This window comes from Setaria viridis, chromosome 2 (genome assembly GCF_005286985.2).
Source record: "Setaria viridis chromosome 2, Setaria_viridis_v4.0, whole genome shotgun sequence".
Classification (NCBI taxonomy): domain Eukaryota; kingdom Viridiplantae; phylum Streptophyta; class Magnoliopsida; order Poales; family Poaceae; genus Setaria; species Setaria viridis.
This window is the reverse complement of record NC_048264.2, coordinates 5,573,765-5,645,191: the sequence shown is the minus strand read 5'-3', so window position 1 is coordinate 5,645,191 and position 71,427 is coordinate 5,573,765. Positions and strand designations below refer to the sequence as shown.

At 44.6% G+C, this 71,427-nt stretch overlaps 4 protein-coding genes, 2 long non-coding RNA genes and 1 pseudogene across 6 annotated transcripts; 5 read left to right on the top strand and 2 right to left on the bottom strand.

Moving 5' to 3' along the window:
• Positions 1 to 4,920: 4,920 nt before the first annotated feature.
• LOC117845695 (uncharacterized) lies at positions 4,921 to 7,331 on the top strand. The gene is made up of 2 exons (XR_011897534.1): positions 4,921 to 5,316; positions 5,417 to 7,331. It is a non-coding gene; the product is annotated as an uncharacterized lncRNA (long non-coding RNA).
• Positions 7,332 to 21,320: 13,989 nt separating this feature from the next.
• Positions 21,321 to 23,563, top strand: LOC117845564 (uncharacterized). Its single transcript, XR_011897533.1, has 2 exons — positions 21,321 to 21,548; positions 21,649 to 23,563. It is a non-coding gene; the product is annotated as an uncharacterized lncRNA (long non-coding RNA).
• An 8,129-nt stretch (positions 23,564 to 31,692) lies between these two features.
• On the top strand, positions 31,693 to 32,286 carry LOC140221798 (protein FAR1-RELATED SEQUENCE 5-like). Its single transcript, XM_072291768.1, has one exon. The coding sequence runs from the start codon at positions 31,693 to 31,695 to the stop codon at positions 32,284 to 32,286; it is 594 nt and encodes a 197-aa protein (XP_072147869.1).
• Positions 32,287 to 44,109: 11,823 nt separating this feature from the next.
• LOC117843190 (F-box protein At5g07610-like) lies at positions 44,110 to 46,265 on the top strand (annotated as a pseudogene).
• An 84-nt stretch (positions 46,266 to 46,349) lies between these two features.
• Positions 46,350 to 52,158, bottom strand: LOC117843191 (uncharacterized). The gene is made up of 5 exons (XM_072291767.1): positions 52,107 to 52,158; positions 49,425 to 49,848; positions 48,785 to 49,370; positions 47,424 to 47,603; positions 46,350 to 46,791 (listed from the first exon to the last, which is right to left on the bottom strand). Exons 1-5 carry the CDS (start codon positions 52,156 to 52,158, stop codon positions 46,477 to 46,479), a joined length of 1,557 nt encoding a protein of 518 aa, XP_072147868.1. The 3' UTR covers positions 46,350 to 46,476.
• Positions 52,159 to 53,212: 1,054 nt separating this feature from the next.
• LOC140221797 (small ribosomal subunit protein mL103 (rPPR7)-like) lies at positions 53,213 to 54,004 on the top strand. Its single transcript, XM_072291766.1, has 2 exons — positions 53,213 to 53,245; positions 53,321 to 54,004. Exons 1-2 carry the CDS (start codon positions 53,213 to 53,215, stop codon positions 53,966 to 53,968), a joined length of 681 nt encoding a protein of 226 aa, XP_072147867.1. The 3' UTR covers positions 53,969 to 54,004.
• A 9,633-nt stretch (positions 54,005 to 63,637) lies between these two features.
• Positions 63,638 to 70,834, bottom strand: LOC117844724 (methylmalonate-semialdehyde dehydrogenase [acylating], mitochondrial). The gene is made up of 19 exons (XM_034725496.2): positions 70,685 to 70,834; positions 70,496 to 70,593; positions 70,296 to 70,370; positions 70,023 to 70,184; positions 69,846 to 69,924; positions 69,227 to 69,381; positions 68,901 to 68,964; positions 68,104 to 68,183; positions 67,759 to 67,824; positions 67,222 to 67,272; positions 66,966 to 67,117; positions 66,786 to 66,876; positions 65,608 to 65,688; positions 65,452 to 65,529; positions 64,881 to 64,916; positions 64,748 to 64,791; positions 64,590 to 64,668; positions 64,217 to 64,307; positions 63,638 to 64,087 (listed from the first exon to the last, which is right to left on the bottom strand). Exons 1-19 carry the CDS (start codon positions 70,710 to 70,712, stop codon positions 63,981 to 63,983), a joined length of 1,617 nt encoding a protein of 538 aa, XP_034581387.1. The 5' UTR covers positions 70,713 to 70,834; the 3' UTR covers positions 63,638 to 63,980.
• Positions 70,835 to 71,427: the final 593 nt, after the last annotated feature.

The window sequence follows — 71,427 nt, the reverse complement described above, 5'->3', positions numbered from 1 at the left end:
CCGATCAGGCTGAGACCGGCCGGTCTGACCGGTCGAGATCTCTGTAGCCGATCCGGCATGTGCCTGCCGGTCTGACCGATCGCCCTGACCGGTCAGACCGGTCACCCCAAGTCCGAGATGAATTTAGGAGTTCTAGTCGATTGGAGTTGAAGCGGGACTTCCTTGTGGGAAAAGACCTCCCACCCTATAAAAATTAAGGGCCCTAGCCGATTGAGGGCTATCACCCAATCGACAAACAAATCTTTTACACTTTTATCTCCAAACTCTACCTTTTCCAACCCCTTTTCTTTCCTCCTGTGTCCCAGCGGCATTTGAGGATGTTCTGAGTGGCTTGACCGATCTCGGAGCAACCCTAGGCTCGCCATCTCCGACAGGATCCCTCCCGAGGTGGTGAACGTAGGCTTTCGCGGTGCCCCTGCGAGGACTGGTCTGACTGGACCCCCTGACCGATCTGACTAGCCAGGCGCAGAAGCCCCGATGAGGTGATCTTCTGATTTATGAGCGAGCTAGCACATTCGTGTGTTGGCTGGAAAAAGGCGTCAACACATGTGCTTTGCACATTTTTTGAAAAGAAGAAGAAGAAGAAGCTGAGTTTTATATTTTTGCTTCTCTAGCTAGTTGAGTGGAACAGGGAGCTTGTGGGACTGATTAATCCTTGCTTTAGTTGGGATAACTGATCTAGAGTTGTGCTTTTAGTCTAGTATACACAAATACTATCAGACATATGTGAAAATAGGGGCAATTGGAACAGGGGAACTGTAAACCATTGACTACACAAGGATGCCATGAAATTTGTCTATGCCGATTACTGAGATATTTGTTTCACCCTAGAGTCGTTGCTGATTTCCTTGCTCACCGGCCTCCTGATTTGAGGCAACTGGAAGTAAAAAAGCAATCCTTCTATAATCAATGTTCTGTTTTTCCTCCTATGCCTCACTCTTCTATTAGTGACCTTGTCTTCTTCCTTTTCCTCTCTAAACTTGGGCATCACTTCTCCTTCTTAAGTTTTCATCTTTCCTCGCAACATTAAGTTGGCATCTTAAGCACGGCATGAAAATTATTCTTGCAAACTAGGAATGTTCGAATATTTTCTGTTATTGACAAGTGGCAGTTCATTCATCTGGAACCTTTCAAAGAAGAAGACATTGTTGAATTCCTTGTTCAGTGGTGTGCAAATTAGATATGTCGCATTATGTTTTATTCACCGGGTGTTGGAAGTAATCCAGCCACCCTCAAATGATGATAACTTTATGCATACTGGCCAATTATGTGCAGACACGTACTGAAGTGCAGATGGTCACTTTGCTCTGAAGTCAATACACATTTTGGAAACGAAGTCAAGTCAAAATATAATACTCATTTAGTCCAAAAAATTCCCCATGTATATGCCAATTTATCCCCACCCTCAGTATCATTTTCTTATCTTGCTCTTGAAATTACTCTGTTATTGACTAATTGCCTACTACCTTCTTCTCTGCAAACTTCATATCACTTTCTTCTTAGTTTCCATCTTAATTACCTCACAACATTACCCTCCAAAGATAGCTGGTAAACACTTCCATGAGATTCGATCAAGGGTAGTTTCTTACAGCCGGTAAGCACCTATATATGATTTTGATTTACAATTCCTTTTTACTATTCAATTCACTGTCCTGCGATAATTTTTATACACTAGTACTGCAACAAATTCATACATGTATCCGGTATCTCATGTATACTGGTATATATTTCATTTCCTGAGGAGGGAAGGGATGCTACAAGTGCTTGAACCATCCTAATGGCAGAGGCAGTCAGTTCTGCAGTTATCCAGCAGACAGTTTGCTAAGTCTTATCCAGTCTGGTTCAGAGGTAAAATGGGAAAGAGAAATTAAATGCAAACGAAAACTTCGAGAGGCTAGAGATGGCACACATCAAGTTGGAGGCTGTTTAACAAGTTTCATTAGATTCGTTATGAAATATATTTTCATAGTATACCTATTTAGTGTTATAAATATTGATACTCTTTATCGTAAATTTGGTCAAACTTAAAATAATTTGACTTAGGACAAACTACACTCTTTGCAGGACGGAGGGAGTATGTGTGGGGTCACGGAGAAGGAGGACTTGCCCGAGTGGCTGGAGACGACGATGGAGTCATAGGTGAACTCGAAGTATGCTCGACTTGGTCCCACCTCACAGGCCACAATCTGTTCTGTTTTGCATCTCCTCTGCCTGCTGCTCTGCATTGAGAGTATCACCAACTAGAAACAGGGTAGGTGGTTAACCTGTCAGTTGTTGTGATTACGACAGTAGGATGGATTTGTGATCGAGCTAGCCTGTGAGGAGAATTAAAGAAAAAAAATTATCTCTTTATGTGGTGCTACAAGCTGTAGATGTGGGATTCAATCCATCTATAAGTTGGGTGACATTATGATCTTGTCAGTGTAATATAATCCGTCATATACAGATATATATAGTCCCTTTTTTGTTCCAGATTGCAGCTTCATTCATCAAGCATGGTCCATTTCATTGACGGTAGTCCGTTGGACCGAATTACATGATAGCAAAAAGAAAAATGAAACAGAAGATAAATTTTTTTGAATTGTGTTTGAAGCTTTCACTTTGGTTCCCTGACCGCCTGTCGCTGTTAGTTATCAAACTAACCCAACTTTCACGCAATCTGACACACCTCTTCCACTTTCTTCCATGTAATGCATGTTGGCCTAGTTTATTCAAGCCTAGTTTGACTTAAATCAGACTTCCTTATTAAAAGAATTCCAAATCTGTACAACCTTGAAGTACTGAAGTTGTCTAACTTGGACATCACTATCTTCTCCTTAAGTTATCATCTTGGCTCGTAGTATGATTTACCATTATTCAATCAAAGAAAGGTTCCTGCAGCTGCTAAGCTAACTCTTTTCTTCTTATCCAAAATTCATGTATCTATCTCTCATCTATATTGTTATATGTCGTATCTCCTAAACATGGATGGAAGGGATACTACATATGCTTGGATCCTAATGGCAGAGATTGTCAGTTCCACAGTTGTCCAGCTCCGGCTGAGATTGCTCATGGACTGGATGCAGAAAGGAAACGAAGCAGCATCTGAAATTTTGAATCATGTAACATGGATCGAAAAGAGAAACAGGGGTAATAGAAGAATATAATTGGAATGTCCTAGGAAACAGGTCAAATAATATTGGAGCTATTGCTTGTAACTGAGGACAGGATTAAACAGTCAACACATGGGTTGCTTCTTGGACTTGACTCTGCTCTACAACTACATCTACATCAATGATGACCTTTAGTTCGCATACTTTTGTGGTCCTGCTTCACACTGGTCTGACACATGAGTTCTTGTGGTCCCATAAAGTTGCAGCTCTGATTCAAGATGCTGTCGAAAACCATTTCGTTTCTAAAAGCTTAGCTAAGATGGCAGATCCACAGGTTAGATACTGTTCATGACCGAAATTGACAGACCTAGACAGACCTGTTCAGGCCGGTCTACCAAACTGGTCAAACCGGTTTGGTCAAAGTGCTCAAAGTGCCAATTGGACTTTACCATTGCCTAGCTCTGATCAAGTAGACCAAAATGCATATGTAGAACATCCGATTTGGAGTTCGGATGAGAGAGTTAGATCTCGGGAAGATCTGCCTCTTAGGAGACAAGTCAGACAGGTTTGCAAACCGGTTAGGCCGGTTTAGGTCTGTAGAGTCCGAGTAGAAGTTGTATTTTCTCACAAGATTTGTGAGGATTTCGATTCCATTAGAGGCAAGACTTTTTAGGGTATCCAATCGATAAAAACGCATCTTTTATTTTTTGTACCTTTTTCCTTTGCCTAGCTTTTCCAATCTACTATTTGTTCTAAATCCTTCGTCTCTACGTCGACTGGGCATTCTAGGCAGCACGCCGATGCTAGAGCAACCCTTTGTGCGGTTACCCCAGTGATATCCTTCCCAGGCGAGTGTTCGTTGGTTCGTTGTCGAGTTGCCCCGGCGAACTGGTTTGTGCACGTTCGAGTGCGTTCGTGTGTTGGCCGGATTTTAGCACCAACAGATACTAACCAATAATGATAGAGTAACATCTGAAATGATTGGACTACATGCAATTTTGTGCTTGAGCTAAGCAGGTACTCCCAGTGGTTGAAGCACATCGTCGCCGCGGTCGCTGGATGCTGACGGAGGGAGTGTCAGCCGGGTTGGGCCTTAATGTACGAAAGTTAATTCGATTTGGCCTGGCCCGTCCCATCATCACACTGCCTAGCAAGGTAACTCTGAGCCCCACATGGCCCGCCGCCATCCACCACCGGGGGTGGTGCAGAGTACGGCGAGGGGGGTGCTTATGGGAGGAGAGGGAAAGGCGCGGTGGAGGATGACGAGCTGCCGGAGACAGGGTCCAAGGCGCCGCCTATTCCGACAACCTGCAGGTGGAGTCGAGGTACGATCGATTTGCTTCCCCGCCAAACATTGGCACTCCCTAGTCCCCATTGCTTCCGGCTTCCGCGTCTCTGCGTTGAGACAGATGATTCGCAGGAGAATATGCGATCGATTTATGCTAGGACGCTTGAATCTAGCAGAAATGGTTGCCAGTATAACGCTACAATCTTACTCTTGTAGATGTGAGATCAATCATTCCTTTTTTTTAATGGCAATACAACCTAGCAGTGTGTTTGCAATTTATCATATACAGCAGATGTAGTCAGATAGTTAGGATAACAGTAACACAGATGACAGATGCAAAAATAGCTAGAACCTAGAAGGATGACACTTGGCGCAGCAATAAATTAGATAGGGGAACTATAACAGTCCATGTGATCCGTCAAAACAAGCACGGCATACAAAATGTTCATGCAAGTTACAAATTTGGAATATCTATTTGCTTCATCCACAAGCAGTTGCCTTTCATAGGCTAAGGCTTTGCAGAATTCCTTGTTTGTGGGTGTTCAAGTTGTATTTGCTTTGTTGTCCTTAGCTTTCTTGGTCAAATGTAAGTATGTCATCACAACCACCCACCATTTCGTTTTTACCACGGTTGTTCACTACTATATATGCCTGTTGCGCAATTCTTGTGGCCAACGTAACAGACTCATGTTTCGGTCAAGTCAAAGAAACACTTCTTTTAGGCAAAACTCCTTCCTTGTCAACATTTTTCCATTGTAGAGACCAACTGCTCCACCACTCACCATCAGACCCATCTATATTAATGGCCCATCAACCTCTTTTTGCTTTCAACGTCTTTGCCTCTTGGGCCACATTCTCGTTCAATTTTAACATCCATAATAGTATCTCTCTACACACAGGTTAGCTATCCACAATTTTCACCTAATCCGATTGACGGTATGTTCTTACAACCGCTAAGCTAAATCTTTGCTCACGATCCAAAGTTCATCATCTAATCTCTCATGCATACTGTTATATCTTACCTTTTTCTGAGCAGGGGAGCGATACTTGAACTCTAATGGCAGAATTGGTCAGTTCTGCAATTGTCCAGGAGACAGTTGGCCAAATCCTATCTGGTCTGGTTCAAAATTATGAGGAAAAAGAGGAATCAAATAAGAAAAGAAACTTGGAGAGACTAGAGATGGCACACATCAGGCTGGAGGCTGCTCTTGAGACATCTAATAAGTGGCAGATCACTGATGCATCCTTATTGCGTTGGCATAGGAAGCTGAAGCGTGCTGCTCAAGAGTGTAATGACACACTACACAAATGCAAGCAGAGAATCCTAGAGAACGAAGAAATGGAATGGGAGGTAAAGAATTCCTCCCTCCCTAATCGTATTGTGCACGCTACCAAGTCATTTGCTCTCTCCATATTTAAACACAATGACAATGACTTGGGAAGATCCATTGCTCAAAGATTTGAGTGGTATGCAGATGGTGCTAGTGAGTTTCTGAGATTCATAGAGCTCGGTGGCACACCACGCTGTCACATGCCCTTCGAATCTCTTGTCAAAAACCTTTTTGCAGGCAAGGAACTACATCATAAAATTGTTCGAGGAAACGAGTATCCTTTGTTTCAATTATGGTTGACTCCCATCCGTAATCCAATGCATGGAATAGTTGTTAGCCTAACATTTACCCAATATGATGGTACACCAGAGGGTAATATCTGCATTAGTTTGGCCGTACAGCTCTCGGAGAGTATTGACATAGTTGGGATCGCAGTTAAGTGCCTCCAGTTATTTGCCCCTCCTTTCAAGTGTAGATTTGAAAATATTAGAAATGAACTTACTCAACTGCCCAATGAAGACTTCTCATGGGGGCCCTCTTTTTATTCGGACCATAAAGAGCATTGGGACAAAATCAATAGCTTGTCTTCTCAGTGGGTTCGGCCAAACCCATTTTGTTGCAAGGAGCATGGACGGCATGAGGTTCGATGTTTTAGCAACATGGACATGGCAGGATTATCAGATGGTTTCCTAGAACCAGTAATACAATTTGCTTTGTGTTGCCACGTCTCACTACCTATGTACAGAAAACAGAAGACCTCACTATCTGAAGACCTAATTTCTCTGCAAGATTATCCATATCTGAAAGCTGGGATCGCCTTTTCGCCCCATGGCTCTTTAGATGACATGCTGCTAGCGAATAGGAGTTCTGAGATAGCGGCGATAGTCCGTAAGGAGCAACATTTCTTGCATACAGACATTACCCTAGAACAGCTGGAAGAGATTATGTTGCCAAAGGCAATAGATTACTTCCGCCAGAATGCCGAAGCAAAGGTTTACCAAATGATTTGGAAGTCTAAACATGGCTTTGCACTTATTCAGGTTGAGAAGCCATGCATGAGCGCATGGAGATCAAGCATGAGAAGACGGAGCACTTCTGGGGGAGCTAGGAAAGGAAAGCTGTTTCAAGGATATGATGAGGAGCTCATTAGAAATCGGATACGTCTCTGTCACTGGCTTGACTCATGGTTTACATATGTGCCTGTCCGGTTGCAAAGGTCGTTCATGAATTGGATTCGGAAAGAAAAAGAAATTTTGATAGCAGCACCACAGTTACTACACCTGAAATTCTAAATCATTTCATTAAAAGGGTAATGAAAAACAAAACCACAACAGCTCTGGGATCTAGAAGTGCTATGTTCTACATTAGGAACCTATGCAACTGTAGCACATCACTTGTTCTTGGTTTCAATTTGTGTGTCTAGCTTGTATGTCTGATGTTTGGTTCTCACCAGTTGAGTATACGCTGGGAATTACTCAATTACATGGGAGATCAGAATGCAGTGCATTTGTAAGTGTAGACTTATAAGTGTAGGATCATCACTTGTTCTTATTTTCTATGTGACTTTCGAGTGTGTAGCTACTTTCATTAAGAACTTTTTAGTAATTGGGTCGTTTTGCATCCTTGTGAGCCCAAGTTGCAGTCTGAATATGTTTCATTCCTGGAATATGTTATCGGCCTCCTTTTTGTTTATTGGATGGATAGGTTTCCTGTCAGGGGATTTCCCTTTGGTAAAAAAGGAAAAAGAAAAAGAAAAAGAAAACTGCAGTTGCCGTTCAAGAAATGTTTCGGTTGCTCAACCAAAATCAGTCAAAGAATGGATTGCTAGGACAGCGTTGACCACGCGCAGACAACTTGACATGCCTCGATGAATGGACTTGTCCTGTCCCTAGCACACTTCTTCAAGGCCGGGAAACGGGATGCATAGACAAAATACCGGAGACTAGGAGAAAGGCAGGCTGTCACCGCACCGATGAGGGTGTCTGGTGAGGGGTGGGTGTGGTCGAGTTCCTTCCTTGTACAATGATGCATAGATGGGGAGATGTTCAGAGCTTTATATTTGTTTCATTCTCCGGTCCTCGTCAGCTATCCAACCACTCTCCGTATGATTTCCTACGCAGATGTTGACCACGTAAGATAATGTCCGTTGGGCAATTATATATACAACAGATGACAAGTACTCAAATGCAAAGTGTCATGTTGCTGTTAAATTCGACAATATATAAACTGAGGTGACTTGAAGTCCAAGAACAATCCTTTTGCTAGAACCAGTAATTCAATTTACTTTCCATTGTCAAGTCTCATTATCTGTTTACAGCAAACAGGAGACCTCACTGTCCGAAGACCTAATATGCAGTTATCCATATCTGAAAGTTGGAATCTCCTTTTGTGCCCCATGGCTCTTTAGAGGACATGTTTCCGGCGCTCTATTTTCCTGTTTTGTTTGGGAGCAGAAGCGTAGCCTCATTTCTTCAATTAAGGTTGCCCCTAAATTATCCTTGCTCAAGTTTAGTTCATTCATATATCAGTGGATCGGAACATGATAGCCAACCAGCTAGTTCTTTTATTAATAATGGATAAAGTCCCGACTTCAACCTCTTCATAACAGAGGTACCAGTTCACGATTATTACAAAATGTAGCTAAAGTTATTAAACAGTACTTATCATGGACAGCACATAAGAACTTGTTCCAAGTTATTAACACAACATCATTTTTTGTGATCCATATTGCCCAACAAAGTGCCAAAGACCCAGATAACAAATTTAGTAATTAGGATACCTCTTCTGGCACGCCATGGCCTGTATACGGGCTCTCCTGACTTCCTGTAAAGAGCAGAAGGCATCATCAGTATCATCATTGCATTGATTTTGCTTGAAGATCACCCATATTTAGGACAAGTAGCACAATGTATGTACTTCCAAACACGATGAGGTGCACCTCTCATTTTGGAATCAGTAGAACAGGCTAATACTACCAAATTCATCTAATTACTCAGGTGCATTAAAGCATGGTATAGAGGGACTCCATGAAATGAAGCGGGAGCAAACACCTAAAGATAAATCTTCAAACCGCTTGAACAAACTTGCATAAATGTAGTAACTTCACATCACTATCCAGCATTGACATAGGTTTCAACTTTCAACATTGGGATTGGAACTGTAGAGTCATCAGAAGTCTATACCCGCAAGTAAGCAAGTTGGTTTCAATGCACATAGTGTGCCCTCTTTTTCTTATTAAAATGTATTCATGCATTTTAATAAGAAAAAATTTGCAAGAGTAGAGCTGTCTAGAACCCTCTTTTTTAATTAAAATGTATTCATGCATAATTTGTGACTCACAAGTTGTAAACACAAATTTTCATAGGACCAACATGCATAATGATAAGGTTATGCAAAAGGATCCTGAAACTACAAATATGTGCACCTGTTGCGTGTCCACCGGTCCAGCTAGTACGCCTACTGTAGAATTTGGATTTTTTATTATCTTGTCCATGTCTCTCAAGAAATGATACTGCAAAATTAATGAAACCAGATACCCTGTGCAACCTTGGAAACTCTTAATCAAGACCACAAGATGTTAATCCAATGGATAGTGTTAGCGGTGGGGTTATTTTGCAGTTAACCGCCCGCCAGCCAGCAATGCAAAATTGGTTTTTTGCGAATCCCCCCTGCCCTCCGGACTCCCAAAGACGCCGCCGCCACCAAGCGATTCGCTGCGGACTCCCAGAGGCTCGTGGTCCCCCACGGCCCGTGGTCCTCCGCCACCCATGGCCCTCCGCCAGCTTGGTGTAGGTGCCACCGCCCCTTCACCGCCACCCGTGGCCCCTTCGCCCCTTCCCAGACGTCGCCATGGACAGCCAAGAGTAGAAAGAGCAGCAGCAGCCATGGACAGGGAATGACCCTATGCACGAGTAGCGGACGGACACCCTCTCTCCAGTCATGGCCGTTGATCCCACCGTCACCATTGATTCTGTCTCCATCGACACCAACGATGCCGGACTTACAGGAAGAAGTGTTGAGGCCGCCGCCATGGATCATTTGAAGCCTGTGGTTGGAATGATGTTTGATACGCTCAAAGATGTGGAGAAATTTTACAAATCGTATGCACATGAAGCTGGTTTCTCCATTCGTGTTGGTCAGCACAAGAAGCAAAATGAGGAAATATTAATCAAGCGGTATTATTGTTCAAGGGAAGGGTACAGAAAGGAGAACATAAAAAATATTATTGATGAATCTGGAAAAAAGAGAAACAGGGGTAATAGAAGAATATAATTGGAATGTCCTAGGAAACAGGTCAAATAATATTGGAGCTATTGTTTGTAATTGAGGACAGGATTAAACAGTCAACACATGGGTTGCTTCTTGGACTTGACTCTGCTCTACAACTACATCTACATCAATGATGACCTTTAGGTTCGCATACTTTTGTGGTCCTGCTTCACACTGGTCTGACACATGAGTTTGTGGTCCCATAAAGTTGCAGCTCTGATTGAAGATGCTGTCGAAAACCATTTCGTTTCTAAAAGCTTAGCTAAGATGGTAAATCCACAGGTTAGATACTGTTCATGACCGAAATTGACAGACCTAGACAGACCTGTTCAGGCCGGTCTACCAAACTGGTCAAACCGGTTTGGTCAAAGTGCTCAAAGTGCCAATTGGACTTTACCATTGCCTAGCTCTGATCAAGTAGACCAAAATGCATATGTAGAACGTCCGATTTGGAGTTCGGATGAGAGAGTTAGATCTCGGGAAGATCTGCCTCTTAGGAGACAAGTCAGACAGGTTTGCAAACCGGTTAGGCCGGTTTAGGTCTGTAGAGTCCGAGTAGAAGTTGTATTTTCTCACAAGATTTGTGAGGATTTCGATTCCATTAGAGGCAAGACTTTTTAGGGTATCCAATCGATAAAAACGCATCTTTTATTTTTTGTACCTTTTTCCTTTGCCTAGCTTTTCCAATCTACTATTTGTTCTAAATCCTTCGTCTCTACGTCGACTGGGCATTCTAGGCAGCACGCCGATGCTAGAGCAACCCTTTGTGCGCTTACCCCAGTGGTATCCTTCCCAGGCGAGTGTTCGTTGGTTCGTTGTCGAGTTGCCCCGGCGAACTGGTTTGTGCACGTTCGAGTGCGTTCGTGTGTTGGCCGGATTTTAGCACCAACAGATACCAACCCATAATGATAGAGTAACATCTGAAATGATTGGACTACATGCAATTTTGTGCTTGAGCTAAGCAGGTACTCCCAGTGGTTGAAGCACATCATCGCCGCGGTCGCTGGATGCTGACGGAGGGAGTGTCAGCCGGGTTGGGCCTTAATGTACGAAAGTTAATTCGATTTGGCCTGGCCCGTCCCATCATCACACTGCCTAGCAAGGTAACTCTGAGCCCCACATGGCCCGCCGCCATCCACCACCGGGGGTGGTGCAGAGTACGGCGAGGGGGGGTGCTTATGGGAGGAGAGGGAAAGGCGCGGTGGAGGATGACGAGCTGCCGGAGACGGGGTCCAAGGCGCCGCCTATTCCGACAACCTGCAGGTGGAGTCGAGGTACGATCGATTTGCTTCCCCGCCAAACATTGGCACTCCCTAGTCCCCATTGCTTCCGGCTCACTACGGGAAACAGAAGGTTTGCCGAGTGCCCCGGGCACTCGGCAAAGGCCTAAAAACACTCGACAAAGGCTTTGCCGAGTGTAACACTCGGCAAAGAGCACACGGCAAATTTTGTGTCGGCAAAGACTAGTTTGCCGAGTGTCAAAACTCGAGCACTCGGCAAACATTTTGCCGACGGCCAAAAAACACTCGGCGAACAGATGTACTCGGCGAAATGCGGGATGACGGCGTCGGGGTAGCGGCGGGTTTGCCGAGTGCAAGACGGTAGGCACTCGGCAAACACCGGGTCTTTGCCGAGTGCCAACACTCGGCAAAGACCGGACCTTTGCCGAGTGTCATCCACTTGGCACTCGGCAAACCCGGCCCCTTTGCCGTGTGCTGGGCCCCAGGCACTCGGCAAACCCGGCCCCTTTGCCGAGTGCCTTGACCCTAGCACTCGGCAAAGTTACCTTTCCTGTACCTGGGAACGCCCCCTTTGCCGAGTGTTAAGTCCAAAACACTCGGCAAAGGACCCTCTTTGCCGAGTGTTACACTCGGCAAAGTGACCAGAACCCCCCCTTTTTCGACATTTTGCCACGTATAACGGACCCCTCTCAATTCACAATACACATATCACAGGCATTTGTAATAAACAACCACATGGATAATTCACAACCACAGGCATAATTCATAAACACCACAGGCATAATTCAACATAAGCACGAAATAATCCATAAATCCAAGTTCTTCTCACAATTTAGTTTCCACATTGTTCACAACCAAGTATACTTCCGTGGAGGCTAAGGAGACCACTGCGACAAATCTTGATCTTCATTATTCGAAGCCGCCGATTGATTCTGCACATAGGATAGGACATTCTGAGGTAACATCTAAAGTTGTCAAATTTAAACTATTGAATCTTAAGCACAATGTGTCAAGTGACTCACAGGAGTAGTCGTGGGTGGCTGAGGCGGAGGGAACATCATCGGCGGTGGCGGAGGCAAAGACTGTCCCATGCTCGTAGCAAAGCTCTGCATGTACTGGAACATCTGCTCCATCCTAATCCGGTTTTCCTCCTCCATCCTCCGCCGCATTTCCTCCATCTGCGCCTCCATCTGCGCCTTAATCTCCTCTTGTGCCTTCCTTGATTCTTCCACCTGGGCCTACAATATTTCATTGCAATGTTATAATGCAAAGCTAAAGTATAACAACAAACGAACGATGAATGGAAGAGAAAGAACCTGTAGAGCCTCCATCTGGAACTGTGCAGCGGTGGGTTGTGGGCGTACCGCCGGGCTCGAGTCCATGCTCCTAGCTCGGATCTGGGAGAGAGTGGGAGTAGAGGCCGTGTCGATGACGCCGTCACCAATCCAATATCGGCCATGCTTCTTGCCTCCTCCCACCCTCATCACGATTTCTCCATCAATGTCCTCGGAGCTCGGATCGAAGTTTGGCCCGTGAACCTCCCTAGCCATCTTTGTATACTCGCTGACGCGGCTGTGTATGCTAGGGTGGCTGTACGCCTCGGACGGGTCGTCTGGGTTGAAATCTATATCGGCCGTCGCCTTGCCCTTTTTGGAGAGGACCCATGCCTTGAGCTGGGAGCAAGGTCGGCCATCATGTGACGCCGACTGCGGCAAAATACAAAATCATTAAAAATTACGTAGATCACAAGGTTACAATAAAGAATTGAAGTTGCGTACCCATTTTTCTCTATATTCATCAAGGCTTAGGCTGCCTTGATGGTGTGGTGCAGTCGGCATCTGCAAACGCCGCTGCCGGCAAGCAAGGTGGTTCTCCAACCACCCAGGCTCCAACCACACGTCGACCATCCTCTCCCAGCACGGTATATGCGCACGACACCACCACGGAGGCACCTACATCATCAAGCGTGTGACATATGGAACAAGAAAATAAACCTAATTAATCAGAAATAGTAAGCATCAACGTTCTTTACTTACCCTCATGAATTGGTCCTTAGTCATGTTCATTGTTCTTGCCTCCTCTTTTCTAACCTTCGTACGATTGTATTGAGCGTTGAATTCTATGATGGCCTGGATGCGCGCCTCGTAATGCATGTCCTTCACGAGCTTCTTGGCGGCTACATCACAGACGGCCTTCGCCTTGGCCTCGAACCCCTCCTGGCATCTATAGAAGTCCTGCATATACACGCGTATACAGTTATTATTTCAAGAATGTCGAAAGTAGCTGATGTATTGAGCAATTTAGTACAAGAGTACTTACCCACAGCTCGGCCTTGACCCGCTCCGCTATGTTGGGGAATCTTCTCTGTTGACGATCAGGGACGTCGGGGGTGGCGACGTAGTGGTCCCACGTGTAGGCCGGCTGCAGCTGTCCGGCGTACACCACCAAACCAGGGAAGTGAACCCTGCACAAAAGGCCAAGGATCCCGTTGGCCTTACGGTTGTGGTCACCCCCACTGAGCCTAATCCAACTCCTGCACAAGTCATTAATAGGAATTATTAGTTTTTGTAACTTTCAACATAAGAACAATATTAAGAATATTTAAAGTTACTTACTTGGTCCCAACCGGTTTAATGAGCGGGCGTAAATGCTCAAGTATCGGCCGCTTCGGGAGGGATGAGGGACCTCGCAACCATATCTTGGACTGGGCATCCCCTGCCTCCCCGTCCCCCTCCTGCTCCTGCTGCTCCTCCTCCTCCGCCTCCTCGTCCCCAGAGGCGTGTGCAGAAGGTACCTCCTCCTCCTCCTCCTCCTCCTCCTCCTCCTCCTCCTCCACCTCAGGTTCAGGCGACGGGGGCCTCGCCGCTTTACCCTTCCCTCGAGGCCTCTGGACCACCTCCTCCTCCTCCTCCTCCTCCTCCTCCTCCTCCTCCTCCTCAACCCTACGTCGAGGCCTGCCTCGACGCCTCCCTCGACTGCTCCCTGAACGTGACCCTGACCCTGAACAAGTCCCTGCCGCGGCCAGTCTCTCGCAAATCGACATGAGCTTCCTCATACCGCCCACCATTGCTTAATGACCTGCAATTAAAAAGAGTACACGAGTCAGCATAGGCAAACAAAACATAATTACAAATATATGCAAATTATAATTAAATTAAAGCTAAATTATTACGAATCATACATGTATTAGAAATAATCATCATGATCGGGATTAGCTGGATCATAAGTCTCATCATCACTATCACGCGTGTCGATATAGTCAAGCTCGTGCTCCGAAGAAGGAATGTCGTCATCACTGTCATTAGCTAACTGTAATCGTTGAAGTAATTCTAAGTCCTTCACATTCTGAACCTCGTCTCCACCGTCCTCTGCAGCAACCCTCTCATTGTCTACTTCCATTCCGATCGCTTCGGTTAAATCTATCACAAAACTCCCTTCGAGTCCATCTTCTTGGAATAACTCTCCTTCGTATGTGTCGGGATCTATATTGTAATCTTCATTGTTTGGTACAGGTAGTTTGCCGTGTGGCGATATCTTGTACACAACATCCCAACCCTTAAGACGGCTGTCGGTTTGGCACGGGTATGACAAATAATAAACTTGCGTGGCCTGTTGAGCCACAATATAGACATCGTCTCCTGGTAACCTGGATGACTGTCGAATTTCGACTAGCCCAAGGTTAGGGGCCCGTCTCATGACAGATGGATCAAACCAATGGCATTTGAATATAACTGGATTAAAAGGTTTGCACCCATGAAAAGTGAGTTCGTATATTTCTTCAATTCTTCCGTAGTACTAGACCCCATCGGAGCCTGGCGTGAAAACTCCGGTATTTGTGGTTCTTCGATTGGGCCGACTCTGCTCGTGCCTTGTTGTGTGAAACCTATATCCGTTGACGTCATAACCGGCAAACGACCTGACCCTATAGTCACAGCCATCGGCAACCTGTCTCAACTCGACATTCATAGACGCATCGGTTCGGCCCTGCAAGTACAAACAGGGCGGTTCGTTATATTAATCGTATGCACGAGAATGAGAATGTTCGAAGAAATGAAATTGTACCTTCTGTTTGAACCAAGAAATGAAATCGGGCATTCCATTTCCCTCACCCTCTTTAAGAAGAGTCTCAGCTTCGTGCGGGGCCGGTTGCCTTGATTTACGCCAGAATTGATGATGAAATTGCCTATACCAACGAGAAAGATACGTTTAGGCAAGAGATACCATTAATACGTCGAAACAAGTTTGTCGATGACTTACATCATGTACGGCTCCACTTCAGATAGGTTGGTCAACACATACAGCATGATAGAGCGCCACTCTTCATGGTTAAGGGTCTTGCGGGTCGCACCACTTGCACTTCCGAGTTGCCCTCGGAAAATGCTAAGGCTTAATTCATCTTCGCTGGTATTGTAACGAGGAGGTGGATTATGCACGCTAGGAAGGTTGTTAGCGTAGTATTTCGATGTGAAGTTTGACACCTCCTCCAGAATGTATGCCTCTGCAATGGATGCTTCAATTTTGCACTTATTCTTACATTTAGTTCGAAAAACCTTTTGACATCTCTCAATTGAGTAGCACCAACGACCCTGCACAGGCCCCCCCATTCGTGCTTCATACAGGAGGTGTAGAATCATATGCTGCATTGGATTGAAGAAGCCTGGAGGAAAGATCTTCTCCAACTTACAGAACCTCCCTCCTTTGGGCCCTCATCAGAACGAAATCGGCCTTAGGCTTCCTCCACGACTTGCCAGCTCTTGGAAGCGCCATGTTTAGCTGTGGTTTGTTGCACAATGTCGCTTGATCCACTCTAGCCTTAACGTTATCCTTTGTCTTATCAGGAATGTCCATTATTGTACCAAAAATTGCCTCGGCGATATTTTTTTCCGTGTGCATTACATCAATGTTATGTGGAACAAGGAGATCATCAAAATATGGAAGCTTCCACAAGCACGACTTCTGCGTCCAAGCATGTTGCTCGCCATATCCCAAAAAACCACCTTCTTCATTATTGAACTCAAGAGCGTCTAACTGAGCACGAACTGCGGCCCCTGTCATCATCGGCGGTGCGGGGGCTGTAACTACAACATCTTTGGTAAAGTTCTTCATGTCTCGTCTAAATGGATGGTCAGGAGGGAGGAATTGTCGATGTTTGTCGAACGAAGAATATTTGCCACCTTTCGACAACCAAATGAACTTCAAAGATGCTTTACATACTGGGTATGGGAACTTCCCGTGAACACACCATCCGGAGAAAATCCCATATGCCGGCAAGTCATGCAGTGAGTACTGGTACCAAACATGCATCTTGAAGTTTGTCTTTGTGGATCGGTCATAGGTCCATACCCCTTCCTCCCAAGCACGGAGCAAATCATCAATCAGAGGCTCCATATACACACTCATATTATTCCCCGGATGATCTGGAATTATCAACAACAAGAATATATTATGTCGTTGAAATAGGACGCCGGGTGGGAGATTCATGGGGATAATGAAAATGGGCCAACAGGTGTACGCGGCCACCATTCCATAGGGATTGAACCCATCAGTTGCCAACGCAACGCGTATGTTACGGGCCTCTAGAGCTTTTGCAGGATAAATCGCATCAAAGCTTCTCCAGGCTTCAGCATCGGATGGGTGTACCAGCTTCTCAGGATTATAGCGACGGCCATTTTTGTGCCATGTCATCTGTTTCGCGGATTCTTCAGTCATGAAAAGCCGTTGGATCCTCGGTATGAAAGGAAGACACCGTAGAACCTTCACAGGAATTGCGAGCTACTTTTTCTGACCGTCACCATAGTCAACCTCCAGAAATCTAGACGATTCACACTTCACACAGTATTTTGCTTCCGCATACTCTTTCCTAAATAAGATGCATCCCTTCGGGCAAGCATGTATATGCTCGTATGGCATCTTAAGTGCACGAAGGAGTTTCTGTGCCTCATACATGCTCTTTGGCAAGATGTGACCAACCGGGAGCAGGCTTCCAAAAACTGTCAACATAATATCAAACGCGTCTCGACTCAAACTAAACTGAGACTTCACAGCCATTAGGCGTGCAATGGCATCTAGCTGAGAAACCTTGGTATGGCCGTGAAGGGGTTGCTGTGCCGCAGACAACATTTCGTAATAAGCCTTAGCGGTAGCCTCTGGCTCCTCCTCCCTACGTGCCTCTTCGAAGTGTGCTTCATGATAGTCATTTAACATGTCTCCCACCCCGGCATCATCATCAAATTCCTCGATGCGTTGTCTCAAGACCTCCTCTCTCCCACGGTCAGATTCACCATGGTAGATCCACCTGGTGTAGTCTGACGTAAATCCGTTCTTCACCAGATGTTTGCCCATGTCTAGCTTGGTTTGCCGACGCATGTTTCCACATTTGCTGCACGGACACCAAGTCGATCGAGCTCCATTGACACTTGCAAACGCCCGTTCCAAGAAAGCATCCGTCTTGTCAAGCCATTCATTGGTCAACGTATTCTGACTAGTGCGACCCGTGTACATCCACTGACGATCCTCCATCCTCTACCATTTAAATAAGTAATACAAAATTCACATTGCATATACACGTTCCTATATTGTCTGCTAGGTAAAGATAGGTCCTAATCCCACCCGAGGATGTGTAGGTGGGTTTAGTATCCATGGTCTACTCCGACCCGAGATAAAATTTCGGCAGCACCTCCCCGCTGTTCTCCAAATACACGTCCTTGATAGGAGATTGTGTATCTAGAGAACAACAGGGAGGTGCTGCCGAAATTTTATCTCGGGTCGGAGTAGACCATGGATACTAAACCCACCTACACATCCTCGGGCTGTCCAAAAAACGTGGACAATTCGAAACAGATACGATTATAGATATGCAAAGATCTGCATATTTCCAACCGTATCTCTTTCGAACGGGAGACGCCTATCTAGGTTACGTGATATACGAACATTATACGGAAAGAGAGGTGTAGCATGCCTCACCTTGCTATCCTGCAAAGTGACGAGTCGAGGACGGTCCTTGTAAGCCTCTCCTGCAACAAAAGAAACAAAGCACTGTTTAAGTCAAAATTCCAGCAGCATCTCCCCTGCACGGGGAGGTTTCCAAAACCTGCAACATAATAAACGGCACGATAGCCGACAACCATAATCTCACCAAAGAGTTGGCACGATGGCCAACAACCACAACCAACCACACCTCTATTCCTTTCAACATTTTCTAATTTCTACTCTTCCTTCTTCTCGAATTTTCTAAATCCATACCTCTAATTTATAAAATAAATGCTACCACATCCTACCACCTCTCTAGTATTTTCAACATTTAATTTCTAATTTCTAATTTCATGCATACTCTAATTTATGATGTGTAGCGGCACATAAACTTACCGGAGGGGTGACGGAGGAGCGGGCGCGGGGCGGCGGCGGGGGCGCGGCCTGGCGGCGACGGCGCGGGGCGGCCGAGGGTTGGGGCCGGGGGTCGGGGCCGGCCGGCGCGGGGCGGCCAGGGGCGGCCGGGGCCGGCCGCGGGCGTGTGCGGGGCAGGCCGGCAGCGGGACGCCCGGGGCCGGCCGTGGGCGGCGCGGGCCGGGGGCGGCGTCGGGTGGCCGGGACCAGGCGCGGGCCGGGGGCGGCGTCGGGCGGCCGGGGCGGCGTCGGGCCGGGGCGGCGTCGGGCGGCGCGGGCGGCATCGGGGCGAGCCGCGCGGGACGGGGCGGTGCCGGCGGCGTCGGGCGGTGCGGGTGGTCAGCGGGGCGGGCGGCCGGGGCGGCGCGCGGCGGCGGCGTGGGGCAGGCGGCGCGGGCGGCGAGCGGGGCGGGCGGCGCGGGCGGCTAGCGGGGCGGGCGGCGCGGGCGGCTAGCGGCACGGGCGGTCAGCAGGACGGGCGGCCGGGGCGGCGCATGCGTGTATGTGTGGTTGTGTGCGTGAGGACTTAGCCGATTGGGTGGATATCCGAAACCTTTGCCGAGTGCCCGTGATCTAGCACTCGGCAAAGGGTGTGCCGAGTGCTAGATCAGGGGCACTCGGCAAAGTGTATTTTTTCCCCGAATTTCGTACTGACGCTGCCACGTGGACCCGGGGTGACCTTTGCCGAGTGCCCTTGATCTAGCACTCGGCACACCCTTTGCCGAGTGCTAGATCAGGGGCACTCGGCAAAGTGTATTTTTTTCCCCGAATTTCGTACTGACGCTGCCACGTGGACCCGGGGTGATTTTTGCCGAGTGCCCTAGCGATGACACTCGGCAAACCATGTGTTTGCCGAGTGCCCTACTGCGACACTCGGCAAAACCGTACCTATATTGCATGTGCAACGACACTTTAGTAATTAAAAGTATGTAAACTTTGTGTAAACCTAGTCAAATTCACTAAACATTGCGTATTCCATTTTTTAAGTAATATTGTTCCATTATTTCATGGATTTATAGCTCATATTTAATTTATATCTATTAAATTCATATACGTGCAATTAATGAATAAAAATTACCAAACGGATCTGAAAAATTCCCAAAATTTCACATGAACCAATCTATGTTCTCTATAGCCTATAAAAAAAATTTGGACTCAATGAGAATTACATGTATCGATTCATCTCAAAATCTTACCGGATCCTTCCAACTTCTATGAATCCTCTCCGGAGATGCTTCGAATTCTGAACATCATATGTCAAAACTTGTGCGAAACCTTGTCAATTTTTTACCACAGCCTCTACATATGAAATCATAGCATCTTGCAAAATCTCATGATTTTCAAACTTCGTTTGGATTTTTGAGAATTAAACAATCATTTGGCCACACGTTCGTAGTCGTGTTTCCTTAGCAAAATGTTCGAAATTCCTTTTCATTTTCTGGGTGAGACCTCAATTTGGACTCACTAACATGAATATGATTTTTCCACTCATATTATTCCATTATTCCAATCACTTGCAGTTCAAATTTGACTTAAATCAAAAAATTACTCTAAATGAAATTAATTGATTAAATATAGCAAACAGGTCAAAAAATAGTCCACCTTCTACCATGCAGTGCCAAATACCATACATGTACAGTGTAAAAAGTTTGGAGGGTGGAGGAGGGAAAAAAAATTATTTTTGCCGAGTGTGTCAAAAGACACTCGGCAAACCCTATAGTATGCCGAGTGTGACCCCTGGCACTCGGCATACTACTGGCTTTGCCGAGTGTCCCATCACGACACTCGGCAAACTAATGGCTTTGCCGAGTGCCCCCCGTAGACACTCGGCAAAGCCTAACGTCCGTCACGGAGTCGCGACGGCGACGGCACGGGGAAGTCACGTGCTCGTCAGTTTGCCAAGTGTCCAACTTTGTCGAGTGCCTTGTGGGTGTTTGCCGAGTATTTTTTTGGCGGCACTCGGCAAACCGGTCCTTCGCCGAGTGTATTATGTTTGCCGAGTGTTTTTGGTATTGCACTCGGCAAACCGGCCCTTCGCCGAGTGCCCGAAAAAATACACTTGGCGAAGTAATTACACTCGGCAAATTCGAGGTTTCCCGTAGTGGCTTCCGCGTCTCTGCGTTGAGACAGATGATTCGCAGGAGAATATGCGATCGATTTATGCTAGGACGCTTGAATCTAGCAGAAATGGTTGCCAGTATAACGCTACAATCTTACTCTTGTAGATGTGAGATCAATCATTCCTTTTTTTAATGGCAATACAACCTAGCAGTGTATTTGCAATTTATCATATACAGCAGATGTAGTCAGATAGTTAGGATAACAGTAACACAGATGACAGATGCAAAAATAGCTAGAACCTAGAAGGATGACACTTGGCGCAGCAATAAATTAGATAGGGGAACTATAACAGTCCATGTGATCCGTCAAAACAAGCACGGCATACAAAATGTTCATGCAAGTTACAAATTTGGAATATCTATTTGCTTCATCCACAAGCAGTTGCCTTTCATAGGCCAAGGCTTTGCAGAATTCCTTGTTTGTGGGTGTTCAAGTTGTATTTGCTTTGTTGTCCTTAGCTTTCTTGGTCAAATGTTAGTATGTCATCACAACCACCCACCATTTCGTTTTTACCACGGTTGTTCACTACTATATATGCCTGTTGCGCAATTCTTGTGGCCAACGTAACAGACTCATGTTTCGGTCAAGTCAAAGAAACACTTCTTTTAGGCAAAACTCCTTCCTTGTCAATATTTTTCCATTGTAGAGACCAACTGCTCCACCACTCACCATCAGACCCATCTATATTAATGGCCCATCAACCTCTTTTTGCTTTCAACGTCTTTGCCTCTTGGGCCACATTCTCGTTCAATTTTAACATCCATAATAGTATCTCTCTACACACAGGTTAGCTATCCACAATTTTCACCTAATCCGATTGACGGTATGTTCTTACAACCGCTAAGCTAAATCTTTGCTCACGATCCAAAGTTCATCATCTAATCTCTCATGCATACTGTTATATCTTACCTTTTTCTGAGCAGGGGAGCGATACTTGAACTCTAATGGCAGAATTGGTCAGTTCTGCAATTGTCCAGGAGACAGTTGGCCAAATCCTATCTGGTCTGGTTCAAAATTATGAGGAAAAAGAGGAATCAAATAAGAAAAGAAACTTGGAGAGACTAGAGATGGCACACATCAGGCTGGAGGCTGCTCTTGAGACATCTAATAAGTGGCAGATCACTGATGCATCCTTATTGCGTTGGCATAGGAAGCTGAAGCGTGCTGCTCAAGAGTGTAATGACACACTACACAAATGCAAGCAGAGAATCCTAGAGGACGAAGAAATGGAATGGGAGGTAAAGAATTCCTCCCTCCCTAATCGTATTGTGCACGCTACCAAGTCATTTGCTCTCTCCATATTTAAACACAATGACAATGACTTGGGAAGATCCATTGCTCAAAGATTTGAGTGGTATGCAGATGGTGCTAGTGAGTTTCTGAGATTCATAGAGCTCGGTGGCACACCACGCTGTCACATGCCCTTCGAATCTCTTGTCAAAAACCTTTTTGCAGGCAAGGAACTACATCATAAAATTGTTCGAGGAAACGAGTATCCTTTGTTTCAATTATGGTTGACTGCCATCCGTAATCCAGTGCATGGAATAGTTGTTAGCCTAACATTTACCCAATATGATGGTACACCAGAGGGTAATATCTGCATTAGTATGATGGTACAGCTCTCGGAGAGTATTGACATAGTTGGGATCGCAGTTAAGTGCCTTCAGTTATTTGCCCCTCATTTAAAGTGTAAATTTGAAAATATTAGAAATGAACTTACTCAACTGCCCAATGAAGACTTCTCATGGGGGCCCTCTTTTTATTCGGACCATAAAGAACATTGGGACAAAATCCATAGCTTGTCTTCTCAGTTGGTTCGGCCCAACCCATTTTGTTGCAAGGAGCATGGACGGCATGAGGTTCGATGTTTTAGCAACATGGACATGGCTGGATTATCAGATGGTTTCCTAGAACCGGTAATACAATTTGCTTTGCATTGCCACGTCTCACTACCTATGTACAGAAAACAGAAGACCTCACTATCTGAAGACCTAATTTCTTTGCAAGATTATCCATATCTGAAAGCTGGGATCGCCTTTTCGCCCCATGGCTCTTTAGATGACATGCTGCTAGGGAATAGGAGTTCTGAGATAGCGGCGATAGTCCGCAAGGAGCAACATTTCTTGCATACAGACATTACCCTAGAACAGCTGGAAGAGATTATGTTGCCAAAGGCAATAGATTACTTCCTCCAGAATGCCGAAGCAAAGGTTTACCAAATGATTTGGAAGTCTAAACATGGCTTTGCACTTATTCAGGTTGAGAAGCCATGCATGAGCGCATGGAGATCAAGCATGAGAAGACGGAGCACTTCTGGGGGAGCTAGGAAAGGAAAGCTGTTTCAAGGATATGATGAGGAGCTCATTAGAAATCGGATACGTCTCTGTCACTGGCTTGACTCATGGTTTACATATGTGCCTGTCCGGTTGCAAAGGTCGCTCATGAATTGGATTCGGAAAGAAAAAGAAATTTTGATAGCAGCACCACAGTTACTACACCTGAAATTCTAAATCATTTCATTAAAAGGGTAAAGAAAAACAAAACCACAACAGCTCTGGGATCTAGAAGTGCTATGTTCTACATTAGGAACCTATGCAACTGTGGCACATCACTTGTTCTTGGTTTCAATTTGTGTGTCTAGCTTGTATGTATGATGTTTGGTTCTCAGCAGTTGAGTATACGCTCGGAATTACTCAATTACATGGGAGATCAAAATGCAGTGCATTTGTAAGTGTAGACTTATAAGTGTAGGATCATCACTTGTTCTTATTTTCTATGTGACTTTCGAGTGTGTAGCTACTTTCACTAAGAACTTTTTAGTAATTGGGTCATTTTGCATCCTTGTGAGCCCAAGTTGCAGTCTGAATATGTTTCATTCCTGGAATATGTTATCGGCCTCCTTTTTGTGTATTGGATGGATAGGTTTCCTGTCAGGGGATTTCCCTTTGGTAAAAAAGGAAAAAGAAAAAGAAAAAGAAAACTGCAGTTGCCGTTCAAGAAATGTTTCGGTTGCTCAACCAAAGTCAGCCAAAGAATGGATTGCTAGGACAGCGTTGACCACGCTCAGACAACTTGACATGCCTCGATGAATGGACTCGTCCTGTCCCTAGCACACTTCTTCAAGGCCAGGAAACAGGATGCATAGACAAAATACCGGAGACTAGGAGAAAGGCAGGCTGTCACCGCACTGATGAGGGTGTCTGGTGAGGGGTGGGTGTGGTCGAGTTCCTTCCTTGTACAATGATGCATAGATGGGGAGATGTTCAGAGCTTTATATTTGTTTCATTCTCCGGTCCTCGTCAGCTATCCAACCACTCTCCGTATGATTTCCTACACAGATGTTGACCACGTAAGATAATGTCCGTTGGGCAATTATATATGCAACAGATGACAAGTACTCAAATGCAAAGTGTCATGTTGCTGTTAAATTCGACAATATATAAACTGAGGTGACTTGAAGTCCAAGAACAATCCTTTTGCTAGAACCAGTAATTCAATTTACTTTCCATTGTCAAGTCTCATTATTTTTATAGCATACAGGAGACCTCACTGTCCGAAGACCTAATATGCAGTTATCCATATCTGAAAGTTGGAATCTCCTTTTGTGCCCCCATGGCTCTTTAGAGGACATGTTTCCGGCGCTCTATTTTCCTGTTTTGTTTGGGAGCAGAAGCGTAGCCTCATTTCTTCAATTAAGGTTGCCCCTAAATTATCCTTGCTCAAGTTTAGTTCATTCATATATCAGTGGATCGGAACATGATAGCCAACCAGCTAGTTCTTTTATTAATAATGGATAAAGTCCCGACTTCAACCTCTTCATAACAGAGGTACCAGTTCACGATTATTACAAAATGTAGCTAAAGTTATTAAACAGTACTTATCATGGACAGCACATAAGAACTTGTTCCAAGTTATTAACACAACATCATTTTTTGTGATCCATATTGCCCAACAAAGTGCCAAAGACCCAGATAACAAATTTAGTAATTAGGATACCACTTCTGGCACGCCATGGCCTGTATACGGGCTCTCTGACTTCCTGTAAAGAGCAGAAGGCATCATCAGTATCATCATTGCATTGATTTTGCTTGAAGATCACCCACATTTAGGACAAGTAGCACAATGTATGTACTTCCAAACACGATGAGGTGCACCTCTCATTTTGGAATCAGTAGAACAGGCTAATACTACCAAATTCATCTAATTACTCAGGTCACTACCGGAAACAGTAACTTTGCCGAGTGCCCTAGGCACTCGGCGAAGGGCCAAATACACTCGGCAAAGGGTTTGCCGAGTGTAACACTCGGCGAACCTTACTCGGCAAAGTTTTTCTCGGCAAACAGTGTGTTTGCCGAGTGTCGACCATCGGGCACTCGGCAAAGCCTTTGCCGAGTGCCGCAATACACTCGGTAAAATATGACACTCGGTACAAAGACGTTAACGGGCTGTCACGGCGATGGAAGCTTTGCCGAGTGTCTGACGGCCAACACTCGGCGAAGTCTACATCTTTGCCGAGTGTTTCCCTAAATACACTCGGCGAACTTTTCAGGTTTGCCGAGTGTTTCCCTAAATACACTCGGCGAACTTTCCATCTTTGCCGAGTGTTTCCCTAATTACACTCGGCGAAGTTTCCATATTTGCCGAGTGTATTTAATAAAACACTCGGCAAAGATGCCCGGCCCGCCATTTTTTTATGCCCCCTTTGCCGAGTGTATTTAATAAAACACTCGGCAAAATGGCCTTTGTTTGCCGAGTGCCTACCCTATGGCACTCGGCAAACAAGCAATTCCGCCAAATTGTTTGGCCCCTTTGCCGAGTGTTTGGAGAATACACTCGGCAAACCCGTCTACTACTACCAGAAATGGCCTCTTTGCCGAGTGTTAACACTCGGCAAAGTGTCATAATTCCTGCTACAAAATAGAAATGTTAGGTATAAAGGACCCCTCTCAAAAAACAACCACAGATACACAGGCATATTAATGGTAGCACAAGCATATAAATTGCACCACAGGATTCACAAGCACACAAATAGCATTCATAAGTTCTCGTCTAAATAAGTAATTCACAAGTTTTGCATCACAAACACAGAAATGACAAGTCACTGAGGAGGATGAGGAGGACGTGCAGGTGGCCACTGCCCCCAAGAAGATTCTGCATTGGACGCCGCCGATTGATTCTGCACAAATGTAGGTAAAGAGATTTCATAGTCTAAACAAGTAATTCTAGTGGAAGTAAGTCTAGATTGATTGTAAGGTTGAGATTGACTCACAGGAGTAGCTGCAGGAGGTGGTGGAGGTGGCGGGAAGAGGTTCGGTGGCATAGGTGGTGGAGTTTGACCTAAACTGTGGAACACACTCTGCATGTATTGGAACATCTGCTCCGTCCTCTGCCTTTCAAGCTGCCGATCCGCCTCGATCCTCGCCTCTAGTTCCTCTCGGCGCTTCCGTTCTACCTCCACCTGGGCCTACAATATTTCATCCCAACCACTTATTGTCAAGCAAAAGGTAAGTACAAAATGAATGAAAAATTAAAGAAACACAACTAACCTGCAGAGCCTGCATCTGTAGCTGTGCAGCGGTAGGCCGTGGCCGTATCGCGGGGCTCGAGTCCGTGCTCCTTGCTCGGATCTGGGAGAGAGTGGGAGTACTGGCAGTGTCGATCACGCTATCTCCAATCCAATACCTGCCATGCTTCTTCCCTCCTCCTACCCTCATCACTATTTCAGCATCGATATCCTGAGAGCTCGGATCGAACTCTGGCCCGTGAACCTCCCTCGCCATGGCTGTGTACTCGGTGATGCGGCTGTGGATGCTGGGATGGCTGTACGCCTCGGGCGGGTCCTCCGGGTTGAAGTCGATGTCTGCCGTGGCCTTGCCCTTTTTGGACATAACCCATGCCTTGAACCGGGAGCACTCCTGACCATCATGTGATGAAGTCTGCAGAAAAAATGTAAAATGATTACAAAATATGCAGTATTATGTCTGAGAAAACAGAAATGAATTCACGTACCCATTTTTCCTTGTACTCATCAAGGCTCAGGCTGCCTTGATGGTGTGATGCATATGGCATCTGCAGACGCCGCTCCCGGCAGGCATTGTGGTTCTCCAACCACCCAGGCTGCAACCACACGTCCACCATTTTTTCCTAGCACCGGGTAAAGGATCGGCACCACCACGGAGGCACCTATATGAAGTGTGTGACATATAAATAACGGAATTAAGCGTAATTAATCTCTCAAATAGTAAATATAGTCTTTATGTACGTACCGCCATGAATTCTTCCTTGGTCAGGTTCATTGTCCTGGCCTCTTCTTTTTTGATCCTCATCCTTTTGTATTCAGCATAAAAGTCGATGATGGCCTGAACGCGCGCCTCGTAGTGCATGTCCTTAACAAGCTTCTTAGCGGCTTGTTCAATCACGGAGGCCGCCCTAGCCTCGAAGCCCTCCTGACATCTATAAAAGTCCTGCGTATAGACGGCAAGCATACAATTATTATATCAAGAATGTATTAAGCAATGTAGTGCTGCGAAGACTTACCCACAGCTCGGCCTTCACCCGCTCCACCTTGTTCGCAAACTGCATGTGGTCACGACCACCGACGTCGGCGGCAGCGACGTAGTGGTCCCACGTGTAGGCCGGCTCCTCCTGTCCGGCGAAGACCACTAGACCGGGGAAGTGTAGCCTACACAAAAGACCGACGATGCCGTTGACCTTGCGGTTGTGGGCACCCCCACTGAGCTTAGTCCAACTCCTGCACAAGTGATTAATATGTGAGTTTGAACATATCAAAAGTACAGAGAATATGTGAAGAAACTTACTTTGCCCCAGCGGGTTGAATCAGGGGGCGTAAATGAAGAGGGATAGGTCGCCTCGGGAGGGACGAGGGACCTCGCAACCAAATCTTGGACTGCTCCTCCCCTCCCTCCTCCCCTGCCTCCTCCCCCTCCTCCCTCTCCTGCTCCTGCCCCTCCTGTACCTCCGCCTCGTCACTAGAGGCGTGCGCGGAGGGTACCTCCTCCTCCGACGACGACGACGACGACGAAGGCACAGGTGACGGGGCCCTCACCCCTTTACCCTTTCCTCGACCCCTGCCCTGACCCCTGCCTCTAGCCAAGACCTGTGCCCCCACCGCTTCCTCCACGGGTGCGTCACCCCTGCCTCCACCCCTCCCTCGACGCCTTCCTCGACCTCTCAATGCGTCTGACCGTGTACCTGACCCGGAAGATGCAGCTTTTAATTTTTCGTAAAGCGCTGCGATCTTCCTCGTACCGCCCACCATTGTTCAATCACCTGCATTTGCCAAGAGTAAACCAATCAGCACATATATAAATAAAACATAATTTCAAAAATAACATGGTATGACAAATAATAAATAAATTATTACGATCCATACATGTCTTAGAAATAATCGTCATGATCGGGATTAGCTGGATCATAAGTCTCATCGTCACTGTCACGCGTGTCAAACAAATCATTCCCGTGCTCTGAAGTTTCAGCGTCATCATCAATGTCCTGTCCTAACTGTAACCGCTGAAGTAATTCTAACTCCTTCATCTTATGAACCTCCTCTCCAGCGTCATCGTCAACAACTCCTTCATATTATGTACGGAGCAAGGAATGGCACGATGGCTCACTTCCACAAACATTCTTATAGCTTAAATTCCAAAGCCAACCATCATTTTCTAATTTCAACAACTAAAGTCCCACAATTTCCTAATTTCAACAACGAAAGCCCTACAATTCCCTAATTTCAACAACTAAAGCTCTCTACAATTTCCTAATTTCAACAACTAAAGCCCTACAATTTCTAATTTCTAATATCTTATTTCTAATTTTAACCTACTATCTAAGTCAGATTTTCTAAATTCAAAAAAAAAATTACCTACCGGGTGAAGGACGCCGTGACGCAGGGACAGGGGGCGCCGGGGCCGGAACGGGGGCGGCCGGTGGGCCGGGGCCGGCGGGCACGGGGCGGCTGGGGCGGCTGGTGGGCCGGGGCCGCCGGCCAAGGGGCGCCGGGCCCGGGCAAGGGGCGCGGGGGGCGGCCGCCGGGCACGGGGAGCCGGGGGCCCGGCGTGGGCGGCCGGCGGGGCAAGATGGCGGGGAGCCGGCGCCGGGCGCGCCGGTGGCGGGGAGCCGGGGCCGGGGCGTCGGCGGACCGTCGGGCGGCGCCGGTGGCGGGGAGGCGGGGCCGGGGCGTCGGCGGTCGGGCGGCACGGAGCGCAGGTGCCGGGGGAGACGGGCGGCCGGTCGGGTTCGCCCCGGGTAGGGGCGCCGGCGGGGCGGTGGCGGTGGGCGCCGGCGGGGCGGTGGCGGTGGCGGCCGGCGGGACGGTGGCGGTGGGCGCCGGCGAGGCGGTGGCGGCCGGCGAGGCGGGAGTCGCGTCGGGCGCGGGGGCCGGCGGACGGGGCAACAGAGGTGCGAAAATGAATCGACGAGACGCTAAGTCCGGAGATAACTTCGAATCTTTGCCGAGTGCCCGTGATCTGGCACTCGGCAAAGCCTTTGCCGAGTGCCAGATCGCGGGCACTCGGCAAAGCACTAGTGTTTGCCGAGTGCTCAGATCCAGGGCACTCGGCAAAGTAAATTCGGGTTTTTTTTTTGCAAGCGAGGTCGAAGAAAGTGGGCCCGTGCAACTTGTTTGCCGAGTGCACATAGAAAACACTCGGCAAAATACCATTTTTGCCGAGTGTTTTATGGGTACACTCGGCAAACGTTACATGAAATAACGTATTTTAGTGGCCTTTTTCAAATATACTTGTTCAAAATCGTGTCAAAATCACTAAAAAATTGTTAAATTAGTTTTCTACCGAAATTATTCCATTATTTCATGCAGTTATAGCTCAAATTCCATTTATATCTAATAAAAATCTATAATTGCATTTAATCAATAAAAAATATCAAATACATCCGAAAAATTTCCAAAATTTGACATGAACCAACATGTGTTGTATGTTGCCTGTACAAAAAGATTTGAAGGCACTCCTTAATTCAAGTGTCACTTGAACACCAAATCTTATTGGCTCCTTTCTAACTTCTATGAATCCTTCCAGGAGATTAGTCGGTTTCTAAGCATCATAGGTCAGAAATTGGGCGAAACGTTCTCAATTTTTTACCACAGCCTACACACATAATATAATGACATCTTGACAAATCTTGTGATTTTCAGATTTCGTTTGGTTTTTTTACAATTTAACAACCATTGAACCACAGGTTCGTGGTCGTGTTTTTTAAAAACAATGTTCAAAATTTCTTTTCATTTTCTGGTTGAGACCTCAATTTGGTCTCCATAATATGAATATGATTTTTTCACTGATTTCAATCCATTATTTCAAGTACTTGTAGTTAAAATTTGACTTCAATCAAAAAATTCCTATTAATCCAAACAAAGCATTAAAAATCCCAAACAGACCCGAAAATAGACCAAATTTTAATATGTATAACCAAATGTCCTACGTGGGGAGTAGAAAAAGTGTGGAAGCTGTTGGAAGGAATTTTAGGAGTTGTTTGCCGAGTGCCTCTAGGATGGCACTCGGCAAAGTGTTGCGTTTGCCGAGTGTCCGGCTGAGGCACTCGGCGAACTTTTGAGTGTGCCGAGTGTATGCGTCTGGCACTCGGCGAACCAGACTTTGCCGAGTGTCACACGGCAAACACTCGGCAAAGGTGTAACGGCCGTCCCACCCTATTAGTGCACGACGCACGTGCGGCGCACGCGATACTGATTTGCCGAGTGTGTCTTCTTTGCCGAGTGTCGAGGAGTTGTTTGCCGAGTGCCTGATTTTTGGCACTCGGCAAACCTCCTTTTTGCCGAGTGTTTTATGTTCGCCGAGTGTCTCATTGTGTACACTCGGCAAAGACGGTGTTTGCCGAGTGCCCGAAAAAATGCACTCGGCACACGTTTTGCACTCGGCGAATTTACTGTTTCCGGTAGTGGGTGCAATAAAGCATGGTATAGACGGACTCCATGAAATGAAGCGGGAGCAAATACCTAAAGATAAATCTTCAAACCGCTTGAACAAACTTGCATAAATGTAGTAACTTCACATCACTATCCAGCATTGACATAGGTTTCAACTTTCAACATTGGGATTGGAACTGTAGAGTCATCAGAAGTCTATACCCGCAAGTAAGCAAGTTGGTTTCAATGCACATAGTGTGCCCTCTTTTTCTTATTAAAATGTATTCATGCATTTTAATAAGAAAAAATTTGCAAGAGTAGAGCTGTCTAGAACCCTCTTTTTTAATTAAAATGTATTCATGCATAATTTGTGACTCACAAGTTGTAAACACAAATTTTCATAGGACCAACATGCATAATGATAAGGTTATGCAAAAGGATCCTGAAACTACAAATATGTGCACCTGTTGCGTGTCCACCGGTCCAGCTAGTACGCCTACCGTAGAATTTGGATTTTTTATTATCTTGTCCATGTCTCTCAAGAAATGATACTGCAAAATTAATGAAACCAGATACCCTGTGCAACCTTGGAAACTCTTAATCAAGATCACAAGATGTTAATCCAATGGATAGTGTTAGCGGTGGGGTTATTTTGCAGTTAACTGCCCGCTAGCCAGCAATGCAAAATTGGTTTTTTGCGAATCCCCCCTGCCCTCCGGACTCCCAAAGACGCCGCCACCACCAAGCGATTCGCTGCGGACTCCCAGAGGCTCGTGGTCCCCCAAGGCCCGTGGTCCTCCGCCACCCATGGCCCTCCGCCGGCTTGGTGTGGGTGCCACCGCCCCTTCACCGCCACCTGTGGCCCCTTCGCCCCTGCCCAGACGTCGCCATGGACAGCCAAGAGTAGAAAGAGCAGCAGCAGCCATGGACAGGGAATGACCCTATGCACGAGTAGCGGACGGACACCCTCTCTCCAGTCATCGCCGTTGATCCCATCGTCGCCATTGATTCTGTCTCCATCGACACCAACGATGTCGGACTTACAAGAAGAAGTGTTGAGGCCGCCGCCATGGATCATTTGAAGCCTGTGGTTGGAATGATGTTTGATACGCTCAAAGATGTGGAGAAATTTTACAAATCGTATGCACATGAAGCTGGTTTCTCCGTTCGTGTTGGTCAGCACAAGAAGCAAAATGAGGAAATATTAATCAAGCGGTATTATTGTTCAAGGGAAGGGTACAGAAAGGAGAACATAAAAAATGTTATTGATGAATCTGGGAAAAAGAGAAATACACATAATGTGATGGAAACCAGATGTGGTTGTGAGGCACATATTGTTCTCAAGCTTGGCAGTGACAAGAAGTATCGGATAGCTTCAATTGTTGAGGAGCACAGCCATGGTTTTGTGTCACCCGATAAGAGGCATTTGCTAAGATCCAACCGTAATGTTAGTGAGAGGGCAAAGAGTACTTTGTTCAATTGTCATAAGGCTAGCATTGGCACCTCACAGGCATATAGACTTCTCCATGTCATTGAGGGTGGGTTTCAGAATGTTGGGTGCACGCTGAGGGATTTGCAAAACTATTACCATGACCTAAGACCAAAATCAAGGATGCAGATGCACAAATATTTGAGGCACAACTTGAGCAAAAGAAGGAAGTAAATTCCGCATTCTTTTATGACTTTATGGTGGATGAACAAGGACGACTTGTTTGTGTGTTTTGGGCAGATGCCTTATGCAGGAAAAACTATAGTGTTTTTGGTGATGTGGTTTCGGTAGATTCAAATACACCAGTAACCAGTATAACATGATTTCCGTGCCATTTACTGGAGTCAATCATCACTTGCAAAGTGTTTTCCTAGGGGTAGCATTCTTGGCAAATGAAAAGATCGAGTCATATGTATGGTTGTTTAACACCTTTCTTAAGGCTATGGGTGGAGTAGCATCTCATCTAATCATAACAGATGAAGATGCGAGCACGAAGGCTGCTATTGCTTAGATTCTACCAGGTACAACACATAGACTTTGCATGTGGCATATCATGGAAAAGGTACCTAAGAATAGTTCTGGGATAGACTACACACGTGTGTCTGAAAGGATCTTGTGATGCCTAGAGGGGGGTGAATAGGCTCACTTCAAATTTTTCCTGAAAAACTTCACAGCATTATTAGATGTGTCGGAACTTCCAACGCTGTGCCGGAACTTCCGATGGGTCGGAACTTCTGGTACAGGGTTGGAACTTTCGACAATAGAGAGTGAGCTGAACGAAATTCAAAATGCAACCTGAATCTGCCAATTCTATTTGAATCAAAAGATTGTAAATGAAGTGTAGAGACTACTGCAGGTGATAGATATGCAAGGAACCACACAAATTAATAGATCGACTTAAATCAAGTTTCTAGGTCAATATGAAATCGAAGAACACAACAAGCACAAGAGACAAGGATTTGTTTACCGAAGTTCACTTCCACAAAGGAAGCTATGTCTACGTTGAGGAGCTCACAAAGAGCCGGGTTCTCACTAACCCTTTACCTCCCTAAATCAACCACAAAGGAGGAAGGAGCATTGATGGCATGAGGTTCAACGTTTTAGCAACATGGATATGGCAGGATTATCAGATGGTTTGCTAGAACCAGTAATTCATTTTGATTTGCATTGCCACGTCTCACTACCTATGTATAGAAAACAGAAGACCTCACAATCTGAAGCCCTAATTTCTCTGCAAGATTATCCATGTCTGAAAGATGGGATCACCTTTTCACCCCATGGATCTTTAGAGGACATGCTGCCAGCAAATAGGAGTTCTGAGATAGTGACGATAGTCCGCAAGTAGCAACATTTCTTGCACACAGACATTACCCTGGAACAGCTGGAAGAGATTATGCTGCCAAAGGCAATAGATTACTCATAACACCACCCGGTACTAAAGGGGCAATTTTAGTACTAGGTGGTGTTATGATCCGGTACTAAAGGTCCTCCACAGGTTACAGTATATCTACCTCCATCACATGCATTGCATGGGTGGGATGGCAAGGAAGGCTCGCACGTGGCTTGAGGTTGTGGGTTCGAATCCCACGAACCGCGCATGATGTGAGGCTTTGTTTTTGTGCAAAACAAGTTATTACCAACCGATCCCATGGTGGTTTGGAACCGAGAGCAGAATCTCCAGTAGTGTGCCCTTCCTCTCCTTGTTCGTCAATTTGGTTGCCAGTCCAGGTCCCAGTTTCAGAGGAGTAGGCGTGCACAGAAAGAAACTCCCCGCCGTGCTCCACCTGGAACTCTGCCGGATTGAAAGCCAAATAGGGCCTTGTTTAGTTGCCCAACTTTGGGGTTCCAAAATTACTGTAGCAACACTGTAGCGTTTCGTTTGTATTTGTGAATTATTGTCCAAATGTTGACTAATTAGGCTCAAAAGATTCGTCTCGCAAAGTACAACAAAACTGTGCAATTAGTTTTTGATTTCGTCTACATTCAGTAAACAAAACTGTGCAATTAGTTTTTGATTTCGTCTACATTCAGTACTCCATGTATGTACCATAAGTTTGATGTAATGGGGAATCTTCTTTTTGCATAGTGATAAAGTTGGGATTTTGAAGTGAACTAAACGTGGCCTAGGTGTAGGTGTAGGTGTAGGTGTAGGTTATCGGTGCAGGACTAGGAGAGCCGCAAGGAGGCACGGCTTCCCATTCCTTTGTGGTCGGGTTGCACACGACATATAGCCCCAGGGGATGTGCCAGAGTATTCCTGGTGGTGCCCAAAGAGGATAAGCCCGTTGCAGGAATCCAGGAAGAAGAGGACCCGGATCCCAGGCAGTTCCATCAGGAAGGAGAAGCCCGGATCGATGTCCAGAGGCACGGATCTCGCTGTCAAGTCGATGAAGTTGAAACTATTTGCCTCGGAGAACTAGTCGGGCGTCTTGCAGAAGAATCCTTGCATGGCTTGTGGGAGCTTCTTCTGGTGGTCAGGGTCGGCAATGAGGTTGCGCCAGGCCTTGGACACGCACTTGAACCGGCAGACGGACTTGGCAGGGACGCGGGAGAGGATCTCCACCAGGGGGTCAACAGGGAGGTCGCCCATCGGCGCCCGCACGCCTCTTGGAGCAGTCCATGCCACCGAGAGCAATCTGCGAAGCGGGGGACCGAGATGGAGATGTGAGGGAGGGAATGCGCGAGCTCGAGAGAAAACCGCGACCACGAGGAAGCACGGATGGACGGATGGACACATCTGATATGCTACTTGAACTAATACTCATTGAGGAAGAGATATCCCTTGAAGGTAACATATGTCATGCACCCATCACTAACATGCTTAGGAAAAGTGGGAGGAATTCTTGAACCATCATACATAGCTGATCAATATGTATTGTATGGGAACACACTCTAAATTTAAGGTTTAGAGGAAGAACCAATTTTCTTTAAGGAAATAAATCTTAATGAAAACTCTTGATCGAAGCAATGAGGAAACTATTAAACTCAATGAGGAAGAAGGTGTTTGGGAGCTTGTAACTTTACCAGACAGCTATAAATCTATAGGCTGGAAACTAAATGTACATCTTATTGGAATTAAGACTAAACTCTTTGCTAATGGATTCACACAAAGGGAAAGTCTACTTTGCGGAAATATTGAGGTTCACACAAAGGGAATGTTTACTTTGTGGGAACCTTGACCTACACACAAAGGGAAGGTATGTACTTTGTGTATTTTGGTTTAGCTATATTCAAAGTGCATGCAATTGTCACCTTCTATCTTCAAAAAACCATATTATGTGATAGCCTTTCAAATAAATAAATCAATACCATTGGCGTGAAGCTTATTTAAGATAAGAAATTAATATTCCCAACTGCAAACTTTGTTTTGATTTCTTTTTCTCCACAACTTTCCAGCTGTACCATATTTCCTCCACGAATGTTGATTAAGACAAAAACCAAGTGAAGCTTCCATTCGTTGGAGCTCAAGGTTTATAAGCTATAATATTAATAATATGCAATTGATTATTATTTCGATAGGAGAAAAGTTTTCACAAAGTAATATCGCTTCCTGCTGGAATTTTTTCCACTATATTTTAATGTGTCGATTGACATTCTTATTACTTTAAATGAGTTCACATTGACGGAACTTAAAGCTTCTTTATTTTCTATTATTTGGATAAGAAAGTTATATGAACTTGGTCTATAATGTAAATAGAGATGCCCGGGATCGACGGCGGCGGTGGCCGATTTCGAGGAAGCAAGATCGAGTGAGGATTTGGGGAATTTCTAACAGTGAAACCCTCCTCAGGACAGTGGAGACTGGAGAGTGACTGAGAGCCTGATTGGTTGGGAATGCCCTGCCAAAATTAGGGCATGTCAAAACATAGTCATGCCAAAATTTGATTGCCAAAATGTGGGCAAAAGTTTTAGGATGACACTTGTTTGAGTGACAAAATATGGCAGCCAAAATTTCAGAGCGCGGCTACCTGTCGCTGGAGGCGACAAACCTGCGACCATCACCTCAATAAGCACGCTCTGGAGTACAAATCACTCGCGATGGGCCGCGTGTCGGCCCACTAATTAGACAGCTTGAATGTGATTTGTTGCTTTCCTATACTATTTCAATGCGGGTTGATTGTCGTTGAGCAGGTGCATGCATGCAAAAAGAGATAAAACTGCTGATGTCATCTCACATGCAAGACTGTTTGAAATTAAAAAAAACTATAAATCTTAATTCGAGCATCAAAATTAAATTCCGATTACACCATTAGATTTCTGATAATAAAAACTTCAAAACAAGATCCCACTTGACTATATTTGGACGAACTTTTTTTATTCATATTTTTAATCAATGTTGTATATTTTCTGTGAGATATATACACGTAGAACAAATTCTACAAACTCACGGAACAAAACAATCATACGCATCAAACAAAATATATGAACTCAAAGAAAAAACGTTATACCCTTAAAATAAATTATACAAACTCAAAAACAAATATAACTGGTGCATATTTGGAATGCAATAGAGGACGAAAATGATGACATCACCCTCACGTGCAAAGAAAGTTTGAATATAAAAAATCTATAGAACTCTACATCTAAATTATATTCTGATTCCACCAAGATCTTCAAAACAAGACCCACTTTGTATATTTGATAAATATTTTTATTAACTTTTTAGGAAGTTGGAAAATTTTCTCAAATATATATACCTAAAACAAATTTTATGAACTCACCAAATCAAATTATTATTGTTGATGGCAGAATAATTAGTTCTGATTCTACGAATAACTGACTATTTTCTGCGAACAAAAAATTAAACATGACGAACAAAAAACGATATAATGTGAACAAAAATATTGAGCATCACGAACAGAACATTTGATTGTCTAGAAAAAGAATAAATAAAGGATAAAAATAAGAAAACTTAAGGGCAAAGAGAAAGAAAAATGAGAAATAAAAAAGAATAATTACATAGTAAAGTGTAGGAGGAAAATTAAAAAAAAATAAAATGGAGTTAGTATTATCAACATAACAGGAAGAAAGTATTTAAATATTTTTCTAAATCATGCTAATCACAACTCATTGAGTGGTGTAGTGGTGGTTCAACTAACTCCCAGGTGAAGAAAAAATTATACGAGTCATCGAACAAAACAATTGTATGCATCGAACAAACTAACTAAACCCACGGAGCAAAAATAATTATACATATTGAACAAATTATATGAAACTCCCAGAACAAATATAGGTATATACAAAACAAATTATACGAGTCATCGAATAAATTGTATGCATCGAATAAATGATATAAATTTGAATAAAATTGGAACAAGTGGCATGAATTTTGGAACAAAATATTATACATGGAATAAATTATACAAACTTACAAATATAAAATTTATACACAATGAGAAATTGTACGGACTCGCACAACAAAATTTAACTCATGTAACAAAAATATTTGTACTTGGAAAACATACATTATGCACATGTGCAACATCAAAACCTTTTCGGTCCCAAATAAGTTGGTGTATGCTAGAGTAGAAACTCAAAAGGAACCACTTATCAAGATTAAAAATAGTATAAGCGATATGTTATTATAATATATGAGAAAGTAAAATATTAGTTTTAATAGAGGAACAAAGGGCATATCAGAAACTACACAAAAGATGAAATAAGCGGATAAATAATAAAATAAATAAATAATGGATAACAAATAAAATGAAAATTGAAAAGAAGTATTTGATAGCAAGGAAAGGCTAAGTGAAATGGAAGATTAAGGAAGAAGAAGAGAAATAAAATAGAAAAATATGCATGCGTTTTCTAGTTTAGAAAACGAAAAAAATAGACAAAGGTCATAGTCCTACGTGGAAAGGAATGTATGAATGAGTAATACATATAAGTACAAATCGGAGAAAGAAGGGAAAAAAGATAATAAAAAAATAAAAAAGAAGTGAAATGAATTGAAAAAGAAAAGGAAATAAATGTAGAAAAGAAGAAATAATGGTCATAATAGAGTTGTATGAATTCGCGAAACAGATTATAATATAAATTAGCCTGCCGTGCAAAGAAAAGAAACAAGTAAAAAAGAAAATCCCCCAAGAGAAAGGGAAAAGAACAGAAGAAAATATGAAAAAAATAATGTAAAGAAAAAAGAAAGATAACACACCAAATAAAATGAAGCAAATAGCGAATGGAAGGAAAAAAACAAAAAGGAAAACATGGGAGAAATGGCTGGACGGAAAAAAGAAGTAAAATGAGTTGCTTCAATGTCAAGCACGATGCTCAACCAGTGTCAGGGATGTCAGCCTACAAGAAAAAAATATTGTAAGGCACGGTACTCGTTATTCGTAAAAAAGTTATTTCTACTGGAAACTGCCATCATTTCAGTTCAAGTTGTAGCATTCCATCCTGTGCATCAGATCTTTTGGTGTATTGGTGTACCGAACAGTTAGAGAAACCAGACCTAAAATGATTATTGGGCTGAAATAAACAAATCAGCCCACACGTAGATCCTTCAGACGATAAATTGATTTCCATCGCATATGCGATGTATAGTCGCGCTGAAAATTTTAGATCCCAATTGGTTTGATGCCAAAACACAACTGCTAATATTATTGGGCTTGCTCTGATTTTAGTTTGGCACACTTTTGTGGCTAACCAATTAGGCCCCGAGTCATCAACAGATGGCTATAGGAAAGAGAGTATGGGCTTGGACTTCAAGCTGTGCGCTTCGGATTTTGGGCTGGGCCAGGAGCCTGAGCGCATGGCTGGCCCAGGAGCCTGAGCGCAGGGCTGGCCCAATTTGGCGCAATGTTTCTAGAATTTTGCTCAAGAACAAATGAACGCACTAAAGTTAGTGATCAAGCAGTGCATGATCCATCGGCGAGCAAGCAGTGGCATGATGCCTGACTATTTTTTTAAGCTAAAACTAGAAACTGCAGCCTCAGCTACGTAAGCACAAATTGATCAGCTTATCAGCACCAGCAAAATGCATGTCACAGGGAAGCTTATTACGTCGTCAGTCTACCGTCTACGAGAAGAAAGGAAGTGCTCCTCTGTTTTCCAGCTGTCTGATGAGGAGCATAGACATAAGGAGTTATGCCTTATGCATGTCTATGCAACAGGAACAATATAGAAATGGAGACGATTAAGCAGTAATGCCTACTAAAAAACTTACGGCAAATCTGCATGTAAATGAGATATCATCTAGATTTGGTGTTACTAAACTGCACCAATGAATTCCTGCTGTACAGAAAAAGGGAACGAGATAGATTAAATGTTCCATTGTACTTGAAAAAAAATACACAAACTGAAAATAGCGCATAATCAATGAACTTCATTTTAGGGTTATAATGGAGCCTTTAGCATGGCTTCCCCAAAAGTTCCATTAGCTTGTTCGTTGCTTCAAGTAGCTATAGGCTATAGCTTATAGGCACCCTGCATCCAGTAGAAATAAGGCAGCTGGAATACCTTTCTTCGGTTCTCCAACTAATGCTGGTACCAACAAAAGATATCCACAACTACGCTGTCATTGCCGAGTAGATCCAAGTAATAATCCCACGGCTCACTGGCGTCACAAAGATATAATCTTCATTTCTTATTTTTTTTAACTAAATAATCTTCATTTCAGTTTTCCTATAAAATAGGAAGTTAAATACAATTGCAGATACAAAATTAACATGCAGCAAAAGAGATAGATAACACGACTCCTCAGATCTCTCAAGGAAACTGCCTACCACCCTCTTACGTACGTGTGTCTAGTCAATTGGTCACATTTAAATTTCGAGCTACTGAAGAATTGATTATTAGATTAGGATGATTCAATTGGTGAATTAGCTGGCAGCTGCATCTGTTTACCAAGCATGGAAGGCAGCATAAAACCATGTTACCCTTATGAACTAGCAAGATGACCCACACAAATAGCCTGGCTAGATTTGATGTTTTATTCTGTATGATGATTTATCCAAGATATAGTGATCTTACAATTGACCAATGCATTATTTTAAGTTTCCTTAATAAATTTATGAAATATATAGTTTCATATGACCTTTTCATGATGATGTTTCTACATACTCCATGCTAATCAATCTTATTAGTGTCTCTTAATTTGGGTATACCATGAAATTTAATAGCAAAACACGAAAGGTTATATTTGTTTGAATTTGTACTCCTATAAGTCTCTCCTTAGTAGCTAGCTTACTTTTTCTCATATTGTATTCGTATAGAATCTTTTTTCTATTCTCAATATAACATTTATATTATTATAAATTGTATTTTATATGATTATTTTGTTTATTTTTCTCTTACCAATACATATAAAATATACTTAGTATTTCTTTACTGAAAAATTACGTATTTATATCTATTTGAGATGGACTTTTTTTGGTTTTTTTTATTTCAAAGCCACGTGAGAACCAATTGTTAATTTTGCATAATTCTACTATCTATTTGCCCTGACCTTGGATCTTTAATTTTACTTAATTTCACAGTTTCTTGATTCATTTACTATTTATATACTTTTCTAAAAATCCATTATTTCTAATATTAATTTGAAAAGAATAGAAAACATGGCATCAGGACACAACCACAACATCTCTATCATCGGTCTTCTCCTTCCCTTTGGGGAAATCGATTTCTTACTTTGTTTCTATCTCCTTTGGCCATTCTTTTGATCTCACCAGCAGCTATAAAAAGCATCTATGACTTTTGCCAGGTGCTTCACCAGCTCCTTCATATTCTTCGCATATGATCTACCGATCAGAACTACCGCCAGGATAAAAATTCAGGACATATTTGATCTCCTTAAATCATCTCTCTCATTGCGCCCAGCTGATTTTATAAATACCAATTCGTTCATAAGGTAATAATGGTTGTTGCTTTTGTAATAACTTAGTCTACTACAACCCTAATAAACAACATCAATCGATTTCCTTTGCTTCTTTTTAATCAAACTTTGTATTGCTTAAGTATAGCTTAAGTACTCTCTGTGTTGATGTAACTTATCCACCATTATAACATGGGCCCATGGAAAATCAAATGGAATAGATCTCTCTCTGTCTTTCTAATTAACATGAAAAAAAAATTTAGCCCTTGAGAATGAACATGATAGGTATTAATCTTTTGTGGGGGCTGCTTCTTCCAAAGCTCTTCTCCCTTGTAGGAGCTTCCTCCAAGTTGATAATGCTAACAATGCCGCTTCATAGTTTTGAGGACCCTCAATACTTGTTGATGGCTGATTTTAGTACCATGGCATCTCCGTACGTAGCTCAACTGATAAGTTTCCTTGTGGTGGAACTTATCCATCTGGGTTCGAGTCCTTCACTCCGCGTGGGTGCTTGTATTTTCCTAATTTTTTAGTATTTAACCGGCACTACACTTTCAGTGGTATGCAACATGCCTATTGACAGCGAGGTGCTAGTGATGACTTCGTCAATCTTAAGAATCTGCCGGTTCAGTCTCTCGAAGGTGCTCATAAGGATAGGATTGTGTGTGTATATTCATTTCGAGTCCTCAACTCCATGTGGGTGCTCACATTTTCCTGAATTTTTTAGGATTTAATTGGTGCTATTTTGGTAGGCGACATGCATGTCAATAGCAAGGTGGTCGTCGCGACTTCATCAATCTCGAAGGTCTGCTAGCTCAGTCTCTCAGTCTCTCGGAGGTACTCATGTGGATAGGAATGCATGTGCATACTCATAGGATTGCATGCACGTGTGAATTTGTGAGTTTCTACGGTCATAGTCTTTTTAAAATATTTTGGATATTAATTTTTTAATTATTTTAGTATATTTTTTATGTTGTCATGATTGATTTTGGCTTTACTATAAATACCACCATTGGATAAAATGTAGCTTTTATTTTCTTGTCGCTTTTATTTTCTTTTTATAAATCTTATCCCAAAGCTATATATGTATTCTTTTATGCCGTATTAGCATTCCATGCACTGTTTCTGTGAACCCATATCTAGTTTGAATGATTTTTTTGCGTTACCATCACAGAGTAGACAGGCACACAGGCAACACTTTTTTTTTTTAAAGTACATATCGGAAACCAGTAGTATTTGCATAGAGGGTGCTTTTTTATTTCCTTTTGTTCCTTGCCTCCTTGTCCGGAAAGCAAATTGTTTCCTAATACTAATACACATCAATTTTTATTGTTTAAGACCCCGGTCAAAAACTAACTTGACAGTTTCTTAATGCTAATGCAACATGGATTGATTGACTTAAATAGCACGTGAACCATCCATGGAATTTACATATCTCTGGTGAAAAGTCTACCGTTATAATATGGGTCTATCTTCTTTTTTCTTAAGTTCCCAATTTATATATTTGTTAACTTTTTTGATACGGACTATGTGGTTTAATATAGAATGTGATGGTTTCTTTTAACACTATTGTATTAAGATAATAGATAGATGAGGAGATCGTGTAAATTATGCAGAGCACAACAATGAAAAGCAGTGCAACGCTGAAAACCTAACGTCCTTGTTAGTATTATGTAAACGAGGTATACCATATCATATGGCACTTGCTTAATTCATGAGTTTGCGGTGCTCTTCGTTTAATTTTGCTCCACAGAAAACAATTTTCAGCCAACCGTTGCAACAGGTTTGCCCCACAGTTTTTATTTCCCAGTGGTTTCAAGGCCTTTGCTGGAGAAAATCAAGGGAAGTAAAACACAATAGAGGCCATGTTTAGTTCCCTCCAAACTCTCAACTTTGACACTATGCAAAAAGAAGATTCTCCATCACATCAAACTTGCGGTACATGTATGGAGTACTAAATGTAGACGAAATCAAAAACTAATTGCACAGTTTTATTGTACTTTGCGAGACGGATCTTTTGAGCCTAATTAGTCAATATTTGGACAATAATTCACAAATACAAACGAAACGCTACAGTTGCGCATTTATGGCAAAATGCTAATTTTGCCACTTCCAAATTGGGAACTAAACAAGGCCAGAATCGTCTGCAATCACACTGATTCATATGCAATCACTGCTGCGGCAGCTGACTGAAGAATCCATGCAAGCGGCTGGAGAGCTCACCAGTATTGTTCGCTGGAGGAGGTTGCGGGTGTTGTGGCAGCTGTAAATTGAAGTGGCAAGGCGTGGCTTGCAAGGTTCTGGCAGTGTGAAAGCGTGACCGAGATTGAGACTTGGCATGCAAGGAGCCTGTCGGGCACGGGCAGGGCAGGCAGCAAGCTTGCTCACTGGTTGCTGTCTCCTAGAGCTGCTGACTCGAAAGAAGGCGTTGTTCAACCTGGAAGCCCCTGAGCACGAGAAGGCGCTGTCTCTGATGTTATTGGAGGCGATGAAGGGGCAAAGGCTCGACGAGATCTTGGACGATCAGGTCAAGGACAGCGCGCGATAGCGCGGAGATTGTTTTGAAGAGATCGATCGCAGAGCTAGCGCGCCAGTACTTGGAGATGAGTGGCGAGGAAAGGCCATCCATGAAGGAAGTTGCGGACAAGCTTGGCCGGCTGAGGAGGATGGTGCAGCATCCATGGGCCGCGGATCAGAGTAGTACCGAAGAGACCGAGAGCTTGCTTGTGCTGTCGTCGTACGAGGCCAACTCGGGGTTTGTTGGCAGTAGTGCAGGAAATTTCTGCATTGACAAGGAGGCTGTCGTGAGCCTAGAATTTGGGCGTTAAGTAGCAGTAGATTGATTTCCTAAACAGGTTATTACCATGTTGTGATTTACTGATTTCCATATGTTTGATCACATTGTATATACTGAATGTTTATCTGGTAGCAGATCGATCTGCTTTGCTCTGAAAGTGTGATGAAACTGAAAGGCAGAAGCTCTACGTGGTTCTATGTATTGTTTCGAGCAAAATTTTAGAAATATTGCGCCAAATTGGGCCAGTCATGCGCTCAGGCTCCTGGCCCAGCCCAAAATCCGAAGCGCACAGCTTGAAGTCCAAGCCCAGACACACTCTTTCTTATAGAAACAGGACCCATCTATTCCCAATCAATCAAAAAAAAAAAAAGGACCCATCTATTCGCTCGGTCACTTTCCATCTCCTGGTCCTGTAGAAATCCCCCAATTCCTCGGAATCGCCCGCCGCCGCCGTTGTCGCCGTCGTCGATCCCGGCCATCTCCTGGTGCTGCTAAGCTCTCTCCTCCTCCCTGTTGCCCGCGGTTTCCTCTCGCGCTCGCGCATTCCCTCCCTCACATCTCCATCTCGGTCTCCCGCTTCGCAGACTGATATCGGCGGCATGGACTGCTCCAAGAGGCGCGCGGCCGCGCTGGGCGACCTCCCTGTTGACCCCCTTGTGGAGATCCTCTGCCGCGTCCCTGCCAAGTCCGTCTGCCGGTTCAAGTGCGTGTCCAAGGCCTGGCGCGACCTCATTGCCGACCCTCACCACCGGAAGAAGCTGCCACAAGCCATGCAAGGACTCTTCTGCGTGACGCCCGACGAATCCTCCAAGGCATATAGTTTCAGCTTCATCGACTTGGCAGCGAGATCCGTGCCTCTGGACATCGACCCGAGCTTCTCCTTCCTGACGGAACTGCCTGGGATCCAGGCCCTCGTCTTACTGGGTTCCTGCAACGGGCTTCCTCCTTGGGCACCGCCAGGAATACTCTATCACATCCTCCTTGGCCTATATCGTGTGCAACCCGACAACAAAGGAATGGGAAGCCGTGCCTCCTTGCAGCTCTCATAGTCCTACACTGTTAACCTGCACCTATTTGGCTTTCGATCCGGCAGTGTCCTCTCACTTCAACTTGGTCCAGTTCCAGGTGGAGACCCACGAGGAGTTTCTTTCTGTGCACGCCTACTCCTCTGAAACTGGGACCTGGAGTGACAACCAAATTGACGAACAAGGAGAGGAAGGGCAGCTGGAAGGATGGCATATGGTCAGGTTTAATCTTGCAGACCCTAGTCCTCGGTGCCCCTTTATCAATGGCTTCCTGAATCTGCTAGTTTGGGACGATGATGAGATGAAGATAGTTGCTCTAGATGTGCAAGGCAAGTCAAGGAGGATGATCCCGGTGCCACATGTGGCTAATAGGAGGAGCTGAATGTCTTACTTGGGTGTATCCCAAGGGCATCTGCATTACATGACTCGAGAGAAAGTAGATACTCATGAAGGGAAGTACAAACTGTCCATTTGGGCTCTTCAGGATTATGATACAAAAGAATGGGTGTTGAAGCACAATGTGGAGATGTGACTGACAGAGTGAGGGATGGACAAGAGCAAAATGCTCGAGCGGCAGAGAGGAAAACGCGGAAACCGGGAGGACGAGGAGGCTTACCAGAAGCCGGCGATGGGCGGGGGCGGCGGCGGCGGCGGCGGCGGGTGGCTGCAGGCTGGCTTCACGGGTGTGCTGTCCCCGAATCGTAGGTGCAGTGCAGCAGCAGCGCGGCTTCAGGCTGAACACAAGTGCAGAACGTGTGAACACCAAGGGGTATCGCTGACCATGCATGCAGTGGAGAGTCAAAGTTGCATGCATAAATGCACAATAAAGAAAAGGAAAAGAAAATGCATGCACACCCGTGTGCAGGGATGAAGAACGAGCCTTGACGGCCAAGGGTGCATGGAGCAGCTAAACCTAGCAACTGCAATCTCAGCCTACGTAAGGCGTAAATCATCAGCAATGCATGCATGTCGTAGGGAAGCTTATTAATTACGTCGTCAGTCTACAGGAAGAAAGAAATCGGCGTCTGGAGATCTGCAAAAGGGCACCACGACAACGCAAGTGGAAGCATGTTAAGATTAAGAACTTACTCTTAGTAATACCAGAATAGGCTGGCACTACTTTCCTGTACATGTTTGAAGGAGAGAGAACCAGCCCAGGCATCAGCATCGTCAACATCCATTTCGGCGGCTGCATTACCAAGCATGCATGGAAGACAGCATAAACCATGTTACCCTTTAAGAATGAGGAGGTCGTGTAAATTATGCAGAGCACAAACAATGGCAAGCTACATTTTTCTCTTTACCTTTGGTACAACGTTGAGAGCATAATAACCTTGTGAATGATTTGTAAATGAAGTAATATCATATCAGATAATACCTGCATAATAAACAGCTAATCCATGAATTTGCGGTGTTCTTCATGTAATTTTCAGCATGACAGCAGATATTACAGTTTCAAGTTTCAACCAACAGCCGCAGGAGGTTTGCACCTGAGCTGCTTTTCAGTGGTTTCAAGACCTTTGCACGGCAAAACCAAGGGAAGAATAAAACCCAATGGAAGCATCTACAATCACACTTATTCATCTTACACATGAAGCCAGATAGAGGAACAAGCACAACTCCTTACTAAAGCAGCTGTGTGCTCAGTGCTCACTATGAAAATAGAGTGTCATGCTCCCATGTAAATGATACGGGTCATACTCACAGTTAGACACAGCCCTTAAAACTGCGCTAGCCTACCGGTTCATACATCACCTTTGACCCATTGCGATATAAGTAAATTTTCATGCAAATCTCTGGCCTAGAGTAGTGGCCGAGTAGCTCCTGACAAATCTGATCGCTGACAGTAACTGAAGGATCGAGAACTAAGGTGATTGTTTTGAGCGCTTCCGTCCATTTCAATAGGAGTTTCAGAAATGTGAGCTCGCGTTCAGATCCTGTCAATTGACAGATCTTCACTTCCTGGAGAGAATTCGAGTAGAGCTCCTCAGTTTTCCAGTTTTGCGGCTGACGGCAAACACAACCTGATAGCCAAATAGTTTTGGCCTGAAATGGGGAGCATAGAGATAAGAGTATAAGCCTGAATGATTTCTTGGTAAAATTTTTAATGCCTATTAACAACAGGAACAACATAGGAAAGTGGAGATGATTAGACAGTTAATGCCTTCTAAATAACTTATGGTAAATTTGCTGCATACAAATGAGATATCATTTGGTGTGCACCAATGAGTTTCTGCTGTGTAAAGAAAGAAAATAAGATAAATTGCATTTTCCATTAAACTAAAAAAAAATGCCAACTGAAAATAGCGTGCATTCAATGAAATTCATTTCTTAGGGTTTTTTTTCCCTAACGGAGCCTTTAGCATGGCTTCCAAAAAAGTTCCATTAGTTTGAGTATTCGATTCAACACATTAAAGCATATCATGGACAACGCCTTATGGCGCTTAATTGGGAACCAACATAGAGCTTCAGCCTTTCATCACACTTTCAGAGCAAAGCAGATCTTCTAGCGGATAAACATAAATTATATAGTCTCGAAATAAACTATGAGAACCAGATCAAATCCTAAAGTGTTACTATTGGTCGAGCCTTGGTGCACTAAATGGAAATGCTTCTGTTGTTTTCCAAGCAACCAAAGTATTAGGTAACAGATAAAGTGAACCGAAATATGTAATTACCTTAGTTTCTTCACTTATCTTGAGCTTCAGCTTTCTTATACTAGAAAAAATACGAAGCAGATGGAATACAAAGGGTCCAAAGGTATGTCCAGTCGTTAATAATCCCACGGACAGGCGTAGCTCCTCAATGTCGGGAAGCAAGGTAGTGACTTTTGCCAAGTGCTGAGGGTCCATCACGTTCTGTACATAAAGACACAAAAAGTTCATTCATAGCAGGTGAGAAATACAACTATTTTCTAAATAAGTCATTTTCTCATAAGGAATGATTGTTACAAAATGCAGCAAAATTGCTTCAGACAAGGTCATCAGAGTAATGGCATAGCAGATCTCCATGGTCAAAAATCACAATTATGTGAGAATTATACACTCACCCACTTCGTTCCACAGTTTTGGGTTGACTATTTCCCAAGGTACACACACTACCCCTCTCATCTTCAGTTTATGCCCTAGACCATAAGATATATAAGTGTATCTATTATGCTAACAACCAAATGCAGTTCAAGTAATACCATCTTCATTCAACAAGGTACCAAGCTACATTAAATTTTACAAAAAGGAGGGCAGAACATAAAGCATCTAATAGCTTCTGATAAGGAACCACAGTAAGCCTACAGTTAATAGGCTTGAGCAAAGTAAACCAGGTGAGAAATTTAGATACGAACTGGGGTATTAAAAAAAATATCTCGCCATCACCCGAATACCCTAGCAAACTCATCTCCTTTCAAATGCTATTCGACATTCAATTCGAAAAAATGGAAAAAAAATGTTTCAATGGCAAATGTAAAACAATTCAGGGGGAAATGCAGCAACGTTGTCATCTAGCATGATTTCACAACATTGACTGCCATAACACCATCGATAACAGTACCAACATTAAGCCAATGTTCTCAACTACTGATCTCAATAGACTTTACATTTGACACCAAGACTCTGTAGCTACACAATAACTCTGTTTTCGATTTTCTCTTGAGTGTCTTCCAGTTTTGGTCCACCTCATTGCTCATTTGATGTGGTATCCAAAGACCCCACTCATTTTTCTCAGATAGAACACTTACATCCTTGTGTACACCCGATGCTTGCACTCATGCCCATGTAAGATCAAAGGTTACAACATTGACCATAACCATACATATTAGGTTTGTATATGTCTGTACCTATAACTTATAGTCCTTTCGCCAGACCATTTCATTGATATTGTAGTTTACTTGGTAGACTGTATTAAGACGTAACAATTGCTACTATTCTGAACTCCAGACCAGCTGTCACAAAGTTAACACTAGCTTGCTGGTTGTCCGTGGTAATTTTTCAATAAAGAAGAATTTCTAACAAATTATTCTAAGAGATAGAGAAAGTATACTTACAGTTGGAGAGATGATAAGAATTGGGATCTTCTGAAAGCGCCGCAGTAGCATCACAGGGTCCAAGTTGTATGGATAATAATAAGAGTTCAGACCGCAGAAGATTCTCAATTTCCGTAGCTGTGGGAGCTCACCTAACTGGACCGAGCTCATATCATCATACGTATCAGCCCACAGGAGCATTTCCAGAACTGGAGCAGATATATCTGCCACTGGTTGCCTTGGCTTGCCAACCATGAAGCAGCTAGAGACACTCAGTTTTCTAAGCATTGGCGCCACAATGGTGAGCTGCTGCAACCCTTCAACATAACCCAAATCAAGACTGGCGAGAGACTCTGAACGAATAGCGAGATTGGACACACCTAGAACGCTGTAGACACGGAGCTCCCGCAGCAACGGGCACCGGGCTGACGAGAGGCCGTCGCCAAGGTCGCGGGGGCCGTGGAATCGGACGCGGCACAGGCGCAGCACCGTGAGCTTCGCAAACACGCCAGACAGCGGCAATGCAAGGCGAAGGTAGCCAAGGCGGAGGTCGATCCGTTCGGCCTTGTCAAAGCAGAGCAACTCAACATCGCCTCTAGTCCAGGGCCTTCAGGCCCGGTAAAGCGCACCATCCTTCGGAGGCGCATCGTGGAAAACGAGCTCGCCGGTGAGGCGTGGCGCAGGGAGGAGGAGAACTGCGGCCGCGTCGCCCGGGTCGGCATCGCCGGCGACGATGTGCAGCAGGTGGAGCGCGATGGCGGCGAGGGCAGCGCGCGGGCGGGCCAGATCGGCGAGGTCCGGGAACCGGAGCTCCGGGAGGTGCGCCCAGAGGCGGTGCCAGCGCCGCGAGAGGACGCTGGTCCGCGCGGCGGCCGCGGCGGACGGGAGGCGGAGGAGGACGAGGAGGAGCACGTTGTCGGGGAGGGCGCTGAGGAGGTCCGGGGGTGAACGGGTTGGGGTTGGGGGCGGGCGGCGGCTTCCGCCGGATATGCAGAGCGCCGCCCCGGAATTTCTCTCAAACGCCACGCATCGTCGATTCAATGCCGTCGCGGCGATATCACCTCTAGCTCGGGTGTGTTGGATCTCTCACAGGGTTAGGGATTTCTCGGCAGATCGCCGGCGAGAGCTGCCGTGGTTGCAGCCAACCACGGAGAATTGGGGTTTCCGGTTTTGGGAGGGAGGGAGCTAGAGCTAGTAGTAGTGGCAACTGGAGGTCGCCAAGCCACTGGCCACAAGAACTCACGGGCCTCGGCGAATTGGCCAGGCGGTGTCGTGCCTCGGGCGGCCCGGTAGCCTGCCGGGGCTCAGGCCCAGCCAAGCTACCACCGTGCCGTGCCTGGCCCGGTAACAGCGGTCCTCATGCCAGGCAGCCCACTCGGCCACCTACAGTGCAAACCAACAGACCAAACTGTTCCTTCCATCCTTATTTCTTCTCTACGGAAGAGAGAGGGTAGGAGAGAGAGGGTGAAAAGAAAGTTCTGCCGGTTCCAGTTCTTCCCGCCGGCGAGCTTCTCGATCCCCTCGCCTCCGCGAGCCTCTTTTGCTTCAGCCAAGCTCTACCACCGTGCCGTGCCTGGCTCGGTAACAGCGATCTCCCATGCTAGGCGGCCCACTCGGCTATCTATAGCCCAAACTAACAGACCAAATTGTTCCTTCCGTCCTTATCTCTTTGCTATAGAAGAGAGAGGGCGAAAAGGAATTTCCGTTGGTTGCAGTTCTTCCCGCCGGCGAGCTTCTCGATCCCCTCGCCTCCGCGAGCCTCTTTTGCTTTGGGTGGTTGAGGGGATTGAGGATCTTGGTTGGGCGATGTATATATAGGTTCTAGGATAGCTATTAGTCTACAATAAATCTCCCTATGGTCAGCTTCAATGGGGATTTCCTGTTCCTTGTCGCCGGCTCGGATGTCGTTATCGTCTTTCGGTCTTGGTGTGGTGTCGGTGGTGAGGTCTTTTGCTTTCTCCTAAGCTTCTCAGCTATTGTTTCTATCGTTGGTGATATGATTCTGGTGGTGATTGTGTTCGTGGTGCTCGACGATGGTGTTATATGCGTGGGATTAAGCATAGACGATATTTTCTTCAAGATTTCCTTCTGCGTCGATGTTCGATGATAACAACGCCGGCGCTGATCTCATAATCCACGGCATGGCTGCTGGAGTATTCAGGAATATATTTTCGATAGCTTTATGTCGGTGTCCAGATCTTTTGTCCCTCCAGGACGCTTCCGACGATAGTGATGTTGTCTCTGAAAATGGATCTGTGAGGTTTTCCTTATGCCTGCTCGAGAAATCGGGTTGGTTAATCTCCTATAGGTTACTTTGTTGCTAGTGTTGTGGGGTCATCAGCGTTGCTTGTGGCGTCCGATCCCATAATCTTGGTGAAGTTTTTGCCTGGGCGTTCAACAATTCATGTGCACATCTTTTGTGCCGGCTCATATGGCAATAAACTGAAAGCTTCTTCGTCGAAGTTGAAGTGGAATTCAGCTTCAAGCTGCAAACTTGGTGTTTGTTTGGGTGTCGAGTGGTGGCTTCATTCTCCGACGACAAAGAATACCGGGAGGTCTTTGCAAGGATCAAAATGTAATTTTTGTTTCAATCAAGAATGTCCTTGTAAAGAAGTTTGTGTAAACCTTTCTTTGAATCAATAAATTGCAACCTGGTTCTCTCTAAAAAAATCCAATACATCTCCAAGAGTCTCTAAATTCTTCTCCAAAACTATGTATTGGAGGCTCTACTAAATTTTTTTTCCAAAATCATGCCATTCCACAGCAGATTCCTAATATTTTAAAACTTGCCACGTCAACACGTGTGGACCCTAAGCTGGGCCGCCCCCTAGATCAATCCTTGTGATAAAACTCCAACTTCTGGAGCTACTAAATTTAGTTTTTGCCTAAAAACACAACAAAGATCTTGATCAAAATGGATCGGTCTATGTTTGGACATGACATGCACAGGTTGTATGGTAAAATTTGATCACATCTTGACTTCCAAAATTGATGCTAAAGTCGGCCAAATGCAAATAAAACCTGCCACATTGAATCTTTGAAAAAATCAGCTGAGGACTAAATTTTTGCCGACTTCGTGGCCTTCTATCTTCCAAACCAAAGTCCAAATCAACAAATCATTTATAGAAGATTTGTTCACCTATAATCCTTCTCAAACTTTTGTATTTACTGATTGAAGGGTTTCAACATGAACTTTTGAGAAAATTGGATCGAAGTCCTGACCTTGGACTATCACACTGTTAACTGAGCCGGCCGATTGCGGCCTCGGCCCCGACCGCCGTCAAAAGGGCGTGCCCACCATGGCGGCCATCCCGGTGGGGTGGAGCTCAGCGGTCATACCTACCACGGTTTGGCAGCCTGATGACGAGCTCCGATAGAGGCAGCCCGCGGCACATGGGGCGACGAGGGCAGGGTCTGCGGTCGGCGGCACCGTCGCGGCACGGCCGCGCTTGGGTTGCGCCTCCTGCACGATGATGGAACGTACCTGGCGAGCTCCACTTGACGAAGGGTCTGGCGGTGGGGTGCTACGGGTAACCTCGAGGTAGGAGACCGGAGATGTCGTAGCCGGCGAGCCGCACGCGCTCGACGGCAGGCTGGAGTTCACCTAGCGGTGGTGACGGGGAAGAATGGTGTCGCCGCCGAGGAGAGGGGGGTGGACAACCGCTTGGGGGTGAGAGCGGCCGGGAGGGTGTCCGCCAGGGTCGTGGTGTGGTGCGGCGTCGGCAGGTAGGTGCAATATCGGCGCGAGGAGGATGGGGAGGGAGAGCGCTCCATCTTCAGAGAGCAACAGATGAATAATCTATCATTGTAGACGAGCAGCTTGATGGCGCCTGCCGCGATGATGCCGAGTGGTTCCACTCCTCTAGCAATTGGGGGAAGCGCCAAGCTCGCGCAAATTTGCGGGGGAACGGAAGGATTCTATTTTAAGGGGATATTTGGAGTTGTTTTTAGCCTTCTTCTCTGATCACCTTACTTTTTGACCTTTGCTCCTGCACCGCCCTAGTCTCTGGTAGTCATTTTCATTGAAATTTTGGAACAGATTTGTTCTTTTGTGTTGGTGATCCTCACATTTCTATACCTAATATTAAAGAGAGGATGTTTCTTTCAATCCTTCAACCGTCATGGTAATTTTGCAAAAACATCCCTCAAGTTTATGAAATCAACCCGCAGTCCAAATGCTAACAGATTGGGGGCTCGGATGGAAAAAAGAGGGAAGGGAAGGGGTTAAGGGAAAAAGGCTTCTCCTTTCTCCACAACAGAGCCGCAGGAGGGGATTGGGGGCAGGCGGCGGCCGGAGCAGGGTGCCCTGCCGCTACCCCGCGCGGCTTCGGCCCCGGCCGCCCGCTCCGCCGCCCACCGCGGCGCCGCCCCCTCCGCCACCCCCCCCCCCTCCCCCACGTGAGCCTCTTGAAATTCAGTGGAACTGGAACGGGCGGAGCCCACCGCACCATGGCGCTGCTCGCCGCCTCCCGCGCCACCTCCGTCTGCTCCACCCCCGCCGCCTCACCACCACCTCCCCATCCTCTCCCCATCCGGACCCCGAAACCGCCACCCCAGAGCGGTCCCCCGTCCGAGCTCCACCGGACGAGAAGTTCGCGGCGTGGGTCACGTGCCTCGTCGATGGTCTACCTCCACGCCGTCCGGTCCCTCTCCCGCCAGACGAAGGCCTCCGACGTTGTCCCAGACACCTTCCTGCTCAACCTCATCATCAAGGCCTACGCGCGGTGCATGGAGGTGGACGACACGCTCAAGGTGTTCCGCGAAATGCCACTGTATGGCTGCGAGCCAAACGAGTTCACCTATGGCTACATTGTCAAGGCCATGTTTCAGAAGGGCTGGGCAGACAAGGGCATTGTGTATTTTGCAGAGATGAGGGAGAAGGGATTTGTGCCATCCGGAGGCATGTACATGATTGCTGTGTCGGCGTTGGCATTAGAATGGAGGTTCGAGGTACTGAGGCGGGTGCTGTTGGATATGTTGGATTGCAAGAGGAAGCCGGATATGATCACATACAGGACACTGCTGGAGGAGATGTGCTGGGCTGGGCAAACTGAGCAGGCGTTTGAGGTGCTGGAGGAGCTGAAAGGGAGGAAGCGAGGGCCATTGGACCAGAGGATGTACTCAGAATTGCTTGATGGGTTGCATTGGATTTCCCAGCCTCATAAGGACAACCGAACTGTCCATGACAAGGGTTCTGATGATTGAAATGACGTGTTGTGGTGATGATACTCCTCCAGAATCAATGAATCATATGCAAGGTAACCTGCTGATAACAGCCTTTTTCATCATATTGCGTCTGAACCAAGTTAAAACCACTGGTTCATCCTGTGGGTGTGCACTGCAGGCTTCTTGCCATCCTGTTATGAACTGCAACTTTTGTTTTAAAAAAAGTGAACTGCAACTGTTGCTGCTTGTCCGCATCCTGTTGATGCTTATTTTTCTTGTTGCAATTGTATACTGATGATTTAAAACTTCAAGTATTGCTCAAAACATTTACAATTCGAGAGCATAAATGCTTTTATGACTGACCCTTATTACTAGAAACTAGATGCTGCTTTTATTTTTGTCATTATAACATAGTTCATCTAACATCTCAGGGATACATTGTTCTGAATCGGCCGTGGGCATTTGTTCAGTGGCTCCAGAAGGCAGACATAAAGGAAGAGTAAGTTTACTGTAAGTTTAGTTGATAATCAGTGATCATTCTCCAGACTCAATAGTTCAATTAACTTTATACTATGTGCAGGTATATCTTGATGGCAGAGCCTGATCATATTATTGTCAAGACTATCCCAAACTTGTCAAGGGATGGTCGCGCAGCAGCTTTCCCTTTCCTCTATGTTGAGCCGGAGAAAAATAAGAAATTGTTGCGTAAGTTCTTCCCTGAGGACGAGGGGAATAAGATTGATCCTATAGGAAATTCTCCTGTGATAATTGAGAAGGTGAGATTTTTTTTCTTCTAAGTATCTACTCAGATTTCCGTAACTAATAGTTTCTCCCTGATTTACTAGGAATCTCTTGCAAGGATTGCACCTACATGGGTGAATGTTTCAATTGCAATGAAAAAAGATCTTGATGCAGATAAAACTTTTGGTTGGGTTCTTGAAATGTAACGTGCTGCCAAATAATTTCTTTTTCCTCAGTTTTTCTAAGCTTCCATCTGGACTTTTAGGGTGTGAGATGGGATGGGTTGGTCCGGTCCCAGTTTTTTTGGATGGAATCGTCCCACCGCCACCGAATCGGAGCTCGCCTCGGCCGAATCGAGCCCTGGCGCCGCCGAATCGTGCCCCGTCGCCGCCGAATTGGAGCTCCCCGCAACCGAATCGGGCGTCGCCGCTACTGAATCATGCCTCGCCACCGCCGGATCGGTCACTCCGCTGTTGGATCGAGCTATTCCATCACCGGTTTGGGTGCTAGCAAGGCGAGCGGCGGTAAGGAACCAAATGCCCTCTTGCCCACCGAGGTGGAATAAAAATTTAGTGATAAAAATAAAAAATATCATTAGTTTGAAAAACACAATTGATCTTTTACCGTAGCAACGGGTATTTTGCTAGTCATAGCAGATTCAACAAAACACAAAAGCTGCGGCATGCGAACTGCGCGAGATTTCAGCCCCTACGGTTCAAAAACCCAATAGAATGCTTAATGCGCTGTTTTGCGTAACTGGAACACAAATAAAACGTACGGTGCAAGACGCAGTCAATCTCGTGCAAAGGATGGAAACAGAATGATGAACTTCGCAAAGGAGATCTTGCAGGTTGATGCAGCCACAATTTTCTATTATGTTTCTGTATTGCAGAAAAAAAAAACAGCTGAAATCATCATCTATGGAATCACCAAGGCAAAATCTTATTGCAACCAGCAAGTCTCATAACTGGATAGCAGAACTCTTCAATGCAACACGGTATCATCTAGTGAATGCAGCAGTTGAATCAGCTTATTGTAGTACAAAGAAAATGCATGTCGTACGGAAGCTTCTTTCAGTCTACCAGAAGCAACAAAGCAACATAACTTGGTAATATGTAAAAAATGCATGACTACATAAAAGTCTGCAAGAACTATCACTTCCTTAGTAATAACAGAATGATTTGATAACTACTTACCTTAGCCCAATAATTGCAGCAACTGCTGAACTAACAGTCTGAATGTTGGATCACAACTGTTCTAACGTTACAAGCTAAAATGGTGTTTTAGCATAAGTTGATGGTGCATAACATTGGCCAGTGGCCATGAATCACTTCAAGCCAGAAGTAAAACAGAGTTGGACACTTAGTATGACCATCTAGTGTTAAGGTAGGGTTAAGATTCCCCTATCGAGGCTACAGCCATACGACTCTACTAAGCAAGACGCGGCCCTTAAGACTGCCCGGCCTAGCCTACAGGTGTATACATCACCTTTGCCCCATTGCGATATAAATAAATCTTCATGCAAGTCTCTGGCCCAGAGACACAGAGTAGCTCCTCACACAGCTCCTCGTCAACAATGGCTGAAGGGTCGAAATTTATAGTAATTGTTTTGAGCACTGGCATCCATCCCAATAGTCGTTTCACAAATGCGAAATCACAATCACAATCTGCAACACTCAATCCACAAATGTTCAATACTTCAAGAGAATTGAAGAAGAGCTCCTTAGTTTCCCAGTCATGCGGCTGATGACAAACACAACCCAGTGAACAAGCAGCTTCTTCCTGAGATGAGGATCATAAACATAAGATCGGCTAACTGCTCAATAAACTTTTCAATGGCTATTGACAACAGGAACAGCATTAGAATGTGGAAATATTTTAAACAGACAGAGACACCATCTGAACAACATAAGGCAAATTTGGAGATGAACGGGATATCCTTTGGTATTAGCCAATTGCGGCAATGAGTTCGTGCTGTGTCGAGAAAGGGAATTAAAGAAAATAATTTTTCCACAAAATTATGACAATTGCAAATAGTGCATAATTGATTAATGTAGCATGGCACCATGTGAAGTATCATCAGCTTAAGTACTAACTCTGCGTAAAGCATACCATCAGTGAAACGCTTGATTCCAGTGTGCGAAATCTGCACTGGCCCTTAATTAGGAGCCAAAATAGATATGCAACTTTTCATTAAACTTTTTGTATGCATACAATATCTTCTAGAATTAAACCATGAAGATAATTAGAAACCTAATTCCTAAAGTACCACCAGTAGTCAAGCATTAGTGCATCAGAATGAAAATCATTCACCAATTTCCAAGCAACCAAAGTATTTGATAGCTGAAAAAGTAAAGGGTACCTTAATGCCTTCATCTATTTCCAGATTCAACCTTCTTATACTGGTACAAATCTTAAGCATATAAAAAAACACAAGCGCCAATAGCATGTCCACATGTTACTAAGCACAGGTGTAAGTTCTCAATGTTCGGGAGCAAGGTTGTACCTTCCATCAAGTACTGGCAGTTAACCATGTTCTGCAAACTCATAAAAGGACACAAGAAAAATTCATAAGCAGCAAGAAATAAAGTAACTTTCTAAATAAGTAATTTTCTCACAAGGAATTACTGTTACAGAAAGTAGCAAAACTACTTCAGACTTGTTCTGCCAAGTTATGACACAGATCTCTCTGGTAAAAAAGTTCACGATTACTTGGGAACTACACACTCAACCTGTTTGGGCCTCAGCCCTGAGTTGAATATGCCCCACGGAACACACTATACCTTCACTTTTGAATTCATGTCCTTGACCAAATGTTACAATTATACCGGTGCATCTATGTGAACAGCTAATAAAAAGAGGTTGAGGTAATGCAATCATTCAATAAGGTAGCAAAGTACATTAGATTTTATAAATAAGGAAGACTAAACATGGCTCATCAATAGGATTTAATTTAAATGAAGAACTTCAATAAGCCTACGACTGATAGACCTGAGAGAAACAAACTGAGCTAGAATGTTATATAAGAAATGGGGTGTGCTTAAAAATTACCATTTGGTCGTACCAGAAAGGATCATGTTTGACATGATGATATACGTGGATAGGGGTTGCACCAATAAAAGAAAACCTTCTCCATCGTTGGCCAGTTGAAATGATTTGGACATATCCAATAAAGGCCTCTAGAGTACTAAGGTAAGGCACGGTAAAAAATAAAGAGAGATAGAGGTCGGCTAAACCTAACATGGGAAGAGTTTGTAAAGAGAGACTTGAATAATATCCAAAACATTATCTATGAGTATCACACATGGAAATTTTACCACTTAGGCGTGTTTGGAAGACCAGTATTTGGTCTAATACCTCTGTAAAATACAGAGCCTAGAATTTTCCAACGCGACGTGGAGAAGGTTGCTTGGATGACCGGTATTCCAAAAAATTTTACCGTCAGTTTAGGGTATTCCAACCGGAAAAAAATTATCTCCTCACCAGGCGACACTATTTTCCCGACAACTATCGGGCAGCGCTCGACGGATGGAGGTCACTCAACCGAGGCAACCTGTGGCGATGAACGTCATGCTTGCTTTTATTTCTGCTCGCCAGCCTCAACCCTCGTCGGTATCATCGTAGCTGACCTCAGCTCCCGCCTCCGTCGTTGACTGCGGCCTCGATCTGAATCTTCGTCGTCGACGGCGACCTCGGTCCACGCCTCCATCAATGATGATGGCCTCGGCCCTCGGTTCGTGGGGCCAGCATTGTTCGCGGGCTTCTATCTGCATGCCTTCAATTCAGATCTGTCAGAAGAAGCTGATTTCTCATAAGCATCTCCAGATCGTACGCACTCCGCCTCGGTTGCCTCGTCGCCGGCCGCGCTCATCGACGCCAGCGAGAAGAGAAGTCCTGAGTGACTTGAATTGATGGTCTGATCTACCACCGTGACTTGACTTGAAGAGAGCTCTGCCTCCACCGTGCGGCTCAAAATTGATGGTCTGATCTAACTTGTTAGAGCACCAGTTTGAGCAGTGATTTGAATTCCCAGCAGTTTCATGCTCCAACTTGATGCTTGGATCGAAAATGTGATGTCTTGATCTGAGATTGCTCCAATTTGATCTGACTTTTCCTGATCAACGTCTCGCCCAGGGAGCAATCTCGAGTACTATGCGGCCGTTAAGATCTATGGCGATGCTGAAATCATCGACGACGCCTAGCACCATCCGCGGTAGCAATGCAGCCTTCTGATCAGCGATGCAAGGGTAGGAACTCATCTCTTCAGTTGACTCATGACTGCTTCACGCGTGAGTCTGGGAGGCCGGAAGGTTCTACCCAAACAGCATTTTCCAGGTGCAAAAGATATCGATGGTAGCCTTGTGCACAAGATATTACGAGTGGAAATGTTTTACAGGTGAAAAAGAATACGATATTGCCAAACACAGGCCCTTATACCTTTCTATTATTTTTTATCTTTTTATGGTTGGACATAATTGGTTTTAATCTCTAACATAGCTCAATTTACCTTGAGCTAAGAGGCTTTGTTGCTGCTGTTTGTATCTACAGATGTAGATGACTATATATCATACTGAGCACATTTCATTTCAAACCCATACCGCATTTTATTAGGAATGCTTTTTTCAATTACCAAAAAGAAAACCATTCAGGGGAAAATATGGCAGCAGCAGCATCTTGCACGATTTCTAAAGATTAACATGCTGTAACACCATCAACTCATCAAGTACAGTACCAACACCAAGCCAATCTTCTCAACTACCGATCCTGATAAAGACTTTGTATTTACTGCCAGAACACAGAAGCAATATAATATTTTATTGATTTTTCCTGTCCTATAAATTAGCCAATGAATGTAAGGTCAAGTATCACGATAGTGACCTAACCATACATATTTTATTGATCAGTGCTTGGCTCCATTAAGATCTACTCCCTCTGTTCCAAATTGTAGATCATTTTGAATTTTTTAGATTCATAGATATTATTATGCACCTAGACATACACTATGTTAATTTGATCCGTTGATATAACTGATGTAGATCATTTGATATTGATTTTCTGAAGAAGCAGGAGACCTCTCCCGTCTCCGCCCTGCCAGCTGCTTATGGAGATGATCATGGCGCCAAACCAGATGAAAATGGTCGGTGTACGCTCGTACTTGCACTAGTGTCAATTCATTTATATCCAATTCACTTTGCAGCGAATTTAGAGTACGTTTGAGATAACGTCGGTTAATCAATTTAGCTGCTAGAGTTAGGTCATGTAGCTCGATATCTAGCTAGCGTAACCTAGAGATGGGTTAGGGTTTGCAGATAGATTGGGTTCACCTCCCGTGATACGCGACTTAGAATTTACATAACATTAAATAGAGCTTTAAAATTAGAGGAATTCTAATGTATTGTTTGCCCTTTTCTTGTAGGCACTGGTAGTGCTTCCGCCAGGGATGCTACGACTCTTACAGCTGCCGTGGTGGCACCTTCCTCGACTACAATTACAATAGTATCTTCTTTTCCATCCACGTCGGTATCAGAGTAGGACGAGGTCGTCATGAATTTGAATAATGTCTCCACTCGTCGATCCATCCTTTATATTTTATTATTATGTAGCAATTTTAGATAAGTGAAATAAAAACTCCGCGCACCCAAAATATCCCCATTCGCATAGCCATCAAAAAATTCCGCGGCCGGTCTACCACTCTAAGATCCAATGGCAGGCCTACCTATGCGTGGGACCCATGGGGAGAACAGGAACTTTGTGCCACACTTACAGTTCGAGCCTGCAAAAATTAATACTTCAAAATTGTTACGTACATGTGTGTTTGTTCTACTTATCTCGTTGCAATTTTCCCTTCGGCTTTGCAGTGTTTGCTAGAAAACAAGGGTGATCGTTCCAAATGTCAGCCCTACCACGAGGCAGCCATCAAATGTTTACGTGGAGAAGTTTCGGCACTAAAGAACCAAGCCAAGTGTTTACGCGGAGAAGTCCTGGCAGCAATCAACCGAACCAAGTGTGTCATAAAAAGGATACACGATCTCGTTGTGGTGATTAAAAAGGACACCTAGAAGTTAAAAAAGATCTTTGAAAGATCAGGTCAATCCTTATAGTTAGTATCGATCATCATGATGTTGCTATTGTCTGCTTGGTTGCACAGGGTTTACATAAACCCAGTAGCAATCATGTCGCCACCGGCTGCCTTTTTGTTCCCAAAGGAGGAGCAACTTATTACGGCGTCCAGTTCTGTGAGCATCGGCGCCACAAGGTGCGGCCCCTTCAGATATGCAAATCCACACTGAGATGAGATGAGACCCGAATGAATGGTGAGATATATTTGGGACACCCCTAGAGGCTAGAGCGTCGTCGTAGGCGTGGAGAGCTCCGGTTAATTTGTCCGGTTCGGGCCGGACTGAGGAAAAGATTGAATCATTTTGGTTGAAACCCAACCCAACACGGCCCACAGCCCACAAAATTTGAACTTAGCAGACAAATTTATGTTGCTATCAATGCGTTTGTTTCCTCGGTACTGCCCAGTGTACGGATGGGAGAAGCAGCCCAACAAGCCTGTACTAGCGTTCAGTTCGACATGGTCTCTGATTTCAACTTCCAACAACGTACGAATGCACTTCCCGCCTAAGAGAAACATGCGCTACAAGAGTACATCTACTATACCTCTGCGGAACCCAGATGATAAACTCGATCAAAACTCTGTCCATCCATCATCGTCGATCGGAAGCGGAACCAGGAGATCGATCGATCGCAAGATGTTGGGCGACACCTGCAGTACGTAATTCGCCTCTCTGCAGCTGCTACGACGACAACCCTTTATTTCCACCCCGGCGGCGGCTGCCTCTGCCATGGCTGCCGCAGCTTCACCCGAGGCTACAGCCATGGCTACGGCCGCGGCTACCGCGACGGGAAATCCGATGGCTACCGCCGTGGCGATCGGAGCTTGGAGGTGCGCATGATGCACGCGCCAGCTGATTCGCTTCGATTAATTGTTGGTTTGATCCGTTGCTGTAACCTAGCCGTCGATCGATTGATACTGATTTCTGATTCGAAGCAGGAGATGAGCTCTCACCGCCTCCGCGGCCGCTGCCTGCGGCTAACGGAGATCATGGCGCCAAACCAGATGGAAAAGGTCAGTTACTTTACAGCGAATCAAGATAACGTTCGGTAGTACTCCCCCTGTCCAAATGGTAGGTTGTTTTGGTTTTTCTAAATTTATAGATATTATTATGTACCTAAATAATAATATTTATGCACCTAGAAAAACCAAAACGACTTATAATTTGAAACGGAGAAAGTATATCTTGCAGCATCTCCTACATGTAGCTAAGCAAAGATGGGTTGAGGTTTATTCGATTGAGTTCTTGTGATTGTAAGCAACATTTTTTGGGGTATAGTGTTTATTTACGCGTAGCTCAATATTTACCATAACCTAGCGATAGGTTGAGGTTTACACATAGATTGAGTTCCCGGGATACGCGACTTAGAACTTATGTAACTTTAAATAGAGATTCTAATGAATTTGCCCTTTTCTTGTAGGCACTGGTAGTGCTTTCACCAGGGATGCTACGACTCTTACCGCTACCGTGGTGGCATCTACCCCTACTACAAGAGCATCACTGTTTCCATCCTTGTCGAGATCAGAGTGGGATGAGCTCATCATGAAATTCGATAATGTGAGGATGCTCCACTTACCAATTCTTTATTTTTATTAATTACTACCTAGCAATTTTAGATAAGTGAAACAAAAACTCTGCATGTATGCCCAAATTATCCCCACTCGCGTACCCATAAAAGAATTCTGGGTGCCACTCTAACATAGCTAATACCACCCATGCATGCATCCATTGAGACCCAATGTCAGGTCTACCTACGAGCGAGCGAGATCCATGGCAAAACAGGAATTTTATGCCACATTTACAGTCCGAGCCTCTAAAAATTAATATTTACAATTGTTCATACATGTGTTGTTTTCGTTATTTCGTCACGCGCCCTTCCTTCATTTTTGCAGTGTTTGCAAGAAAAAAAGGGGTGACGCCTACAACAATAAATGTATGCCCTACCTTGAGAAGGTCTTCGAATGTTTACTCGGGGACATTTCGGCATTACGTGACCGAGTCGACGGTGAAGTTTCCGCAACAACGAAGCAAACCAAGAGTTTTGTACAAAAGGTAGATGATGTTTGCGTGGTGATGAAAAAGAACAACCTTTAAGTTTAAAAGAAATATTTGAAGATCAGGTGAGGCCGTGAGGGAGTTTGCATACATAAACCAAGTAGTGTACGTGCGCGTATTGCATGCTGAAATCTCCCTACTGTCCTCATATGTCGCTTCAAAATTACTAAAAATCTCGTTGTGCATGAGAAACTATTACAAGTGCTGCTCTTTCTGGTGTGTGGGTGTATAGCTGTGTGTGTATTGACAGTATGAGTGCGGCAATATTTTGGTCAGGGCTGAGCTAGGTCAACATTCTGGCTCAACTCAGCACTTGAACCAACGAAGCCAACATGCGTGTACGTGATGTCAGCAGGAAATCTGCAAATCCATGCATGCATGGCTACTGCACACACTCGTGACACCTACAAATGCAGCCTCTGTATAACTAACTCGGATGTTGCTGTACCTCCACAAACTTAGAAAACTTGGTCAAAATGAGAGAGGTTTGACTTCGAGCAAATCTAAATTGACCAATATCAGGGATACCGGAGTAGCTCAACTACCTTCGAAAAAACGAAGCCATGGACCCCTAGAGACTTCGCCTCTTTTTTCCATATAACTATAATCAGTAGGGGGCAACCTCTCCTGTTTCCTTGAACTATAAACACTCAACCGGGAGCATCTCAGTTCCATCACACGTCATGCATTGCTAGTACACGCACTCGTGTAACGTCTACAAGTGCTTCCACGTAGCAAGTCGTAGCACTTGTGTCTCCACACACTTATTAGGAAGCGACCGTGCATTTGGCGATTTGGAGAAGAACCGGCACGACGGCATCTTTATTTCTGCTCTTATTTTGAGAGTTTACACACGACACCCCATCCATCTGCATACCTGTGGCTTTTACTGTATTCTCTACGCAGCAGAACGGGCAGCGCTCAACAATCTCTAAACCTGGCCGCTAATTCGATGTTTCAAGCGAGGCAGCATGCATGGTGTCCGGCTTTGCGCGAGCGAGCACACTAGTACCATGACCATGCATGGGAGAGTGCTGCCGCGTGCCTACCAATCATCCTCTTCACTTCACAAATCGCATCGCCTATGTCCAGAGGTGTGAAGCGCTGGAGAGTGTGGAGGGAGAGTTCCTGCCACCTCACTTTTGCGAGGTGGGCATGGAGAGGGAGACGCGCTGCGCCGGCGACTCCTTCCACTGCTGCGTGATTGTCTTTATCTGGGTGAAGAACTGCACGCCAGCCTTGCCTGCCACACCCAATGCCACATGTACAGTGCATGTTAATCGGACCCGAACGCAATTGTTTCGGCTAGGGAAGGTTCATTCTGGTGACTATCGGGAAAAGATCAGGAGGCTTTAGGTTGAGGATGGCGTACCGTAGAAATTCAAGTCTCCTGCGAAGGAAGCCTTGCTGCCCGTGAAGGAGAAGAATGGCAGTGGTACTGGAATTGGGACATTGATTCCCACCTGGAATTGAGATCATAGACATTACGAATGATACATGCTGCATGAGTTGATTCATATAGTACAAACTGAAGCTTCTGGTTCCTCATTCTGTCAGAACTCCGGAACCCTTTCTCATGTCACATTTATGTGAAAAAATTAAATTAGCAACCACCTGAGACTTTTCAAGTTCCCAGGAAAATTTGTACTAGCCTTTCCTGGATTTATTCTCTTTTTTTGTGTGTATCATCAATCATGTGCAATCTACAAAAAAATTCCATGAAAATGAGAGATGCTATGCAGTACCTGTCCAGCTTCAATGTCTGTCTGGAATTTCCTTGCAGAGACTCCAGATGTTGTAAATATAGAAGCCCCATTGCCATACCTGACAGGCAGGGAGGAAGATTACACTCTGATTGCAACAAATGATCAGATTCACGAGCCCATAGGAGAAAAGGTATTACTTATTTCTATTTATAATTTGGATGGCATCATCCAGGCTCTCTGCCTGCAATTGAGGCAAAAAAAAAAAGGTCCATAATTATCACCATAGCATAACCTATAGACACCGAAAATACAGAAACAACTTTGTTGTACCTTCATCAAGAGAAGAACTGGACCAAAAATTTCCTCCTGTTTCAAAAAAGTTAGCAAGGTTCAATCAGACATAACAATGCACATGCTGTTTCTTCCGATTATATGGGAAGGATTTGCGAGTGAACTGCAAATTTGACATTCCATCAACCATTTCCAACAACATTTAGAGAAAATACTCACGTGTAGATAACATGGCTACAACTGAAAAATATGAATAAATGGATGATTCACGACCCTTTGTCAATGCTGACAAAGATTTGTCTCCAGACAGAATCTAGGATTAAGTTAAATGCATCAGCATTATGTCTCCCCTCAATAATTGAAAATGTGCATTTTGGAAAATGGATGGTTGGTACTTCATAGCTTCCAGAAATGGTTGTGTTAAATGTGCTCAAAGCGTGCACTTCTATTTGAAACCAATCTGCCTAAGTGCATTCCATATTTTACTTAATTTGAAATAAAATTCACATAGTGATACTATAAACAGTTCTACTTGTGCATGAATCCAAGAATGCAACCTTGCACAATTTAGATGCAAAGTTAAATTTGATAAAAGTTTTCTGAAAACTACCTTGTAACACTCCATGTCACTTTTAACATCAGCCAGAATGGTTGGACCAACAAAATTGCCATCCTCGAACTTAGGAACCTGCACATTACAGAGGTTTCAGGATCTGCAGCAACAATATATAGCAGAGTGAATAAACAACTGAAATATTGAAATTACCACAATATCTCTCCCGTCAAGCAAAAGACGCGCCCCACTGTCAACACCATTTTGGACTAACTTGCAGATACGGTCCTTGGCCTGATTAAAGTAAACTGTTAGGAGCGACGAACGAGTGAAAAGATAAAGGGCCTTAATAACCAAGCTAGCAGCTCTTATGAGTATTGACTATTGAAGTAAGACCAAGGGGAAAAATATGTGTTTCATTAGCAAACTAGTATTTGTGATCATGATAATAAACCCCAAAGGCAAGTTGATTCAAGAAGAATGCTTTACTATGCTTCAGTAGTTCATTATTGCTAACAGGATTGAAGCAATTCACATATTGTAGTATGCTAAAAATCATTCAATGCTCCTAAACCCTGGACAAAATTGAGGTCAGAAATCAACCTTGACTAAAAGTATTTACTCATAAAATGAAAGAGATTATCCAACCCGAACCGATGCTTCATACTTATTTAGTTGGTAATCAGTAAGCTGTTAATATACAGGCATGTTAATTGCATGTTTTGATTCCACTTAGCAATGACCTTAAATGTTCTATTGTTGTAATAGTCATCGTCAAGAAGTACCAAGCAAAGTCCACACTAGGATAAATTATACACACACTAACCCCTGAACCAACTAATTTCAATACTTTAGGTCCATCTAAGTATTAGCACTGCTTACCACTACACCAGTAGAATTATATTCCATATTCGTTCAGATCATAAAAGTGGAGTAGGGGGCATCAAGAACTCTAGTTACAGATACTTTTCACCACAAAAATCAGTCCTGAACTTTTAGGCACAACAAAGGTATATGCATTGCTAGCTCCGCAAGCATCATGGAAATTCATTCGGAGTTAACTTTAAATCCTTCCCATATAATCGGGGAAGCCCCTTGATTTTATCCCAGTATAATTGGGGAAGCCCCATATAATCGGAGGCTGGTTTACCCCAGTTAATTCTTCAGGGTTTAAAGTTTAAATAGTCCAGTCATTTTATATTTTTCTTTCCTTTTTTTTTTGAGGATGCAACTTATTCATCTCTTCAGCAGTATGATCTTATGGAGAAAGACAGTTATTTTCTTGTGGGGAAAAACAGGTGATTCTATGTGAAACACATTGCCAAAATTATTGCCAATACGCATCCATGAGTGATGCAATGAGAACAGCATAAGTAATGACGCGGTCAAACCTCTCTGCTGATCACTGGACCAAGGTCTGCATCATTAACCATTCCTGAATTAACAACAAGACCACTTGCACGTTTGACAAGTTCTTCCTCCCTACAAAATATTATGGTTAGCCATGACACTAAAGCTGACAAAAAGGTATATCCTGAAGAAAACTTTATCTTCGATAGGGTAAGCTATACCATGATTCTGAACCTCCAACAAAAACAGCAGTGCTCAATGCCATGCACCTTTGCCCTGCTGCACCAAACCCAGCAGCAATAAGGGCATTCAGTGTGGCATCTTTATCGGCATCAGGAAGGATAATTGCATGATTCTTTGCTCCCATGTTGCACTACAAAGAAACAGAAACATATGTTGTGAATTATGCTGCTTACAACACAAAAGGCAGAAAATAAAGTTAGTTCAACTTAAAGTCCAGAAGAGATGCAGACTCACCTGAACACGCTTGCCTGATGCCGATGCTCTAGAATATATATGCATACCAGCCTGACACACAGAGATCACAAAGTACAGTTGGAGAATATAATAGTATAATTTTTCCGGGGTCATATGTGCTTTTAAATCTAATGCTAAAAGTTACAAGTAGAGTTTATAAATGCATCTATATAACATCATAACACATTCACATGCTGTTAGCATAAATACAATAATAGCCTGAATTCTGTGGATGCATGTTTTTCTTGGCAACCTTGCAAATTTGGAATTGATAAGAATGTCATGATTAGAATTTTTGAAGCATAATGATGACATGATTCAAAAGATTTGGTACGTGTAAGCGTTTGTGGTTGTGGACTGTCCCAAATTTTTTTGAACAAGGATTATTAAGTTAATGACTTAAAAAGGTGAAAAATGGAAAGGTTGCAGGCAGGACCCATTTGTAAGTATTATGCAGACCAAAATATACAACATATTACAGGTGCAAAAATTGTGCCACAAATAGATATAAACATATAGGATACTGGATTCACTTACTGTGTTGGAACCAACAAAAGATACAGCCTTAATATCCTCATCATCACAAATATTGTTGACAACATCCTGCATCAGAAAAAAATGCAATTATAACCAAACAATCTAACATATATTGAAGTCAGCAGAATAAAATTCATGAATATTCTTTTTGAAAAATGGAAGAACGGGAGAGATCAAACAATTATACAGAGTAAATTAGGCAATGTTGCCCCCAAAAATTATCAGTTGTCACGTGTGCTTTAGCAACATAAGAAATACATGACAACAGATAAACAAATTATCGTAACATAGTACCAGCTCAAAATTTGAAAATGAAAAGAAGCAAGGTAGCTAAGAATACCATACATGTGTACCATGAACAATGTTCAAAACACCCTTAGGTAAACCAGCCTCCATTGCTAGCTCCGCAAGCATCATGGAAGCCCCTGAAGTAAATAACAAGTAGCAGCAAGGTATAACATCAGATTTCCAAATTGGCCAAACATAATGCAGTTTGAAGTACTTCATATAGTATTTGCTACTTCATGATGTTAACATCTTCATACTGTATAAGTATATCAATGCCATTTCATTAAGAACATAAGCGTCATAATTCATTCGAAGTAACTCAATTTCCATTGCATAAAAAGATCACAGTGCAACCTGAAAATACATTTAATCCGTTCATAAACTAGTAGATGGTCTCTCTGATACAGAAAAATCATTTCCTTTGTGACATCTTACAACACCAACACAAATGCTAAATTCGGGTGCAACAGACACACACCAGATGTTAGTACTCCTATTCCTTACAATACAGAAAAGAATATGTGCATGAGTAAATTTGTCCTGACAGCTGTGAAGACAACATGCAGCTTAATTAACATGGTTGCTAAGAAAGTAGTACAGCCATGTATTTTATTCAATCCATCAGTATCACAACAATAACAAATTTAGCCAAGGAATTTGGTAAAGATAGAAGGATCTGCCCAGCAGCCACTTGGCTGGGCAATGGGAGTGCAGGCATGCAGCCAGCTCACTAGAGCTGAGTGCAGCTGCTACTTGCTATCTTTCCTTCAATAAAGGCTAGGACTAATAGAACATGAAGTCATATTTTCCTAAACAAATAAAGTTCGATAAAATTTGCTGATAGAGTAAATCACCTGGGTCCTTTTCTGATGGCTTGAGGACAAAAGTATTGCCACATGTAACTGCTACAGGAAACATCTGCAGCCATTGGAGAGAAGCTATGTTTAAAATGACTATACATGTTCTCTTCTATTATAATTCCAATGGGGAATAGCAGCACAAATAATGGCAAATTATCTTTTTCTGAAATAGTATGATCATGAAAACAACAGGGGTCATGCCTAGTAGATTGAAATAAGAATTCAAAGTGTATAACAATTGCATAATGCAATCAACTATTGGTGCCAGTGTTCCATTAAGAAAAAAATGTCAAAAAGGAAAAAGGTGAAGTTAGACATACCCATAGGGGAATCATAGCAGGAAAATTAAACGGGCATATTCCAGCACACACACCCAGTGGCTCCCTAATGCTGAAGGTGTCAATCCCGTTAGAAACATTTGATACATATTCACCCATTTGTAGTGTCCCCATTCCACAAGCATGCTCCACCACCTCTACAAGATTAGGAGTTCAAAATCAAAATTGCACACCAGTAAATGGTTAACATAAGAAAGAGTACTCTCACAGAAAAGGTCATTAATTCAAGGCTTCAAGCATACGAGCAGACTACAATAAACAAATCAGCAGCAACATAGACTCCAATTAAAGGGGTAATATTGACCTTTTATGCGATCTGGGGGATTTGGGAAATATGAGACCACATTTGATACACCACAATAAGTCATTAAAAGCATTTATAAGCAAGATTTTCTGGAAAAAAATTTCTTAATTGCAGGTCAAAATTTACTCTAAATGTATTATGCATTTCTTATTGTCACTAAGGTCTGCAAATTCAGGAGGCAATTAGAAACTTCTTTGATTAGATATTTGGATTATGGTGAGTTAGAAATTTTAGATAACTACCGTCTAAGCAAGCAACATATCCAAGTGTGCGCATTCGAATGATCTGAGAACCAACCTAGACCCCGAAACACATCGCCCCAAGCATCTTTCAGCGTCTTCCCCTGCTCCGTCGTGATGTTCTCTGCAAGCTTGTCCTGCAATCAGGAGGAGGCAACAGTCACAGAGTCACTAAAACAAGGACTGTACAGCATCAGAATGACGCAATGAGGACGTTGATTAAACAAATAGTCACCATGTTTGCCCGGATGAGCTCCTGGAACTTGAACATGACGCGCTGCCGCGTGGTGACGGGCGTGCCCCGCCACCCGGGGAAGGCCGTCCTGGCGGCGTCCACGGCGGCCCTGAACTCGTCGGCGGTCGTGAGCGGGATCCGCGACACCACCTCCTGCGTCGCCTGCGACACCCCCCCGACACCCAAATGCGCGAGTCACACATCCGACAGCCCCCCAAAAACCGATCAAACCCGAAATCATAGTCGATTCGAGGGGGAGGAAGGAAGGCTTACGGGGTTGGTGACGTCGACGTGCTCGTCGGCGCGCGACTCGACGAACTCCCCACCGATGAGGAGGCGCACCCTTGGCTGCGAGGGATCGAGAAGCAGCAGGCCCCGCGGTCAGTCGTGACGGGTCGAGGGCGATGGCCGCCGGCCGCCGCAATCGCGGAGCGATAGGAAGGGACCGGGGGTAAGGGGCAGCGGGCACGTACCGGGGACGAGGCGGGGCCGTTGGAAAGCCACGAGGCGGCGGCGGCGGTGGAGAGCGGGGCGGCCGCGGCCATCGCCGGCGAGCGGCGGAGCCCGGAGGCTGCGCGCGGAAACGGAGGGCGTCAGGTCAGTCAGTCAGTCAGCCAGGGAAGGGGACGCGCGGCGCAACGGCGCGGGGATGGCGCGGGTACCTGAGCGGGAGAGCGCCGCGCGGAGCATTATTGGGCGGCCGGCGGCGGTCGCGCCTCTTCCGGATTGGGGCGGGGGTGGCGTCGGAGGCGGAGCGACTGGGTGAGTCGGAGGCGGAGTGGTTTGTTGGACTGCTACTGGTGGGTGGGTGGGTGGGTGGCTGATGATCTGTATATAATCGGCGGCTGCGGCGGCCGTGGGACCCGCCGAGCAGAGAGAGGGAGGGGGAGGTGGATTAGGATCGGCGGCACTCCCGGTTGGCAGGGCGCGCGTGACGGCGGCTGAAGTGCGACGAGTTGCAGTGCGTCAGTCGGTGTCGTGCGATCCTATCGGAATCAGCCGGGGCGCCAGTGCGGGCTGACGTGGCTGGCTGGGAAATGTTTTTTTATTCCTCTTCGACGGAATGCACGGGACATTTTTGGGCGGTAAAAAGAAATCAAGTAAGCTGAGACTTGAGAGCACGTAAAATGACGCTGGAAACAGCAGAGAAATTGTCACGGATCCATGCATCTTCTAGCCTCGTGCTGTGAACAGAAGTGTTCAACTCCGAAAACAAACTATTCATCTTATTAAGAAACTACGGAAGTATCATTTATTTTGTTTTACCCGTTCTATCATAAAAAAAATACTTTAAGCATGGTTTATAATTTTACATATTTGCGCTAATTTTTTGAATAAAACAAATAATCAACTCCGTGCCAACAAATCAATGGTGCCCAGCAGCCGGCATTGCAAAACGCAAGGT

Coding starts and splice junctions, on each gene's coding strand:
- LOC140221797 (XM_072291766.1), top strand. CDS start 53,213: ATGGCGCTGCTCGCCGCCTCCCGCGCCACCTCC. Junction 53,246..53,320: donor CCGCCTCCCGCGCCACCTCC/GTCTGCTCCACC, acceptor CCGCCACCCCAG/AGCGGTCCCCCGTCCGAGCT.
- LOC117843191 (XM_072291767.1), bottom strand. CDS start 52,158: ATGTGCCGCGGGCTGCCTCTATCGGAGCTCGTCATCAGGCTGCCAAAC. Junction 49,849..52,106: donor CATCAGGCTGCCAAACCGTG/GTAGGTATGACC, acceptor TAACCCTGTGAG/AGATCCAACACACCCGAGCT. Junction 47,604..48,784: donor TTCTTATCATCTCTCCAACT/GTAAGTATACTT, acceptor CTTTATGTACAG/AACGTGATGGACCCTCAGCA.
- LOC140221798 (XM_072291768.1), top strand. CDS start 31,693: ATGGATCATTTGAAGCCTGTGGTTGGAATGATGTTTGATACGCTCAAA.
- LOC117844724 (XM_034725496.2), bottom strand. CDS start 70,712: ATGCTCCGCGCGGCGCTCTCCCGCTCAG. Junction 68,965..69,226: donor CTGCTATGATTCCCCTATGG/GTATGTCTAACT, acceptor CAATGGCTGCAG/ATGTTTCCTGTAGCAGTTAC. Junction 67,118..67,221: donor CATCAGGCAAGCGTGTTCAG/GTGAGTCTGCAT, acceptor GTTTCTTTGTAG/TGCAACATGGGAGCAAAGAA.